Source organism: Triticum urartu, chromosome 5A (genome assembly GCF_056163025.1).
Source record: "Triticum urartu cultivar PI428250 chromosome 5A, HENAU_Tu73, whole genome shotgun sequence".
Lineage (NCBI taxonomy): Eukaryota > Viridiplantae > Streptophyta > Magnoliopsida > Poales > Poaceae > Triticum > Triticum urartu.
The window spans coordinates 635086965-635159053 of record NC_141877.1 but is presented as its reverse complement, the minus strand read 5'-3'; the positions used below and the strand labels follow the sequence as shown (position 1 = coordinate 635159053).

Genomic DNA, 72089 nt, shown 5'->3' with positions numbered 1-72089 from the left:
TTCTACAACCAGACATTAACAAACTCCCATCTGCCCATAACCGTGGGCACGGCTTTCGAAAGTTCGAATCCCTGCAGGGGTGTCCCAACTTAGCCCATCACAAGCTCTCACAGTCAACGAAGGATATTCCTTCTCCCAGGAAGACCCGATCATGCTCGGAATCCCGGTTACAAGACATCCTCCACAATGGTAAAACAAGTCCAGCAAAGCCGCCCGAATGTGCCGACAAATCCCGATAGGAGCTGCACATATCTCGTTCTCAGGGCACACTCAGATGAGACTAGCTACGAGTAAAACCAACCCTCAAGTTTCCCCAAGGTGGCCCCGCAGGCAGCTCAGTTCGGACCAACACTTAGAGAAGCACTGGCCCGGGGGGGTTAAAATAAAGATGACCCTTGAGTCCACGAAACCCAAGGGAAAAGGCTAGGTTGTTAGTGCAAATGGTAAAACCAAGGTTGGGCCTTGCTGGAGGAGTTTTATTCAAAGTGAAATGTCAAGGGGTTCCCATTATAACCCAACCGTGTAAGGAGCGTAAAATCCGGGAACATAATACCGATATGACGGAAACTAGGGCGGCAAGAGTGGAACAAAACACTAGGCATAAGGCCGAGCCTTCCGCCCTTTACCAAGTATATAGATGCATTAATTAAATAAGAGCTACTGTGATATCCCAACAAAATATCCATGTTCCAACAAGGAACAAACTCCAATCTTCACCTGCAACTAGCAACGCTATAAGAGGGGCTGAGCAAAGCGGTAACATAGCCAAACAACGGTTTGCTAGGACAAGGTGGGTTAGAGGCTTGGATTAACAATATGGGAGGCATGATAAGAAAGTGGTAGGTATCGCAACATAGGCATAGCAAAAGAGCAAGCATCTAGCAAGCAAATATAGAAGTGATTTCGAGGGTATGGTCATCTTGCCTGAAATCCCGCAAGGAGGAAGAACGAGTCCATGAAGAAGACAAAAGGACGTAGTCGAACGGGTCCTCACAAACACGACGTTATCGGAACCAACCCAAAGAAGCAACACCGGAAAGAAACACACAACATAGTAAACAAACCACACATGAACATGGCATGATATGCGGGATGTGATATGTGATGCATATGCATGATTTGGAAAAGAAATATAGAACCTGGCCTCAACTTGGAAAACCAAGAGTGCCACTGGAAAGGGGAGGTGATTTCGGTCGAAATCGATATAAAGATCACCGGAATCGGATGCACGGTTTGGAAATGGCAAGCAAAACAAATATGGCACCGGTCTGCGATTAACAGCAAGTAGCCATCTAAATGCATCAAGATACATATGCTAAAGCAATCAAACATGGCAACAAAATACATGGCAGGGATCCACTCAAGATGCTTGACAAAATATGAACACTGAGCTACGGCTAATTCACTCATTAACAGGTTCAAACAAGCATGGCAAAAGTGCAAAAGATAACAGGTTTCAGACTTGGTGAAATTAACACAAGTCTGGAATTTATCATCAGGAAGCAAACTTTAGGGCATGAAAACTACATGCTACAGGAATATATCATGGCAAAGCAAGGCATGGCATGAAGCTACTCAAAGCATATAACAAAAGTCCCTTAGTGACCATGAGCCAAAAGGGGTCATAGAAAACAATTGCAAGCATGTGAACATAGCAAAAACATAAACAGATTCAGACTTAGTGAAAAACTGGAGCATGCAAAACATTTAACAAGTTGGCATGTTTACGAGCTCGATGCACTCACTACAAAGCATGGCATGATAATATAAGCATACACCCATCAAGAAGACATTGCATAGAAGCTAGACATTGCAAGAACAACAACATAGCATGCACGGATCAATGGCAACAACCTCGGCAAAATCGCTAAACATGTTAACAATCTGCCAGGAACATTTTATAGCAAAAGTAGAGCTAGATTGACTCAGGCTAGCGTGCTCCATAATTTCAAACAAAGACATGGATGGATAGAGCACCAAAATATCTATAAAACATCCTTACTGATCATCCTCAAAAGATGCACGGATCACTAGGAAACAACATGAACATATGGCATAAAAACAATAACAGGACAAGGACTTAGTGAAATTCTAAGTCCCTGAAATTAGCATCATTGAGTAGGCTACTTTGCATGCTTGTGCTAGTCACCACAAAGATCACAAAAATACATGGCATACACCCCTGTAAAGATGGCATGGCATTCATCAAAATACATGTAGAGCTCAGGATAGTAAGGGGTCGCATGGAGCGAGAGATAGGGAATCGGCAGTGGCTCACCCAAATGGGCTTGGCCCAGGAAGAGGAATGAGGCCGGCGAGCTGGACCAGTTGTTGGGCCGACCGAAGCTTGCGGGCAGGGCCCACGAGGCCATTCGCGGACAACGACGAGGCTCGGGCTCCTCCCGCTCGACCCCGAGCACAGCCATGGCGGCGGCGGCGGCGTAGCAGAACTCCGGCGACGGAGCGAGGCGACGGCGAGGCATGGGAGGTCGAGGGAGGCCGGGAATGGGTGCGGCGGAGGGCGCAAAGGGCAGATCCGGGCGTGACTCCTCCGGATCCGGCCTCGGAGGTGGTCGGTGGCGAAAAAACGGCGAGTCGGGGAGGTCCGCCGACGATGGTTGGTGGCAACGGGGCGGCATTGTGGCGCACCGGGCAGCGACAGCGCGGGAGCGCAGGCGGCGGGGCAGGCGCGGGTTTCCTCCGCGTGTGGCGGCGCGAGGAGATGGGCTCGGGGGGCAAACTGGGCCTCGCTCGGGCCGGCAGTGGAGAGAGGAGGCGTGGGACATGTGGCCGCGCCCGGTTGGGAGAGGGCAGCGGCCAGCTGACGTGGTGGCACCGGATAGGGCGGAGCGAGGTGGCGGCTGCGGCTGGACATTGTCCGACGCAGTGAGAACGCGTCCGGCGGTGCGAGGGGAGGGATTTTTAGGGTTAGGGGCGAAATGGACCCGGGATTGAAATGGAGGGGTCTATTTATAGAGGTAGAGGGAGCTAGGAGAGTCCAAATGAGGTGTGGTTTGCGGCCACGTGATCGTGATCGAACGCTCTAGATGATGGAACAGGTTTAGGTGGGTTTTGGGCCACTTTGGAGGGGTGGTGGGCTGCACATGAAAGAGGCCTTTGCGGCCACCCAGTTAACCATTGGAGTATCAAACGAAGTCCAAATGGCACGAAACTTGACAGGCGGTCTACCGCTAGTAAGCCAAGGCCGCATGGCAAGTGTCGGTCCAATCCGAGAACGTTTAACACCGGCACACGAAAAGAGGTAGAAAGGGGCACCAGATGACATAGGAGCGCCGGATTGCAAAACGGACAACAGGGAAAATGCTCGGATGCATGAGACGAACACGTATGCAAATGAAATGCACATGATGACATGATATGCAATGCATGACAGGCAAGCTCATGACAAGGCAACAACAGCGAATAACTGGAAGACACCTGGCACATCGGACTCGGGGCGTCACAACACTCCACCACTACGAGAGGATCTCGTCCCGAGATCTAGAATGGCACCGGAGGGACAACGGAAGAGGAAGAGGAGAGGTAAAGCTAAGTTGCTTATTTGACAAATGAGTGAGACCAAAGAACCTTGAAAAGGTTAAGCCATTTCGAGAAAAGAATACAACGGAGATGAACGAAGTTGAAAACACTCCGTTAGAAAAGAGGGATAAGGAAGAACAACTTCAGTCAGCACTCCGGTTGAAAAGAAAAGGAATTGAATAAGAACTTGATAAGATGAGAAGATACATGATGAAATCACAACATACAGCCTCCAGAACTATTGAATGCATGGAATAAGGGGTAAGAAAGATCTCAGACAACACTCCAGTTGAAAAAAAATGCAAGGCTTGATAAGGCCAAAAGAACTTGAGCAGAAAGGAACAACACTCCGGTTAAATGGATAGGCATGAAAAGAACATGATCTTTGACAAACGAGATGATGGGTTGAAAAGAGCAACATCACAATGCCTCCGGAAGAAAAGAGAGAATGGAATGGAATGAACGGAGGAGAGAACAATATCTTCTATCTCGAATGAGCTTGAAAAAGGCATCCTTAGGAGAAGGGTCGAATGGAGTTGTTGGAAAAACAACAATGAAAAGGATAAACTTGATATGGACTTATAGAAGACATCTCAAAATTATGAGGTGATAACTTGCCACTCACGGAAAAGATTTGTTTGGATTGATATGAACAAGGAGACGAGAAAATATTTCACCGAGAGGGTAGATGGAGAACTTGGATCATATATTATCACCATTAATAGCATTAATCCTTAGGGAAAGCTTTAGGTGAAATATAACCCGAGATAACTCCAATGATGAGATTGATGGATTTTAAATACCTCATTCTTAACAACATGTGAATCATGAGACATGAACTCAAATTATCAAGAATGACATAATACCACCTCGAATGATACGATTGAAAGAATTGCACTTTGAAATGCAAGATAAAGAATACTTGAGCTCCTCTGAAAAGAATCTCGATGAACACTTCAAGAAGGAATTAAATCCTTGATGAACCACCATGTAGAACCTTCATGAAGAACTTCGGTAAACAAAGGAATGATCAAACGAAAAGAGAGAGAAGTTGGAAACACAAGGTGAACCCTTGCAATGATTAGATGGATCTTCGCGATGAAATAATTGTAATAACTTTGAGCTCCGGAAAGAAAGATGGACAACTTGAATCGAGAATTTGATGAACCTCCGGAATAAGGAATTGAATTCACTCGATGAAACAAGAAAAAGAGTTACATTAGGCTTATCCTTCATCAATTAAATTGATGACAACCAATGGATTTGGCATATTACTTATTCTCGTAGAAAACATTAAGAGAGATATAACATAAACTTGAGAATGTCTTCCATGAACCACCGGTAGGATGAAACAACGAATGAATTAATATGATAACCATGGAAGAGAATGTTGAACGAACCACCGTAAGAATTTGAAATGGAAGTAGCAAAGCACAATTCGCCAGAAAGAATTAGAAGATGAGACGAAGATACTTGAGTGAATTTAGATCCATGAGAACGAAGAGATCATGAGCTGATTAGAGAAAAACCTGAACGATGCACCGGTAAGATTTGTAGAACGAGAGCTGAAAGCTGAGAATGAACAACCCAAAATGATTGCCTTCGGACGATCGAACTGAAAAGACTCATGAATTGCTCCGGATAGGTAAAAAGAATTCTCATAGTCGAAAATAATTATGAGAGGATGACAACAAGTTAGAATCACGAATCTTCGAGAGAACGGATATGATTGAAGAGAAACTGTTCTTCGGTCTTCAAATCCGAGAATGACGACGAGAACACCACCATGAATTATTGATACACTCCAGAATGATTAAAAGAGGAGAGGTTGAGCCAAAGATGAAAAGAATTTGAAAGTGATATTGGAGAAGGCAATTGACTGATGATAATTCATTTTTACGTCAAACTTTGAAAGATTTGAGAATAGCTCCGAGAAAATTAGAAGAGTCAGGTAAGATCCTGGGAAAAGACCTGTGGGTTAGGGCCCACTCAAAGAAACACTGTTGAATGACTTTGAAGAGAGATCTGCACCGGTTGAACTAAAATGACTTGAAAGAGATAACATCCTCGAAAAGTGCTTGAATGGATCTTGAATGACAAGACGAGCCTTCTGAGATATCTTGAGCACTCCGGAATAATTGAATAGCGAGAAGTGGATGATTCAGGGGTGCACCAGCATGGAAAAAGCATTAGACGCGAGGAAAAGGAATATACTCAACACTAAGAACTTGAATTGAATCCACCGGAGGAGGAAAAAAACGAAGAATGACTAACGAGTAGAGCATCTTCAAGAGAACCACCGTGTAAGAACGTTGATTGGAAAGAGTGGAGAGACTTCACATCCATAAAATGGATAATGAATTAAGAAAACTGAGTCCTTGAAGAAAAACAAGGGAGGGAGGGTGGGAAAACAAAGTCAACTTGGAACGGATGAAACGAACACCGTTGCAAAGAACTGAGAATTGATCTCACGACTGTCGAAAATGAACGGATCCACTTAACGAGAAACACACTGGTTCAGAAGAAATTGAGATGGCAAGCTCAAAGATCAAGAAGGATTGCATTCACATAGGAGTATGAGAACACTGCTAGGGAAGGTATGGAATCAACATTTGACTTCGAAGCAACTCAAATACCACAACTCAAAATGAAACAAAGGATTGGCTTGCAAAATAAGCCGGAACAAATATATGATAGAGATTTCGTCCAAAGTATTCGTGGTGGGTCTTGATAACCCACAAGCATAGGGGATCGCAACAGTTTTCGAAAAGTAAGAGTGTCGAACCCAACGAGGAGCTAAATGTAGAACAAATATTCCCTCAAGTTATATCGACCACCGATACAACTCTACGCACGCTTGACATTCGCTTTACCTAGAACAAGTATGAAACTAGAAGTACTTTGTAGGTGTTGTTGGATAGGTTTGCAAGATAATAAAGAGTACGTAAATAAAAAGTAGGGGCTGTTTAGATTAAGAAACAATAAAGTAAATATAGCGAGTGTGGAAAAGTGGTGGTAGAAGTTGCGAAATTGCCCCTAAGAAATTGACTACTTTACTAGACCGATAACAAGTATTATGTGGGAGAGGCCACTACTAGCATGTCATCCCTTACTTGGAATTCTATGCACTTATGATTGGAACTATTAGCAAGCATCCCCAACTACTAATGTTCATTAAGGTAAAACCCAACCATAGCATTAAGATATATTGGTCCCCCTTCAATCCTGTATGCATCAAATTCTATGCTAGGTTGAAGCTTCTGTCACTCTTGCCCTCCAATACATAGTCCTATCAACATACAACTAACCCTAGGGTGTGATCCACGCGCGCAATCATATGATGGGCACCAAAGGACATCAACATAACCACAAGCAAATTAAATCAATCATAGCAATTCATCAACCACCGATAGGACAAGGAAAATCTACTCAGAAATCATAGGATGGCAACACATCATTGGATAATAATATGAAGCATAAAGCACCATGTTCAAGTAGAGGGTACAGCGGGTTGCGGGAGAGTGGACTGCTGTAGATAGAGGGGGGAAGGTGATGGAGATGTTGGTGAAGATGGCGGAGGTGTTGGTGTAGATCGCGGTGATGATGATGATGGCCACGATAGCGTTCCGGCGCCACCGGAGGAGAGGGGGAGAGGGGCCCCCTTCTTCCTATTCTTCCTTGACCTCCTCCCTAGATGGGAGAAGGATTTCCCCTCTGGTCCTTGGCCTCCATGGCATGGGAGGGGAGAGAGCCCCTCTGAGATTGGATCCATCTCTCTGTTTCTCTCTGGTTCTGCATTCTGTTTTGGCTCTGTTTCACCGTTTCCTATATACATGGAGATCCATAACTCCGATTGGCCTGAAACCTTCGCCATGATTTTTTCCGAATATTAGCTTCCTTGCGGCAAAGGAAGAGCGTCAACCGCCTTACGGTGGGCTCACAAGGGTAGGGGGCGCGCCCTAGGGGGGCGCCCCCCTGCCTCGTGACCACCTCAGGCACTGGTTCGCGTTGATTTTCCTTCCAAATTTTCCATATTTTCCAAAAATAAGCTCTGTCCGTTTTTATCCCGTTTGCACTCCGTTTGATACGGATATTCTGCGAAACCAAAAACATGCAACAGACAGGAACTGTCACTGGGCACTGGATCAATATGTTAGTCCCAAAAATAATATAAAAAGTTGCCAAAAAGTATATGAAAGTTTAATAATATTGGCATGGAACAATCAAAAATTATAAATACGACGGAGACGTATCAGCATCCCCAAGCTTAATTCCTGCTCCTCCTCGAGTAGGTAAATGATAAAAAAGATAACTTTTGATGTGGAATGCTACCTAGCATAATCTTGATCATATGTCTAATCATGGCATGAATATTAAGACACGAGTGATTCAAAGCAATAGTCTATCCTTTGACATAAAAATAATAACACTTCAAGCATACCAACTAAGCAATTATGTCTTATTGAAATAGCATAGCCAAAGAAAGCTCATCCCTACAAAATCATATAGTCTGGCTATGCTCCATCTTCACCACACAAAGCATTCACATCATGCACAACCCCGATGACAAGCCAAGGAATTGTTTCATACTTTTGACGTTTCTCAAACCTTTTCAACTTTCACGCAATACATGAGCGTGAGCCATGGACATAGCACTATAGGTGGAATAGAATATGATGATGGGGGTTATGTGGAGAAGATAAAAATAGAAGAAAGTCTCACATCAACTAGGCGTATCAACGGGCTATGGAGATGCCCATCAATAGATATCAATGTGAGTGAGTAGGGATTGCCATGCAACGGATGCACTAGAGCTATAAGTGTATGAAAGCTCTAACTGAAACTAAGTGGGTGTGCATCCAACTTTCTTTCTCATGAAGACCTCGGGGATTTGAGGAAGCCCATCATCGGAATATACAAGCCAAGTTCTATAATGAAAATTCCCACTAGTATATGATAGTGATAACTCAAGAGACTCTCTATATGAAGAACATGCTGCTACTTTGAAGCACAAGTGTGGGAAAAGGATAGTAGCACTGCCTCTTCTCTCTTTTTCTCTCATTTTTTTATTTTTTTTATTTTATTTTTTTGGTGGGCTTCTTTGGCCTCTTTTTTTATTTGGGCTTCTTTGGCCTCTTTTATTTTTTTGTAAAGTCCGAAGTCTCATCCCGAATTATGGGGAAATCATAGTCTCCATCATCCTTTCCTCACTGGGGCAATGCTCTAATAATGATGATCATCACACTTTCATTTACTTACAACTCAATATTACAACCCAATGCTAGAACAAAGATATGACTCTATATGAATGCCTCCGACAGTGTACCGGGATGTGCAATGATCTAGCGTAGCAATGACATCAAAAAACGGACAAGCCATGAAAACATCATGCTAGCTATCTTACGATCATGCAAAGCAATATGACAATGAATGCTCAAGTCATGTATATGATGATGATGGAAGTTGCATGGCAATATATCTCAGAATGGCTATGGAAATGCCATGATAGGTAGGTATGGTGGCTGTTTTGAGGAAGGTATATGGTGGGTTTATGGTACCGGCGAAAGTTGCGCGGTACTAGAGATGCTAGCAATGATGGAAGGGTGAGAGTGCGTATAATCCATGGACTCAACATTAGTCATAAAGAACTCACATACTTATTGCAAAAATTTATTAGTCATCGAAACAAAGTACTACGCGCATGCTCCTAGGGGATAGATTGGTAGGAAAAGACCATTGCTCGTCCCCGACCGCCACTCATAAGGAAGACAATCAATAAATAAATCATGCTCCGACTTCATCATATAATGGTTCACCATACGTGCATGCTACGGGAATCACAAACTTCAACACAAGTATTTCTACAATCCACAACTACCCACTAGCATGACTCTAATATCACCATCTTTATATCGCAAAATTATAGCAAGGAATCAAACATATCATATTCAGTGAAGTTTTATGTAGGATTTTACGACTAACCATGTGAATGACCAGTTCCTGTCATCTCTCTAAATAGATATAAGTGAAGCAAGAGAGTTTAATTCTTTCTACAAAAGATGTGCCCAAGCTCTAACAAATATAAGTGAAGCAAAAGAGCATTCTACAAATGAAGGTTGTCTAAGTGAAGAGAAACAGGCAATCCAAACTTCAAATGATATAAGTGAAGCACATGAAGCATTCTATAAAGCCATACTCAAAAGATATAAGTGAAGTGCAAAGAGCATTCTATAAATAAACCAAGGACTATCTCATACCAGCATGGTGAATAAAAAGAAGAATAAAAACCTAAATGCAAAAGACTCTCCAAGATTGCACATATCGCATGAACGAAACGAATCCTGAAAACATACCAATATTTGTTGAAGAAAGAGGGGATGCCTCCCCAGCATCCCCAAGCTTAGACGCTTGAGTCTCCTTGAATATTTACTTGGGGTGCCTCGGGCATCCCCAAGCTTGAGCTCTTGCCTCTCTTCCATCTTCTCACATCAAGACCTTCTCGATCATCGAACACTTCATCCACACAAAACTTCAACAGAAAACTCGGTATGATCCGTTAGTACAATAAAGCAAATAACTACTATAAGTACTGTTGCAAACCAATTCATATTTTATTTTTGCATTGTTTCTACTGTAATATAACCTTTTCATGGCTTAATCCACTGATATAAATTGATAGTTTCATCAAAACAAGCAAACTATGCATCAAAAACAGAATCTGTCTAAAACAGAATAGTCTGTAATAATCTGAACATTCACCATACTTCTGCTACTTCCAAAATTCTTCCAAAATTAGGAAAAATAAAAAATTTGTATAGGAAGACAGTGCAAAAAGAATCAGAACCATTTGACGTTCCAGCTCAAAATGTAAAATCGCGCACTACAGACAAAGTTTCTGTCCTGCACCGTACAAACCATCAAGCAAATGTAAACACCCTAAAGGCAAACCTTGGCACATTATTTTTATAATACAAGGGAATTGTACAAGGGGATAATTATTTTTGTTGAAAATTTTCTGTAATCAAGATTCACAAAGTTGCCGTGAGCATGAACAAAGTTCAAGGAGCTCTCCCACTTCAACAGTGCTTGTCTTTCTCACTTTCACTTTCCTTTTTGAAAAGTTTTGGGTTCCCCTCTTTATTTTTGTTGTTTTTAAACTATATGAAAGCACTCAACAGAAATAAATGACTCTCTAAAACTTCCTAGTTGTCTCCCTGGCAGCGCTTTCTTTAAAGCCATTAAGCTAGGCATATAGTGCTCAAGTAGTGAATCCACCCGGATCCCAAGGTATATCAAAGCCAATTTTAATTAACAATGATTTTTAATTTAGTAGTGAGCACAAAGCAACATATATCAAGCAATGACGAAGTCTAACTCTCTTCCTATGCATCGGCATGTCATAAAAGAACAATTCATGCACACCTAGTAAGGCCAATGCATAGTATAAACAGTTTCTTGCAATTTTATCATGTTGGAAACATAGAGGGGTGGAGATATAGTTCCTCTCTCATAATAATTGCAAGTAGGAACAGCAAGCACATTCATATTATATTTATCGAAATCATCATGTGCAACGGTAAAAGGTAACCCATCAATATAATCCTTAATAAAAGCAAACTTCTCCGATATAGTGTAGTCGGGAGAATTCAAAAAGATAACAGGACTATCATGCGTGGGTGCAATAGCAACAATTTCTTGTTTAACATAAGGAACTATAGCAAGTTCATCTCCATAAGCATAATTCATATTGGCATCTTGGCCATAAGCATAGCAAGCATCATCAAAAAGGGATATTTCAAAAGAATCATAGGGATCATAACAGTCATCATAGCAATCATCCTTCGGTAAGCACGAAGGGGAATTAAACAATGTATGAGTTGAAGAGTTACTCTCATTAGAAGGTGGGCACTGGTGATCAATCCGCTCTTCCTCCTTTTGTTCTTCGCTCTCCTCCTCATCTTTTTCATCCAATGAGCTCACAGTTTCATCAATTTCTTCTTCCATAGACTCCTACAAAATATTAGTATCTTCTTGGACAGCGGAGTTGTACTCAATATATGGTTCAACATAGGCATTAGAAGCATAATTATCATAGCAATATTTAAATATGGCAAAATTTTCAGATTTGTAAAGAGTAGCATCATACTTTTCAATCAAAGAAGCAATTTCATAAGCACCCTTAAAAGCAACAAATTCTTCAATTTGTTGAACATCATAGTAACTATAAACACCCTTAGCATAAGAGGATATGATTCCATTATCACTAAACAAACATTGGTAGGGGAGGTGTTTCTTAGGGTCTTCAGAACAACAAGTATAATCATATATTTCACATAAATTCCAAGCATAGCATTGCAAACGATGAATTTGATCTAGTAAAGTTTTCCCCTTTTCAGATATTCTGTGTCGCACAAAACAAGCATGCTCACCTAAAGATTTGCCCTCAACTAAGCTAGTTGGGGTTTCGGCACGAGCACAAAGGGATCTAAGATGATCCAAGTAAAAAGCTTCAGCAGTTTGATAGATTTTGAGTTGTTCTTTAACCATTGGTTCAGTAGGTACAACTAATTTTTTTGGTATTTTGCGTTTCCTACCCATAACTAAAGGTAGAAAACAACTAAGAACAGCAAATAAAAATTACTTAGTGATAAAGCAAACAAGCACACACGAGAATATTCACCCCACGCTATTGCTCCCCGGCAACGGCACCAGAAAAAGGTCTTGATAACCCACAAGTATAGGGGATCACAACAGTTTTCGATAAGTAAGAGTGTCGAACCCAACGAGGAGCTAAAGGTATAACAAATATTCCCTCAAGTTCTATCGACCACCGATACAACTCTACGCACGCTTGACGTTCGCTTTACCTAGAACAAGTATGAAACTAGAAGTACTTTGTAGGTGTTGTTGGATAGGTTTGCAAGATAATAAAGAGTACGTAAATAAAAAGTAGGGGCTGTTTAGATTAAGAAACGATAAACTAAATATAGCGAGTGTGGAAAAGTGGTGGTAGGAGTTGCGAAATTGCCCCTAAGTAATTGACTACTTTACTAGACCGATGGCAAGTATTATTTGGGAGAGGCCACTGCTAGCATGTCATCCCTTACTTGGAATTCTATGCACTTATGATTGGAATTGTTAGCAAGCATCCCCAACTACTAATGTTCATTAAGGTAAAACCCAACCATAGCATTAAGATATATTGCTCCCCCTTCAATCCCGTATGCATCAAATTCTATGCTAGGTTGAAGCTTCTGTCACTCTTGCCCTCCAATACATAGTCCTATCAACATACAACTAACCCTAGGGTGTGATACACGCGCGCAATCATATGATGGGCACCAAAGGACATCAACATAACCACAAGCAAATTAAATCAATCATAGGAATTCATCAACCACCGATAGGACAACGAAAATCTACTCAGACATCATAGGATGGCAACACATCATTGGATAATAATATGAAGCATAAAGCACCATGTTCAAGTAGAGGGTACAGTGGGTTGCGGGAGAGTGTACCACTGTAGATAGAGGGGGGAAGGTGATGGAGATGTTGGTGAAGATGGCGGAGGTGTTGGTGTACATCGCGGTGATGATGATGATGACGATGGCCACGGCAGCGTTCCGGCACCACCGGAGGAGAGGGGGAGAGGGGCCCCCTTCTTCCTCTTCTTCCTTGACCTCCTCCCTAGATGGGACAAGGGTTTTCCCTCTGTTCGTTGGCCTCCATGGCATGGGAGGGGCGAGAGCCCCTCCGAGATTGGATCTATCTCTCTGTTTCTCTCTGGTTCTGCGTTCTGTTCTGGCTTTGTTTCACCGTTTCGTATATATATGGAGATTCGTAACTCCAATTGGCCTGAAACCTTCACCGTGATTTTTTTCCGAATATTAGCTTTCTTGCGACAAAGAAGAGCGTCAACCGCCTTACAGTGGGCTCACGAGGGTAGGGGCGCGCCACCCTGCCTCATGACCACCTCGGGCACTGGTTCGCGTTGATTTTCCTTCCGAATTTTCCATATTTTCCAAAAATAAGCTCCATATTTTCCACCTCGGACTCCGATGGATATGGATATTCTGCAAAACCAAAAACATGCAACAGATAGGAACTCGCACTGGGCACTGGATCAATATGTTAGTCCCAAAAATAATATAAAAGTTGCCAAAAAGTATATGAAAGTTGAATAATATTGGCATGGAACAATCAAAAATTATGGATACGACGGAGACGTATCAGTGGGCCCTAAACGGGCTCGATCGTACAGCACCATCATGTACAAGGCAGTGCACATGACATACGAAGCGTCCCCGAGTCGGCATAGCCAAGGACTCTTTAAGACACAACGAGACCACTGTAAAACCAACCGTGGATAGGCGGACCACTAGACGTCGAACCCCAATTTCATATCATACATCTGTCGGAAAGATATCCTAAGAGCTACTTGAATTCCCACTTATAAACTCCCGAAACTTTCCGGTTATGCAATCAAGTGTTGGGGATACAGGGGAAGCATAATATCTCACCCAAAACTAGCAAATCCTACATCCAGCTGTATCCATCCTTCAACACATAACCAAGAAACCTTCTGAAATCGTTTACCTCAACCTTTGAAAAGCATCCGTTATACGAGTTATGGCAATACTCCCGAACTCCCGCCCAGTACTGGCTGGCGTCGAGGTTATCTCACCAACAACTGCATATAAGAGATTTTCGATGTCGGCAATACTCAGTATTCCAGAATCTCAACGATAAAATTGTGACGGCAACACCTCGGAGCTCAACTCCCCGGGACACTGCCACAACCCCTAAATGTCAGGAGGCACCAAGAACAATGTTCTCGTCACAAAACCATCGGAATGATTCCAAGATACCCGCGTGATCCTAAAAAAATTCTAGTGAAATTTGAGAAGAGAAGAGTCAAAACTCTACGTCAGGATGCCTCACCAGAGCGACGAAGGGACTGAGGAGTAAAAAGAAGTCTTCCTCCGATATATATAAACCTATAAGACTCAAAACATTTTTCTAGACTCAACAACGCCAGCGATTCGATCAAGCAGGGGTCTCCTAAAGTCGGGGAAGGCTCCGTAGTCAAATTCCCATACGTCCACTATGTAAGCATAATATGTGTCCTTTCCCCTCTCAGTTGCTGCATCAAAGCGGACACTGCAGTTTTGGTGCTCTTTTGATCTTGGGCGTTCGTGTAAAATGTATTCCCATTTATCTCGTATCCTTTGTAAGTCAATACAATCGAAGATGGTCCCCTGGACAACGAGTACAGCTCATCACGAACAGTGTTTTCACCTCTGAGACGTATTTCCAACCAACTGCTGAAATTCCTGATGTGTTCACATGTAATCCAGTCGTCGCACTGCTCCGGGTGTTTGGAGCGCAGACTGTTCTTGTGTTCATCGACATATGGGGTCACCAAGGTAGAGTTCTGTAGAAGTGTGTAGTGTGCTTGAGACCAAGAATGTCCGTCCCTGCATATTATTGAGTCCCTTCCAGGCGTGCCTTTTCCAGTCAGTCTCCCCTCATACCGTGATTTAGGGAGACATATCTTCTTAAGGCCAGGAATGAAGTCAACACAAAACCCAATGACATCCTATGTTTGATGGCCCATGGAGATGCTTCCTTCTGGCCTAGCGCGGTTACAAACATATTTCTTTAGGACACCCATGAACCTCTCAAAGGGGTACATATTGTGTAGAAATACGAGGCCCAGAATGACAATCTCGTCAACTAGATGAACTAGGACGTGCGTCATGATATTGAAGAAGGATGGTGGGAACACCAGCTCGAAACTGACAAGACATTGCACCACATCACTCCTTAGCCTTGGTATGATTTATGGATCGATCACCTTCTGATAGATTGCATTAAGGAATGCACATAGCTTCACAATGGCTAATCGGACGTTTTCCGGTAGAAGCCCCCTCAATGCAACCGGAAGCAGTTGCATCATAATCACGTGGCAGTCATGAGACTTTAGCTTCTGGAACTTTTTATCTGGCATATTTATTATTCCCTTTATATTCGATGAGAAGCCAGTCGGGACCTTCATACTAAGAAGGCATTCAAAGAAGATTTCCTTCTCTTCTTTGGTAAGAGCATAGCTAGCAGGACCTTCATACTGCTTTGCAGGCATGCCGTCTTTTTTGTGCAAACGTTGCAGGTCCTCCCGTGCCTCAGCTGTATCTTTTGTCTTCCCATACACGCCCAAGAAGCCTAGCAGGTTCACGCAAAGGTTCTTCGTCACGTGCATCACGTTGATCGAAGAGCGGACCTCTAGGTCTTTCCAGTAGGGTAGGTCCCAAAATATAGATTTCTTCTTCCACATGGGTGCGCGTCCCTCAGCGTCATTTGGAATAGCTAGTCTGTCGGGACCCTTTCCAAAGATTACGTGTAAATCATTGACCATAGCAAGTACGTGATCACCAGTACGCATGGCGGGCTTCTTCCGGTGATCTGCCTCGCCTTTGAAATGCTTGCCTTTCTTTCGACATTGATGGTTCGTCGGAAGAAATCAACGATGGCCCAGGTACACATTCTTCCTACATTTGTCGAAGTATATACTTTCGGTGTCAGCTAAACAGTGCGTGCATGCATGGTATCCCTTATTTCTCTGTCCTGAAAGGTTACTGAGAGCAGGCCAATCGTTGGTGGTTACAAACAGCAACGCGTGCAGGTTAAATTCCTCCTGTTTGTGCTCATCCCATGCACGTACACCATTTCCATTCCACAGCTGTAAAAGTTCTTCAACTAATAGCCTTAGGTACACATCAATGTCGTTGTCGGGTTTCTTAGGGCCTTGGATGAGAACTGGCATCATAATGAACTTTCGTTTCATGCACATCCAAGGAGGAAGGTTATACATACATAGAGTCACGAGCCAGGTGTTGTGATTGCTCCTCTGCTCCCCGAAAGGATTAATGCCATCCGTGTTTAAACCAAACCATACGTTCCTTGGGTCACGTGCAAACTCAGCCCAGTACTCTCTCTCGGTTTTTCTCCACTGTGACCCGTCAGCGGGTCGTCTCAACTTCCCGTCTTTCTTACGGTCCTCACTGTGCCATCGCATCAACTTGGCATGCTCTTCGTTTCTAAACAGTCATTTCAACCGTGGTATTATAGGAGCATACCACATCACCTTTGCAGGAACCCTCTTACTGCGGGGCTCGCCGTCAACATCACCAGGGTCATCCCGTCTGATCTTATACCGCAATGGACCGTATACCGGGCATGCGTTCAAATCCTCGTACACACCACGGTATAGGATGCGGTCATTAGGGCATGCATGTATCTTCTGCACCTCCAATCCTAGAGGGCATATGACCTTCTTTGCTGCGTACGTACTGTCAGGCAATTCGTTATCCTTTGGAAGCTTCTTGAGGGAGTCCTGGATTAGGGGGTGTTCGGATGGCCGGACTATACCTTCAGCTGGACTCCTGGACTATGAAGATACAAGATTCAAGACTTCGTCCCGTGTCCGGAAGGGACTTTCCTTGGCGTGGAAGGCAAGCTTGGCGATACGGATATGTAGATCTCCTACCATTGTAACCGACTTTGTGTAACCCTAACCCTCTCCGGTGTCTATATAAACCGGAGGGTTTTTGTCCGTAGAACAACATACACAACAACAATCATACCATAGGCTAGCTTCTAGGGTTTAGCATCTCTGATCTCGTGGTAGATCTACTCTTGTACTACCCATATCATCAATATTAATCAAGCAGGACGTAGGGTTTTACCTCCATCGAGAGGGCCCGAACCTGGGTAAAACTTTGTGTCCCTTGCCTCCTGTTACCATCCGTCCTAGACGCACAATTCGGGACCCCCTACCCGAGATCCGCCGGTTTCGACACCGACATTGGTGCTTTCATTGAGAGTTCCTCTGTGTCGTCGCCATCAGGAAGGATGCCTCGCCCCGTCTTTAAAGACGGCACCATTGCCAAGGGAGCTTTGGTTGTTGGCCAAACCCTCCGGCTAGGTGGTTTTCTTATGACCGCCTGTTCGGCTTCTGCGCTGACGATGACCTCTCGAGCCATCGAAAACAATCTTCATGTCAGCTCAGAACTTGCCGAGCAGTTAGATCCAATGGAGCTCTCCTCCATAAACGAGCTCTTGGATTGCATCACTGTCCTGGGAGTCGCTACAGATTACGACCAGATTATGCCTAAACCCGATCTGAGAGAGATTAACTCTCCCCAAGTCACCCATCACGTTGCCGTGGTAGAGGGACAGTGCGGCGACCCTTCATCTATCTTAAGGACGCGCTACGTCCGGATTCCCGATCCCTCCAAGCCAGATACCCACGGAGGGGAGGATATCACTCAAGACCTGAACTTAGAGTCACGCGACGGGCTAGATTCATTGGACAACATCCAGGAATCCAAATTTTCGAGTTCGGAAATTCCTCAGCCTCTGAGTCTCAGATGGTGTCAGGGATATACCCCGTGGCGTAAACCGGCTGGAAGTATAACCCGGCCGGACTAGGCGTTTCATTGGTAAACCGCCAGAAGATTGGCGACTTACGTGTCTGGCAGTTCACTGATGACGATTCATGAAGCCTGAAGACTCATTGGTGACCTGGCGCGTGTTCCAGATGGTTAAGACAGACGGTAAACTGGCTGGTGTTAAACCGGCAAACGATGTTAAACCGGTAGACCAATGTTAAACCGGCAGACATTAAGAAGCCCAGGAAGGGAAGTCAAAATAGTTTAAGTTAAAGTCCAAGTTGGACTCCACATGTAACCTGCCCCTTCAACATATATAAGGAGGGGCAGGGCTCCCCAAAGGGGACAAGGTTGACAAGTTCCACAAGTTGGACAAGTTAGGTTTAGACAACAGCTCTCGAGATAGAGCACTCTTGTAACTATGATCATCATCATCAATATCAATGAAGCAGGATGTAGGCTTTTACCTCCACCGTGAGGGGCCGAACCTGGGTAAAACATCGCGTCTCTCGTCCCGCTTAACCCCTCTCAAGCTACCACATAAATGCATTGTCCTCGCGACTAAGTCCTGACACTAAGGACATCTGCCGTGACAATTCCACCACAGTTGGTGCCCACCGTGGGGCCTGCGTACGGTGGTGTTAAGTTCTTGAAGGGATCTTTTCTAGGGTTCGAGAAGTTCGTAATTAACTAGCTCAACAAGAGCCGGCGCGGAAAAATTCACATCAACTATGAGTTCATCAGTCAAGTTTGACAAAGTGTTTTTTGGCGGCAGGTATGACCGTATGAGATTGAGATTATTTTAAGGTTAGATGTTGTGCGGCCGCTTCACGCGCCGTGGTGATCCGCCGAGTCCGAGATCAAGACAGATTTTTCATGGTGTCGGCCTTGGGCGAGTTGTGTACGCCGTGCCTCGACGAAAAGTTCAGTCTGAATCGCCGAAGGATTCCAGCCGCATCGCCGAAAGGTTCTGTCCGAGTAATTAAAGAGTATTAACTTAGGCTATAGAAAAGTTCTGGATTATCAATACTTCCGGATTAGCAAAAAATTCTGGCCAAGTTATCCAGAGGTTCCGGCTCAAAAGGTTCCAGATTAACAAAAATTCTGGCCAGATTATCAAGAGGTTCTGTCTCAAAGGTTCCGGATTATCAAGAGGTTCCGGTTCAAAGGTCCCGGATTATCAAAAAGCTCCGGGTGGATTATCAAGTTCTGGTTTCAGAAATTCCGGCTCAAAAAGTACCGGCCGAGTTATATGGAGAGCTCAGGCACTAAAAAAAACAGAACCAATCAACTCTTTTGTCAAAAACAAAAGCTACACTATGCATTATCCAGCGCCAGCATCCGGCAAAAAATACCAAGTGCTATCCTTTCTATGTATTTTATCAGTACGTGTTAATTCATTCGACAACAATTATTCTGGCCTGTAATATGTTTACGCAGGGCGACTATTAAAAGAAAAAGGGGTGGTGTTATACCACGGATGCGCGTCCGGCTGTGCCGCGTGGCTCTACAGGCACGCGTGTCTCGGTCTAGTTTACATCAAATGCGCCACCTTACTCGCCCGTCCGCACCACCTCACAACGCCACGGACAACTCACCCGTCCACCCTCGCGGCCGGTTCATGCGTCCGCGCCGGCTTACAACGCGGAGGACAATTTGCTCGTCCGTGCCGATTTACAACACCGGGCTGGCTCATCTGCTTAGCTCCCACGGCCGACTCACCCGACAAATTATATCACTGAGCTGTTGAAGGACTCATACCGGTTTATATCACGGTCAAAAATGGAGAATCTCAAGTCAACTCCTCGAGTCACCTTGAGACTCGGGGGCTACAATGATATGATTCAGTTATATACCGGCTTTTCAGTGAAGTAAAGAACCCCAGAACATTGGAGGGAAAGATAGCCCGATCCCGGAGGCTACTACCATATCGATGGCAATTTGAAAGCCGATAGAAAATTTCCGGTTCGAAGTAAAGAATGCCGGTTTAAAATCCGGTTTAAGAATTTCCGGTTCAAAAAGGAATTAACTTCTCGCAAGTTCGAGTCTAAAAGGCCGTCAGAAAATTTCCGGTTCAAAGTAAAGAATGTCGGATTAAAATCCGGTTCAAGGGAAAGATGTATCCCACAAAGCTCTGAAGCTCTCAAATCTGGTTTAAGAATTTCCAGTTCACCAAGGAATTAACTTCTCACAAGTTTGAGTTTAAAAGGCCGTCAGAAAATTTTCAGTTCAAAGTAAAGAATGCCGGTTTAAAATCCGGTTCAAGGGAAAGATGTATCCCACAAAGCTCTGAAGCTCTCAAATCCGGTTTAAGAATTTCCGGTTCAAAAAGGAATTAACTTCTCGCAAGTTCGAGCTTAAAAGGCCGTCAGAAAATTTCTGGTTGAAAATGAAGATTCCGCTTTACAATCCGGTTCAAGGGGAAAATGTCTCATAAAGCTCTAACACTCCCAATATCCGGTTCAAAGTCCCGGTTCAAGAAGAATTTATCTCTTGTAAAAAGTTAAAGGTTGCCCAAGAGGACCTGCTGCCCTGACACGCAGTTCAAACATGGGTGTCCTGCCTTATGGGCTCATCTTGATATGATTACTTGGGGGCTTCCTGTTCAAACATAGGTGTATTCACCAAAGAGAACATGGCGTTACCACCCTCTTGATGCGGCTATCAAGACAATATTATCACCAGGGGCCAAAGAGAGTTTGTTGCACAGCACAACTCAAACATAGGCACCCGGCAAGCATAGCTCATAAATATATCACATGGGGCCTTCTGCTTGCAAAGCGGAGTCCTGTCCATTAACCCGGCTATCACGACACAACAAAGCTTGGGAGCTTCACACCAAAGGGGCCAAAGAGAGTCTTGTTGCTACGCACAACTCAAACATAGGCACCCATTGAGCACAGCTCACAAAGTTACTTGCGGGCTCTTTGTGTCAAATACCAAAGAGTTTGAAGGGAACCTTGTAACCGGGTATCGACCCACAGCTTGGAAGCCTGGTGTATTCACCTAAAACCCCGGGTTAACCTGGCTTCATCAAGTAAGCCACTCCTATCCAGGTAATCCTGGCACGACCCGTCGAACGTTTGACAGTTACTCTCATTGAGACCCTAAACTTGTCAAAGTTAAAACGATGATTGGTTAGTTGGAGGGCCATCTTAAAAGACTTTGTCAAATGGTTTAACTCAGTGGCCTGGCAGCCCACGAAAAGCCTCGAGTTTGGGCCTGGCAGCCCTTGAAAAGCCTCGACTACAAGTTTTTTCATTTGCTTTTTGTCAAAGTTTCTTCTCCGTTGATACGGTTTTAAGGTAAACCAGCGTACATTGACCCGGCTAGATTATAAGTCATTTCATCAGTCCGGTGTTTTTCAACCCAGCACAAGCTTTCAACTATCAGTTGTTAGTACAAACTCAGTTATAAACCGGAGTTTTCTTAGCCCGGTCTGGCATTGACTATAAGTTGCTAGGATGATTATCCAGTGTTTATTATAACCCGATATGGTTTTGTTACAAACCGGCAAAATATGATGGGAGTTATCATACTCAAGATTTGGGTTATCACCCTTACTAAAAAAAGTTGGTAAACCAACGATGTGATTCAATGTCACAGGTATGATTTATTTCATATTTGATTGTTCTTAAGTGCAGCCTTGGTTATAAACCCGGGTTATATATTGGGCATTATGACCCGTCCGGCGGCAAATTGCCAGGACACTTTAAACTTGTTGTATGCAGAAACAGGTTGAATAAAGCATAATTACAAATCACTAGTGTTTATTGACCCGGCCTGGCTCTGGACTATAAGTCGCCAGTATATATTTGGATTGCGCCATTGGAATTATGCGCTTATAAATCATTGAGTATATTATTCAAATAGCCAACATGGCTGGATTTTTTATTATGGTTATCAATAACCAGTACTATGATTAAAGGTTTTCAAAAGTCGCTTTAGCGCAATGGCTATCATATTATCAATAGATATGATTTATTCTACAATTGAAGGAATAGTCCCGAGTTGCTGCAGGCTTACAACCCGGCACTTGGGGGCTACATTATTTCAGTTAAAATTACATTAAATACACAAGTCTCATGTCGCTGCAAGCATGCACCATGACACTTGGGGGCTAATGCAAAGTCCTTTTTACTAGTCTTATTGAAGACCCGACTCATCATATTATAATGAGCCGGCCCTTGGGGGCTACCAATTGCTCCTGTCAACAATTCAAGGTACACAGATTTTTCATTTATTATTGAAGGATCCACTGCTCAGTTGATAAAGCACAAGGCTCTTAACCTTTTGGACGTGGGTTCAAGCCCCATGACGGGGGTTACATCATATGATGTTATTTTCATTGAAGAATACATCAAGTCCCAGCTCAATATTATCTTATTAAGCCGGCCCTTGGGGGCTACATATTGCTGCTCAAGTTTACATGATCATATTTGCAAAGTCCCTGCTCATTATTGCATACTGACCCAGCCCTTGGGGGCTACACTAGTTGAAGTTTTTTATGAGAATAAGGCAATTTCAAGTCCCAGGTTGCTGCAAGCATGACAACCCGACACTTGGGGGCTATATATGTAGAATACTCAATTCTGACTATGATTGAGATGAACAAACCGTATTTCTTCAAGGTTGAAACACTTATTGGAGCAAGTCTTAAGTTATCACTATTCTCCTCTTAAGACTTGGGGGCTACAGGTATTATGCAGATAAAGGAGGTATTATGCAGATAAGGAAGATCAATTACATGACCCGGTCTCGACAACAATTATGACCCGGTGCCATCAATATTTATAAACCGGCCATTTTGGTAAATATTAAATCAAAAAGTTTTACATCTTCAAACCGGCTGAATATCACATAAGTATTTCAAGACCCATATTTCTTAAACCGGCGCTTTGGGAGCTGGGTCAAAGGAGTTATTCTTCACAATATTTCTCAGTGATAAACCAATGTCGGTAAATTTATTATGAAGCTGGTCTGTTGACCCGGATTTCCCAGAAGGAGGAAATAACAAGGACTTAAGGGTGATCAGGTACCGGTTTACAAGAATTCTTAACCCGGAGCATAACCTGTCAAATTTGTTCTTGTGTTTATTTTGCAGTATAAAGTTTACCATGGATAAATCCAAGCTAAACTTGGGGGCTAATGTCGGGGATATACCCTGCGGCGTAAACCGGTCGGAAGTATAACCCGGCTGGACTTGGCGTTTCATTGGTAAACCGCCAGAAGATTGGCGACTTACGTGTCTGGCGGTTCACTGATGACGATTCACGAAGCCTAAAGACTCATTGGTGACCCGGCGCGTGTTCCAGATGGTTAAGACAGACGGTAAACTGGCTGGTGTTAAACCGGCAGACGATGTTAAACCGGTAGACCAATGTTAAACCGGCAGACGTTAAGAATCCCAGGAAGGGAAGTAAAAATAGTTTAAGTAAAAGTCCGAGTTGGATTCCACATGTAACCTGCCCCTTCAACATATATAAGGAGGGGAAGGGCTCCCCAAAGGAGACAAGATTGACAAGTTCCACAAGTTGGACAAGTTAGGTTTAGACAATAGCTCTCGAGATAGAGCACTCTTGTAACCGTGATCATCATCATCAATATCAATGAAGCAGGATGTAGGCTTTTACCTCCACCGTGAGGGGCCGAACCTGGGTAAAACATCGCGTCTCCCTACCCGCTTAACCCCTCTCAAACTACCACATAAATGCGTTGGCCTCGTGACTAAGTCCTGACACTAAGGACATCTGCCGTGACAATTCCACGACAGATGGGGTGAGGCTTCAGATTTAATTCCACCCACCCACCCGAACATAAGCGATCTATCCCAAATCAGGCAAGAGCCCGATGAAACAGTACATCATTACTGGGCCAGATTCCTCCTGGTTAAGAACAGGATAAAGGACTGCTGCGAGGAAGACGCAATCTCAATCTTCTGCAATAATTGCACGGACAAGGGAATCCTCAACGCCATAAGTCGCTGTGATATTACACGCTTCGATGACTTGGCGTCCATTGTACGAAAGTACTGTGCGATGGAAAGCGCCTAGAAAACCAAAATAAAATTTTGGGACGATCCGGCCCTGATTACAAACCTAGTCCGAAATAAAAGGGTGCATCATCGCCCGACACTCGGGTCAAGCACCAAAAAGCAAAAACCCTCTACAGGGCATGGAACCGTACTGGATGGATGGCTTAATGGACCCTGTAAAATTCACAGTACAGAGGACGCCACACCAACTCACAGCCTTAGAGCATGTTGGATACTCCGGCAGGTGGCCAAAATTGGCGAAGATCTCCTAATTCCGAGGCCACAGAAAGCCACCCCAGAGACACCAATACGGTATTAACAGTCTTCGAGACTTTCGCATCAAATAATATGCGAAAAAGGACACTCCGCAGCCTTGCCGAAGTCTACCAAGTAGCAACAATAAACCCATGGAGTGACACGGCTATGACCTTTAACGCCAGTGATGAACCTAAATTCCGAACAGCCCGAGCACCAGCCGCATTGGTCCTCAGTCCAATAGTGGATGGCTTTTGTCTTACCAAGGTACTCATGGACGGCGACAGCGGATTGAACCTCATTTATGAGGAAACCCTTCAAAAAATGGAAATAGACTGGAACCACATTAAGCGAAGCAGCACAACCTTTAGAGGAATAATCCCCAGTCGGGAAGCGCGCTGTACAGGAAAAATCACACTAGATGTGGTGTTCAGCACGCCAGATAATTACAGGTCCGAAGAGGTCACGTTCCATGTGGCTCCGTTCAGCAGCGGTTATCATGCTCTGCTAGGGCGGGAAGCGTTTACAATCTTCCAAGCAATACCCCATTACGGGTACATGAAGCTCAAGATGCCCGGGCCTAACGAGATCATCACTCTCACTAGTGATCCGGACATAGCACTCCGTGCCGAAAACAAGACAGCCGCACTGGCCCTTGAGGCACTATCTGAAGCCCTAGCGGCTGAGGTACTAACTGCGCTGCGCTCTACGGTGAATAGGGATGATGCGGTACTCGACAAAAGATCCAAGTCCACCTCTTTTAAATCGGCGGACGAAATAGTCAAATTCCAGGTCCATCCAACGGACCCCAATAAAGCAGCTTCCATCGGGGCACATTTAGACCCTGATGTAGATGCCGCACTGCCAGAGTTCCTACAAGAGAACTGGGACATTTTCGCCTGGCACCCTTCAGTCGCCAATGGGAATACAAAACGGATGGTCAAGTAAATGTGACCGCTTACCCAGCTTGGGGGATTGTGCATAGAGAATCCACCCTGTGGGTTGACGCGGAGAAATTCCTCCTCTTCTCCCTTGTACAAAGTGGACAAGATCTTCAGTAGAGCGGCAGCCGAATCCGGCCCCTTACGGCCGTAGCGGGTGGCGTCGTCCTCCCCGTTGAAGTCCCACATGGGATGGCTTCTATACTGAAGCGGCTACACCCCCCGCATGATGCATTCGGCCATAACCCCGATCATGGTCAGTCCGGAATGGGCTAACAATCTTATCCGGCCCATCAGGTAAATGATGTCCCTGTCACTTTCCCTCTGAGGGCTCCGTGGGCGCCATCTTAGGCGCTTCTTTAAGGGAGCACTGTCGAACTTAGGGAGGCCGGTCCGGACAGGATCCGGCAGCGGGACGTCCTCTATATAAAACCATTCCGAAGGCCAGTCTTCGGACACCTTCTCTGTTGATAAGGTTTTAAGGTAAACCGGCGTCCATTGACCCGGCCAGATTATAAGTCATTTCATCAGTCCGGTGTTTTTCAACCCGGCACAAGCTTTCAACTATCAGTTGTTAGTACAAACTCAGTTATAAACCGGAGTTTTCTTAGCCCGGTCTGGCATTGACTATAAGTTGCCAGGATGATTATCCAGTGTTTATTATAACCCGATACGGTTTTATTACAAACCGGCAAAATATGATGGGAGTTATCATACTCAAGATTTGGGTTATCACCCTTACTAAAAAAAGTTGGTAAACCAACGATGTGATTCAATGTCACAGGTATGATTTATTTCATATTTGATTGTTCTTAAGTGCAGCCTTGGTTATAAACCCGGGTTATATATTGGGCATTATGACCCGTCCGGCGGCAAACCGCCAGGACACTTTAAACTTGTTTTATGCAGAAACAGGTTGAATAAAGCATAATTACAAATCACCGGTGTTTATTGACCCGGCCTGGCTCTGGACTATAAGTCGCTAGTATATATTTGGATTGCGCCATTGGAATTATGCGCTTATAAATCATTGGGTATATTATTCAAATAGCCAACATGGCTGGATTTTTTATTATGGTTAACAATAACCAGTACTATGATTAAAGGTTTTCAAAAGTCGCTTTAGCGCAATGGCTATCATATTATCAATATATATGATTTATTCTACAATTGAAGGAATAGTCCCGAGTTGCTGCAGGCTTACAACCCGGCACTTGGGGGCTACATTATTTCAGTTAAAATTACATTGAATACACAAGTCTCATGTCGCTGCAAGCATGCACCATGACACTTGGGGGCTAATGCAAAGTCCTTTTTACTAGTCTTATTGAAGACCCGACTCATCATATTATAATGAGCCGGCCCTTGGGGGCTACCAATTGCTCCTGTCAACAATTCAAGGTACACAGATTTTTCATTTATTATTGAAGGATCCACTGCTCAGTTGATAAAGCACAAGGCTCTTAACCTTTTGGACGTGGGTTCAAGCCCCATGACGGGGGTTACATCATATGATGTTATTTTCATTGAAGAATACATCAAGTCCCAGCTCAATATTATCTTATTAAGCCGGCCCTTGGGGGCTACATATTGCTGCTCAAGTTTACATGATCATATTTGCAAAGTCCCTGCTCATTATTGCATACTGACCCCGCCCTTGGGGGCTACACTAGTTGAAGTTTTTTATGAGAATAAGGCAATTTCAAGTCCCAGGTTGCTGCAAGCATGACAACCCGACACTTGGGGGCTATATATGTAGAATACTCAATTCTGACTATGATTGAGATGAACAAAGCAGATTTCTTCAAGGTTGAAACACTTATTGGACCAAGTCTTAAGTTATCACTATTCTCCTATTAAGACTTGGGGGCTACAAGTATTATGCATATAAAGGAGGTATTATGCAGATCAGGAAGATCAATTACATGACCCGGTGTTGACAACAATTATGACCCGGTGCCATCAATATTTATAAACCGGCCATTTTGGTAATATTAAACCAGAAAGTTTTACATCTTCAAACCGGCTGAATATCAGATAAGTATTTCAAGACCCATATTTCTTAAACCGGCACTTTGGGAGCTGGGTCAAAGGAGTTATTCTTCACAATATTTCTCGGTGATAAACCAATGTCGGTAAATTTATTATGAAGCTGGTCTGTTGACCCGGATTTCCCAGAAGGAGGAAATAACGCAGTCATAAACGAATGTCGGTAAATTTATTATGAAGCTGGTCTGTTGACCCGGACTCGGCGAAATAAAAGCCATATTGGCAACAAACCCAGTCCTGGCCGCGCCAAACATTGGCGAACCAATGCTATTATACATTGCAGGAACACATCAGGTTGTAAGCGAAGTGCTCGTCGTCGAACGAGAAACGGACGGACACAAATTCCCCCTTCTAAAGCCGGTCTATTATGTGTCCACTGTCCTCACTCCGTGCAAATCACGGTACCCGCATTATCAAAAGATTGTGTGCGCGGTATTCATGGCATCCCGGAAGCTACGACACTACTTTCAAGAGTGTTCAATCACAGTAGCCTCGGAAGTACCACTTAACGACATTATAAACAACCGTGATGCAACAGGCCGGATTGCAAAATGGGCCATTGAGCTCCTCCCGTTCGACATAACTTATAAGCCACAGTGAGCCATCAAGTCGCAAGTCTTGGCCGACTTCGTCGCAGAATGGACGGAGGCCTAACTCCCTAAAGAGTACGGCACATATTCAAATTGGATCATGCATTTCGACGGCTCCAAGATGTTGGCCGGACTAGGGGCTGGCGTCGTTTTGACGTCCCCCACAGGAGACATAGTTCAATACGTACTCCAGATTATATACACGGACTCCAACAATGCAGCCGAATATGAGGCCCTTTTACAAGGTCTCCGGATGGCAGTATCCATGGGCATTCAACGCCTAGAGGTGCGCGGGGACTCGAACCTCGCAATATCCCAAATAAATGGAGTTTTCGATGCCAAGGATCCAAAAATGGCAGCTTACCGCAACGCCGTCCTAAAAATGTCAGCTCGGTTCGAAGGGCTTGAATTCCACCATATAGCCCAGGAAAATAATCAGGCGGCAGATGTCCTGGCACGCATAGGCGCAAAACGCGATGTAGTCCCCCCCAACATCTTCTTGGAAAGGTTGTTCAAGCCATACGTAGTATGGGAAGGGGAGTCAAACAATAACAGCCCGGACCCAACCGCACTGCCCGACACCGAACATTCCGACACAATCGGAGGCTTTGCCAATGAAATAACACCTTCAGCCCACCTAATAATGGCCGTTATCGCCCCGTGGACAGAACCATTCCTCGCCTACCTTACTAGGCAGGAACTCCCTGAGGACCAAAATGAGGCACGCTGCATAGTGCGGCGATCCAAAGCCTACAAGGTCCACGAGGGAGAGCTTTATAAGAAAAGCACTACCGGAGTCCTTCAAAGGTGCATCTCCGAAGAGGAAGGGCGGAACCTCCTGGCTGAAATTCATGCCGGACTCGGCGGTCATCACGCGACAGCTTGGTCCCTTGTAAGCAAGGCCTTCCATACATGCTTTTATTGGCCGACGGCCCGGGCAGACGCCCAGGACTTAGTCCAACGATGCACCGGTTGCCAGCTCTTTGCAAACCAAAGCCATATGCCACCCACCGCCCTCCAAACTATCCCCATCACTTGGCCCTTCGCGGTCTGGGGGCTTGACATGGTTGGACCCCTTAAAGGCGGAACCCACAAGCAAAAATACTTACTGGTCATGGTGGATAAGTTCACCAAATGGATAGAAGCCAAGCCTGTTAAGACGGCCGAATCCGGACCGGTGATAGACTTTGTATCCGGGGTTGTACACCGTTACGGCGTCCCCCACAGCATCATCACTGACAACGGCACGAACTTTACGGCCGACGAGGTAAAACTCTGGTGCAAAAACATGGGCATCAAGCTCGATTATGCTTCCGTCTATCACCCACAAACTAACGGCCAGGTCGAACATGCAAATGGTCTTATCATGAGTGGCATCAAACCCAGATTAGTGCGGTCCCTCAAGGAATCTAACACGCACTGGGTAGAGGAGCTCGACTCCGTACTCTGGGGGCTGCGGACCACGCCGAATCGCACCACCGGATACACACCATTCTTTATGGTGTACGGCGCAGAGGCAGTTTTGCCTTGCGACATAATTCATGACTCACCTCGAGTGCGCATGTACGAAGAAAGAGAAGCCGAGCTCGATCGGCAGGACAGCTTGGACGCATTGGAGGAGGAGCGTGACGTGGAAAAAGCCCGTTCCGCATTCTATCAACAGCAGGCTCGAAGATACCAAAGCAGAGAAGTACGGGCCAAAAATTACAACGTTGGTGAATTAGTTCTACGACTATCGCACAAGAAAAAGGACAAACTCAAGCCCAAGTGGGAAGGTCCCTTCATAATTGACCAAGTCCTGACTGGTGGAGCGTACCGCCTGCGAGATGCATCGGATAACTGACTCGAGCCGAACCCATGGAACGCAACCCGTCTCCGAAGATTGTATGCCTAGCGCCGGACTCTGTGTTCGTCTCCTTCCTCTGTCCATTTTTTATATACTTTCTGTCTTACATTTCTCTTCTTCTCTCGCTCTCTTATAGCCTTTAAAGGCTCATAAAGTGACGCGCTATCCGCGCCCATTAAATCTGGGGGCTTCTTTAAACAGAAGCTTATTTATACGGGCTTCATGCCCAACACATGTGTCACACTTCCGCATGTACCTTTTATTCACCATTATATGCATCGATATGACTTAAGTTTTGGCCAAGCTGGGTTGCCTGGCTCCTGTGCTTACCCCTACGTTCCCAATTGTTCGGCTAGGTGGTAAAGGGAGCACCTCTGCGATTGTTACTGCCGGGTCAGCCGGACGTGTACCTCAGACTGGGTGAAGCCGAAAGCAAGCGTTCTTAAGGGAATATTCGGTCGTTGAACTAAAGATGATCTTTTTTCACTTATTTATCTATACGCCCCCAGATGTTTTTCCTGCGTCTCTTTTCGCAGCATGGACATGCACTTTAGGGCATGCCTCCCAGGGAAAGGAACCCCTAACGGAACTATTCTCCCTGGAAGTGTTTCTTACTAACCATGTAATATAACATAACTAGTCGGGCACTTGTCTGTTCACGCACTAATGACCCCTACGCCTGGTCTCCATGCATTCCCTGGTTCTTATATAACCGCATGGGAATTCGGACACACTCCGGACCGTCAGGTCCCGAGACTGAAGCGAAAAGGTCGGCCATGACAGACGATCTACAATCCGGCTAGAAGGCATTATAAATGTCAATTAAATTACATAGTCATTCTGACTGATTGTATTCCTCTTCAATACCATCTAACAGGCTGTCTAATTTACAGTCCTGCTGGGAATACTTTGCGGCCAATTCTACTTGGCCGTATACTAAGCTTACAGGGATCTCCTTCCCATCGGGCCCCACAGGACCGACCTCGGCCATGTGGTTGGGGTCAGCCTTTGTGTACCGCGTCTTCACCATAGCCCAGGCCTCCCTAGCGCCTTGACGGCAGGCCAATATCTTCCACAATCAGAAGCGCCGCCGTGCTCCCTTTAGCTTCTCCGCAAGCTCTCCAAGACCTTCGGGCATGGAGATGGATGGCCACAGGGCCTGGGCGACGCCTTGCATCGCCTGCCGAACTCGATCGAGTAGTTGCGAGAGCTCGGGCAGAAGGTCACCCGTAGAACCGGGCATCTCCTCTGCAGGACGACCCGTTAGCACACCTACAGACATTGCTCTGTTAGTCGACTTCCCCGCCGAACTTTCTTTCAAAGGTTCATTCAAGAACTTACTAAATATGCCGCGCCGAAGCCGCTGGTTCTCCTTAACGGAGTCTGACAGCTGGGCACGAACATCTTTCAGCTCGACGCCCAGCTTGGTGTTGGCATCTTTGAGATCGTTCTTCTCCCGCCTCACCTTTGTCAGCACCTTCTCACCAGCCTTTAGCTGGCGTAGGAGGTGTTGCCTTTCCGGGTTCAATCCGGCGCCATCTGCAATTTCATTTGTCAGATTCACACCCATGTCGTGCTTCGCAAAATACTTATTTTTCGAAGTGTATATTACCAGAGGGGGTCTCCTTGGGCTCCCCTGCCGCGGCCAGTGCGGCCTCAAGTTGGGCTTTGCACTCTTCCAGCTCCTTGGACAGTAGGGAATTCTTTTCTATGAGAACCTGCATAACAAATGATCCTTAAATCAGTTATTCTAACTGTTTCCAGTCTTGGGGGCTACTGGTATATATATAATTACCAAAATTTTCTTACCCGTATGTCTTTTACATATTGCTCCGTGGCTTTGGCTAGACCATTTTGAGCGGCACGGAGGTACGCATATCCCGAATTAAAGGCATCTAATGCCTCTTGGGAGAAACAAGCATCGCGAAGAATTGTCCGGCGACGCCTGTGGTCATGGCACTCTCCACCTCAGAGTTGGTGGCAGACAACTTGTCCACATCCTCCGTCGGAGGAGCGTCCGGTGCGCGCCTTGTGTTCACCTCCGCCTCTGGGCCAGGCTTTGGAGCCTGGCTGGTGGAGGCGCGGTTGGCAGCCTCTCCGGGTATAGTCCGGCGAGGTCTCTTTGTCCTGAAGAGAGCACGAGTGTTAATATGCCTCCCAGGTGTAACACCTCGGATAAGGGGGGGCGCCATACCTTTGCGCTGACGCCTCGGTCCAGACTGCACCTCTTTTCTGCCCACGGGGCCCTGCGGCCCCTCGTTGGCTTGTCGCCGCAGGTTCGGCCTCCCGTCTCAAAAACCTCCCCTGCAAAGCTCGGTTTTAATCAGGAAACTGAAAACACGAGAGGGCGGACACCTATTCGGGGTACTGGGACTTCAATCTCAGTTACCTGGGAGGCCAGGATTAGCCCCGGGTAATCAGCCGTAATGGCCACCAAGGCGTTGTCCTTGCTCAATTGATGGAACACTCCATCAATCAGCTCCACAGATATGTCCGGATCCTCTTGAGAGGCCGGGTCGAGGGACCGTCCTGGGTCCTCGTGTTGTGGAGGAGGGTTTTTTATTTCCTTAATAGCCGGCGCAGTTCCTGCGTTGAAGTCGTCAGACTGAATATTTAACAATGGGATACAAAACGGATGGTCAAGTAAATGTGACCGCTTACCCAGCTTGGGGGATTGTGCATAGAGAATCCACCATGTGGGTTGACACGGAGAAATTCCTCCTCTTCTCCCTCGTACAAAGTGGACAAGATCTTCAGTAGAGCGGCAGCCGAATCCGGCCCCTTACGGCCGTAGCGGGTGGCGTCGTCCTCCCCGTTGAAGTCCCACATGGGATGGCTTCTATACTGAAGCGGCTGCACCCCCCGCATGATGCATTCGGCCATAACCCCGATCATGGTCAGTCCGGAATGGGCTAACAATCTTATCCGGCCCATTAGGTAAATGATGTCCCTGTCACTTTCCCTCTGAGGGCTCCGTGGGCGCCAGCTTAGGCGCTTCTTTAAGGGAGCACTGTCGAACTTAGGGAGGCCGATCCGGACAGGATCCGGCAGCGGGACGTCCTCTATATAAAACCATTCCGAAGGCAAGTCTTCGGACGCCTTCTTTGGGGTTCCGGATAGATATCCGGTCCCAGCGATGCGCCACACTTCGGATCCGCCCACTTGATATATGGACCCCTCCTTAGAGCGGGGCACAAGGCAGAATAACCTTTTCCACAGCCCGAAATGAGCCTCAACACCCAAAAACAGCTCGCAGAGGGCTACGAAGCCCGCGACATGCAATACGGAGGCAGGCGTGAGATTGTGTAGCTGGAGGCCATAGAACTGCAGGAGCCCCCGGAGAAACGGATGGATTGGAAATCCGAGCCCTCTTATTAAATAAGGGACAAGGCATACCCGCTCCCCTTTGGAGGGATTAGGGTCACTCTCCGCTTGCTTTCCGCCGTTATAGATGGCAAGACCGGCTCGAACCGGGATCATATAGGCCGGGGGGAGAAATTCCTTGGTCTAGAGCGTCACCAGCTCGCTATGCGGGATGGAGCATCTCTCCCAATATCCAGGCTGAGGGCTGGAAGGGCGAAAGGAGGAGTTGCGACGGCTGGCCATGGTGGAATGGACCTTTGTCGGATGCGCTCTGATGAACACTCGCGAAGGGGGAAGATGTGGTTTGGATCTAAATCCTCGTCCCCTTAAATGGGCAGCTCATTTACACGGCTAGGGGTGTGAATGTAAAAACACTCGGTCTTTTCATATTCGTTTGACACGTGGGAGACGGCCATTATTGGGCGTAGAAGCCAAGGAGCGCAACATCTACAAGAAACCGGACTTTATTCAGCAGGTACACGAAATTTGGAGGAGAACCCGCCTTGCAATGCCGAAGACAATCTGCGCGCCAGGCTCATCATCATTGAAGCCTGGTTCGGGGGCTACTGAGGGAGTCGTGGATTAGGGGGTGTTCGGATGGCCGGACTATACCTTCAGCCGGACTTCTGGACTATGAAGATACAAGATTGAAGACTTCGTCCCGTGTCCGGAAGGGACTTTCCTTGGCGTGGAAGGCAAGCTTGGCGATACGGATATGTAGATCTCCTACCATTGTAACCGACTTTGTGTAACCCTAACCCTCTCCGGTGTCTATATAAACCGGAGGGTTTTAGTCCATAGAACTACACAACAACAATCATACCATAGGCTAGCTTCTAGGGTTTAGCCTCTCTGATCTCGTGGTAGATCTACTCTTGTACTACCTATATCATCAATATTAATCAAGCAGGACGTAGGGTTTTACCTCCATCGAGAGGGCCCGAACCTGGGTAAAACTTCGTGTCCCTTGCCTCTTGTTACCATTCGGCCTAGACGCACAGTTCGGGACCCCCTACCCGAGATCCGCCGGTTTTGACACCGACACTTCTTCTTCAATATTTTCAGTAGCTTCTCAAATCCTTTGTCAGCCACAGTATTCTCTGCCTTCCACTGCAGCGATTCCAGTACGGTACCGAGCTTTGTGTTGCCATCTTCGCAATTGGGGTACAACCTTCTTTTGTGATCCTCTAGCATGCGATCGAACTTCAGCTTCTCCTTTTGACTTTCGCATTGCGTCCTTGCATCGACAATGACCCGACAGAGATCATCATCATCGGGCACATCGTCTGGTTCCTCTTGATCTTCAGCAGATTCCCCCGTTGCAGCATCATCGGGCACATCGTCTGGTTCCTCTTGATCTTCAGCAGCTCCCCTCGTTACAGCATCACCGTATTCAGGGGGCACATAGTTGTCATCGTCCTCTTCTTCTTCGTTGTCTTCCATCATAACCCCTGTTTCTCCGTGCTTCGTCCAAACATTATAGTGTGGCATGAAACCCTTATAAAGCAGGTGGGTGTGAAGGATTTTGCGATTAGAGTAAGACTTCGTATTCCCACATATAGGGCATGGACAACACATAAAACCATTCTGCTTGTTTTCCTCGGTCACTTCGAGAAAATTATGCACGCCCTTAATGTACTCGGAGGTGTGTCTGTCACCATACATCCATTGCCGCTTCATCTGCGTGCATTATATATAATTATGTGTGTCAAAAGTAAGAAAATCAGACAAGTATCTATATAAGTAAGAAAATCAGACAAGTATCTATCTAAAGAAAAAAAAATCAGAAAGAAGATAAGAAAAAGGGGCTCACTACGGTGGTGCCGGTGACGAGATCGGTGCGGGCAATCGACGGCGGTGAAAACGGGGACGGGGCGTGACAGACCGCTAAATCTAGACAAATCTCGAGAAAAATGGAGCTCCGAGGTCGAGCTTCGAGAGGAGAAAGCTTAACTAGTGTGGCTTGGGCATTTCATCGAACACCTCATGTGCATAGGAGGTGAGCTAGAGCACCCAAATGCCCTCCCCTCGCCGTCCAAAAAAATAGAGCAGTGTGGACTGCTCTGCTCGCCGGCGAGAGGGTATATATAGGCAACTCATTTGTCCCGATTCGTGGCAGGAACCGGGACTAAAGGCCCCCCTTCTATACCGGTTCTAGGCACGAACCGATACCAACGGCTGTGGGCCAGGAGCGCGGCCCATTGGTCCCGGTTCGTACCTAGAACCGGAACAAATGGATCCAGATGAACCGGGACCAATGCCCACAAGGCCCCGGCCGGCCCCATGGGCTCATGAACCAGGACTAATGCCCCCCATGGGTCCCGGTTCGTGAAGAACCGGGACTAATGGGCTGGCCAGGCCCGAACCAAAGCCATGTTTTCTACTAGTGTCACATCACAACATACCCTGCAAAAACAAGTTAGACGTCCTCTACTTTCTTGTTGCAAGTTTTACGTGCCCGCTACGGGCTTCTAGTAAGAACCTTTCTTACCTACGCATCAAAATCACAACGATTTTTCGTCACGTGTGATGTTTTAACCTTCAACAAGGACCGTCCGTAGTCAAATTTGATTCAACTAAAGTTGGAGAAACAGACACCCGCCGGCCACCTTTATGCAAAATAAGTTGCATGTTTGTCGGTGGAACCAGTCTCATGAACGCAGTCATGTAAGGTTGGTCCACGCCGCTTCATCCAACAATACCACCGAATCAAAATAAGACATTGGTGGTAAGAAGTATGACTATGATCGCCCACAACTCTTTGTGTTCTACTCATGCATATCATCTAAGCATAGACCTAGCTCTGATACCACTGAAGGGGAACGTAGCATGCAATTTCAAAAAAATCCTATGATCAGGCAAGATCTATCTAGGAGATGCATAGCAACGAGAGGGGAAGAGTGTGTCCACGTACCCTCGTAGACCGAAAGCGGAAGTGTTAGCTTAACGCGGTTGATGTAGTCGAACGTCTTCGCAGTCCAACCGATCAAGCACCGAACATACGGAACCTCCGAGTTCTGCACACGTTCAGCTCGATGACGTCCCTCGAACTCTTGATCCAGCAAAGTGTCGAGGGAGAGTTTCGTCAGCACGATGGCGTGGTGACGGTGATGGTGATGTGATCCATGCAGGGCTTCGCCTAAGCAATACGACGATATGACCGGATGAGTAAACTATGGAGGAGGGCACTGAACACGTCTAAGAACAATTGATGTGCTATGGGGTTCCCCCTGCCCCCATATATAAAGGATGAGAGGGAGGAGTCCGGCCCTAGGGGCGCGCCCAAGTGGGGGGGGCGACTAGGACTCCTAGTCCTAGTTGCCCCCCTCCCCCTTCCTTTCTTTCGGAGGGGGGAAAGGGAATGAGAGGGAGAGGGAGAAGGAAAGGGGCCGCACCCCTTCCCCTTGTCCAATTCGGACAGCCCATGGGGGCGCGGCACCCCTTGCGGGCTCCCCTCTCTCTCCCCCTATGGCCCATGTTGGCCCATTACTTCCCCAGGGGGTTCCGGTAACCCCTCGGTACTCCGATAAATATCCGAAACATCCCAAAACCATTCCGGTGTCCGAATACCATCGTCCAATAAATTAAACTTTACCTCTCGACTATTTCGAGACTCCTCGTCATGTCTGTGATCTCATCCGGGACTCCGAACAATCTTCGGTCACCAAAACACATAACTCATAATACAAATCGTCATCGAATGTTAAGCGTGCGGACCCTACGGGTTCGAGAACTATGTAGACATGACCGAGACACATATCCGATCAATAACCAACAGCGGAACCTGGATGCTCATATTGGTTCCTACATATTCTACGAAGATCTTTATCGGTCAAACCGCAATGACAACATACGTCTAAAACCACTGTACATCCACTGATTATCTGACATCCTCTGCTTTATTGGAAGCAACACAACGACGTGGCAAAAGCGCAACCCCTCCGTTGGCGTGCCGAGCACGAAGCATGGCCCCCCTCGGACGATGTCATGGCGCGGCATGCCTGCCGGGCGAGGCAGCATGCACATGAGGCGGTGGAGGCCCTCGCGGTGGTGGACGTTGGAGAGGCGGAGTCACACTCTCCGACGCCCCGTAGGGTGCACCCCGCAACAGCGTCGTGGTGGACGTCGTCTCCTCCTGGGAAGGACCCGTCATCAACCTCACGTCCACCGGCACCGGCCGGGTTACGGGCTCCGACGAGGTAGAGTAGGGCATGGGAGACGGCGGTAGATCGAGTCCGGTGAGCTGGCTAGTGTCCCATGTCCTACTCTACCTCACCGGCGGCCGGACCGACACTATGAGGGGTGCAGCCAGCCGCGGGACATGGGCATGTCTCACTAGTTTTTGGTTTGTTATTCTCAGTTTTCCCTTTTTCTTTTGCTATTATTCTCAGCATGCCGTGAAGCTGTTGCCCTCGCACTTGATCTATTGCTATCATATGTGGAAATCGCCTATGATTGCGAAGGAGTGGTTAACGCCATGAAGCAGTGCACTAGAAGAACATATGCAAGTATCATCAGGGAGATAACAGTGACGTTGGGTCAACTCCAACAATGTTCTTTCATCCTAGAAGGGCGTGCTACGAACTTCAGGGCACAAAGTCTTGCTAGACATGCTTTTGGTTTGGATATCTAATTCTTCAAAAAATGTCCAGGATTCGAAAAGTTTGTTCAAGTATGGTAAGAAAAGCTTAGAACTTTAAATTATCTTCCTTTTCCAAAATTTGTTCAAAACTCAAAAAATGTTCCCACATTCTTGAAAATGTTCATGTTTTAATTTTTTTAAGAATTTCAAAATTGTTCAAGTTTTCCAAAACTGATAAATAAAAATGTTCGTCTTAGATAAATGCTTGCTACAGTACCCGCTAGTTTTCAAGAAATGTTCATGTTTTAAAAAAATGTTTGCATTTTTGATAAATGTTAAAAAGTTTCAAAATTATTGTGTGTTTTATATAAATGTTTGCTACGTTATCTCCTATTCTTAAAATTTGTTTGTGTTTCGAAGAACGTCCATGTTCAAAAAAATGCTGATAATTCAAAAAAAGTTTGAGATTTCCAAAAATGTCTGAGTTTAATTATTTTTCAGAACTTCTGCAAAATATTCGTGTTTTAAAAATATTCACTTTTTCAGAAAAAAATGTTTCAGTTTTATTTTCAAGGTTTGGCGCTGCTAATTAATCAGAAGTGGTTGTTAGTCTTAGTGGCTATCAGCTTGTTCCTTGTAGTAGGTGGTCCTACGTTCGCATCCTTGACTAGCATGTGTTTAGGGTGGTTGTACCAAAACGAAAGTGTTAACTAAGAGCATCTACAGTTGGACCCTTCAAACCCGCCTCAAACACCAGGGCAGGACACCCGGTCATGAAAAAACGACCTAGATGGACCCCTCAAACCGACCTCAAACGCCCGGGCTGACCGGCACCCCTCATTTCCAGCCCAAATATGGGGCGGATATGGGAGAGCTCGGGCGCGCCCGGGCACGACCGCCTGGCCCGCATCTACCGCACATATAGTTGTCCCCATCCGCTCGTCGGACCAAACCCTAGAGCCACTTCAGTCCACCCCCCTCCACTCCCATCTGCCACCGAAGATCACCTCCGGCGATCTCCGGCCTTCTCCGACATGGCGGGCAGCGGATCCGAGTCCTTCACCTCTAGATCCTTTGGCCATGAGCTCATCCCACGCGGCCCCGAGGAGGAGATGGCCGTCAGGGTTCCGCTCCGCCACTCCCGGGAGGCGGTTGCACGACGGCAGCACTCGGACTCGCAACGCCGGGAATTCGTTGCATCCGCACAACCGGTTCTTGGATCCGGCATCGCTGCCTCACCGAAGGCGGTGCTGTCCGTTTGGTGTCTGAACGCCGTGGCCAAAGCGCAACCCCTCCGTTGGCGTGCTGAGCACGAAGCATGGCCCTCCTCAGACGATTTCATGGCGCGGCATGCCCGCAGGGCGAGGCAGCATGCACATGAGGCGGTGGAGACCCTCGCGGTGGTGGATGTTGGAGAGGCGGAGTCACACCCTCCGGCGCCCCGTAGGGTGCACCAGTATGGACGCCGCAACCGCGTCATGGTGGACGTCATCTCCTTCCGGGAAGGACCTGTCATCAAACTCACATCCACCAGTACCGTCCGGGTTACGGGCTCCGACGAGGAAGAGTAGAGCATGGGAGACAGCGGGAGATCGAGTCCCGTGAGCCGGCTAGTGTCACATGTCCTACTCTACCTCGCTGGCGGCCGGACCGACACTATGAGGGGTGCAGCCAGCCGCCGGACATGGGCATGGTGGAGCCGGATGACCTCCGCTTAGTATTAGGTTTGCGTTGCATGTCATAATATGGATTTAAGATTCCTAATTTAAGATATCCGGATGTAGAATTCATTATTTGAGGCGTGACCGGTCAATGTCTCCACGATTTAATTGCAGTGAAGTGATTACAGTTAGCTGTTGCAATCTTGCATGCGTACGTGGGATACATGTGCAGTTCATACAAACATGAATGGGTGGCACGTAAATACTTGTACGTACCCGACTTGAGTTTGCATGCATAGTAAACATTTGCATTTCAAACGACTGGCCGTCTAGTAAACACTGACTCCCAAGTCCCAACAGAACGATATGATTTGGAAGAATTTGGTAGGCTGAATCCCAACAGAATGTGATCGTATCGTCCTTGCTTTCTGTTTGTGGTGAGGATGACTGTGCTAGTGATGGCAACAGCTAACAACACATGAAGGTACGGGAGGGTGCATGATTGTTGCTATTCTTCAGTTGTGTGCATCGATTCCAATGCGATGACTTCTTCGCAAAAAGTGGAGGATGGGATCAAAGCACAAGCAGGATTGGAATGATGGGGTGATTCTGTTGCTGGCGTCCAGAGTGAGTGGTAACTTCATTTTGTGCTCTTGTTCGTTGTTGTCAGCTTCTATGGCTTACTGGTTTTGGTAGGCTGTACGTAGCCCTTCGTCGGCTTTGCGTATGTCTCGGATGTTCATTTGGGCTGAGGTATGCGCGTGTGTGAAGGTCGTGTTTAGTTGTAAGTTTTCTTCATGAAAATTAGGGGAACAGAGTTGCTCGGTTTGAAAAGAAAACAATTTGTATATATGTTATATACGTGGCTAGCTGCCTCTCTAGGCCTTTACCCGTCCCTCTCTCTCTCTCTCTCTCTCTCTCTCGCCTTGATAGAATTTGATTCTGCCGATTAGCTGTTGCAATCTTCAGCCCGGAAGCAAACGACGCATGCAGCTGCATGCGTACGTGGGATGCATATGTGAAGCTCATACATACAGGAATGCATGGGTGCTACTTTGGTGTACCCGACTTGTGGCAACCTTTCAAGATGGAGGGAGAGAAGAGAACGGGTCAGATCACAGATGCGTCGTCGCATCACCTCCTCTCTACAACGGCCTTGTTTGGTAAAATTTATCGACATGTTAAAGTTTGGCATATATCCTCATGTGCTAAGGTGCAAAGTCATTGTCATTCCGATCTCTATGGGTACGCCTGCCGCATTTTTGCACGGGGGCATTCTGGGACAATTCTTATTGGACAATGGAATATCTTCTGCGAAAACACATTGGTTTTCTCGACCCACTCTGTTGTTACTCGATTCCGACGGATAAAACCACTGTACATCCATTGATTATGTGCCATCCTCTGCTTTATTGGAAACAACACAACAAAATTAAGATTTTATTTAAATTAATCACATCGAATTTTTATTTTCTACCGGGTTGATGAGAAATGGCATTGAATCCACCTACATCTCTAATAGGTAAAGAGGGTCCTAATCTCACCCGAGGATGTGTACATTGAGTACGTTCTTCATCAGTGGCGAAGCCCCGTTGAGTGTAGTGTAGTGAATTGACCACACATGTTTTTGGCAAATTCTTTGTACACAAGTAGAAATGATGCAATTTTTTTTATAAAATTGATGAAAACACATGTGTTTAACATCACATATTTGAAATGACATCACAGACTTCTGATCCTGGCACCACCACTGTTCTTCATGCTCTACCCCGTTCCAAGACAAAATTTTGCCAACTCCTCCACCCTCCTGTTCCCCAGACACACGTCTAGGAAAAAAGGCGAGAGAATATGCATTCGGAGAACAACGGGGAGGCGCCACCTAAATCATGTCTCGTAACGGGGTAGAGCATGAAAACTGTACCCAATCTACACATCCTCAGGCTGTCCGTGAGAAATGTTGGACAACCCGAAAGAGTTGCGGTGATAAATACAAAACTTAATGCATATTTATTGATGCAATCCTTCCGGACTGGAGACACGTATGTTACGCGGCTAGACATGAAAATGGAATCTACTCTCACGGAGATCACTCCATGGGGATTGCCCTATTAATAAAACAAACCAACCAACAAATAAACCAGTTTGCACAATCAACTTGAGTAGCAATTTCAAACGGCACAAGCAAGCGGCAATGGAGGTGTCCATACTCGAATACACAAAAGATGCCTAAACGAATGAAAACCTCGGACGGACATGATCGAACACACGGACGTCTGTACATGAAAATAATGCCTTTATTATGCTCAAGTAACAACTCAAGTGCCAAACTGGAAAAAAATATTGGTGCCGTTGGCGCGGCACAACCCTCTTGAGGTTTCTCTCTTCTTCTCACACGCACACGGGAAGAAAATATACGCACACGCAATGAATAGAACAAAACTATATAAGACAACTTTGAAGAGTGAGGACGTTTGGCTGCCGAGAGTTGAATTTTATATTTCAAATTTAAAGGTCTCCTTGGAGCTCGGCCTCCAAATGCAATTTCCGAACATGAGTGAGGACGTTTGGCTGCCGAGAACAATGGAGGCCAATTTTTTTAAAATTTCAAATTTTCTATTTCAAATAATTCTGAAAAAATATGCATGTATATAAGGATGTAATCTACATGTGCATATAAATTCACGATAAAATACCTTGAATTGCGACCTGTACAAAAAAGGCAAATTCATGGTCTAGTAGGATGAATAGTATTATGTGTTAAAAAGCTTTAGATTTGTCTTTTCTGCGCAGCCCATAATTCAATGTATTTCGTCCTGAAAAATGTACGCATTTATGCATTATGCATTTGTCAATCTCTGTATTCTTTTTTTTCAGATTTTTTTGAAAAGTAGAAATATGAATTTTGATGAATTTTAAATTTCAAATTTAAAGGTCTCCATGGAGCTTGTCCTCCAAATGCAATTTCCGAACATTGAAGTATATCCTTATTTAATTTTTTAGTTTTATCAAGAACACTTGGCGCTTACTGTTTTTTCTCTCATTCTTTATTAGTCTAGCCAGTAGGATACTACGTGCATACTTGTTGTTCGGTGGGACTTGCAGCATGAGTGAGTCAATAATAAAGCCGCTGGCTCGCTGGCTACTCCAGCATGAAATGAATCCACGTCACATGGCAGCTGAGCTGACGAGTCATTCTTGTTTATTTATCTGCAAATTAATATGTAAGAACGGGCCTTTTTATGGTGAAGCACGGGCATGAGGCGTGCGCATGCCAATGTTCACGTAGCCGGCCGGTCATGGAATGCAACGCAAGAGTTACCAGTGCACGCCAGATCCATGCTTGCTTCAGCTACCCAACAAGAAAAAGAGGGACATGGTTGGATGTGCAACCGCTTTCCCCCGTTGTCTGCTCAATGCCGAGACAGCAAAAACACACACCATCTTTTTCCCTTCCCGTTTCATCGTATCACCATTTCACACGCAGATCGCGTGGCGGAGAGCCTTGCGCGGCGATAGCAGCAATTTCGCCCCATCCGATCCTAGCATCTCTTATTTAAGCATACCATCTGCCTTAGCTCGATCCAAGAGAAGAGCTCGGTTCATCATCCACTACCCTCAACCGAACCATCACCCTCATCCACTAGCAACAAGAAATGGCACATTTCTGGAGTGTCGCGGCGGCCGAGCTCACCGGCAGCCACCTCTACGAGGTCAAGCGCATGGTGGCGCGATTCCGTGAGCCTGTCGTCAGGATCTGGGGGCCGGCCTCAGCGTCGGCCAGGTGGCTGCCGTTGCACACGCCAAGGAGGCGGCCAGCGTCACCGTCGAGTTCGCGGACGAGGCGCGCGTCCGCGTCCAGGCCTGCAGCGACTGGATCGTCCACTCGGTAGCAAACGGCGGTGACATCTACGGCGTCACCACGGGCTTGGGTGGCACCTCCCACCGTAGCACAAAAGATGGGCACGGCCTCCAGGTCGAGCTTGTCAGGTGAGTACACAATTTTGCATCTCAACACCATGCGCATATTTTAGTACTCCTGCAATTTTGGCAGTAGACGGCGCTAACAAAGGGAGGGACGGTAGTGGGTTCGAGAAAATACATTCTCCCTTGTAGCGTGCATGTATCAGCCACTGGTTATCTTTGAGATTCGGATCCATGCATGCATCTCGTCGTTGTGTTGCTTAGTTAACCTCAATTCATGACCCCTTCTTTCTATTAATTTTTGTCACCTCCCATATCAACCTTTTCCCGTAGTTATTACGTGCAATATCTCTCCTCTCAGTCACAAATTAAAGTAGAGACGAGTAGTACTACACTCACTCAGGTTTTCTTTTCATATGATTCTAAAATTTATATTTGTTTTATCTTTTGAGAGAGAAGTGCATATTACACCCCTCAACTTTAGCCCTAGTTTAATATACAACCCCCAACTCCAATACCATCTAGTTTACACCCCCCAACTCTCAAAACCAGGCGGAATTCAACCCTCCCCTCCCCGGTGACCGGTTTTGACCTGTTGACTGGGTGAACAGTAAATTCAAAAGAAATATATTTTAAAAAAATTACGTTTTTTCACCGGCTGAACAGTAAAATTTTAAAAAGTTCTAATTAAATAATAATAAAATAATTTTGATTTTTTAAAATGTTGATTTTTCGTCCGGGTGAACAGTAAATTTCAGGAAAAAAAATAAAAAAACAAAAATTTCTGAATTATATTTGCATGAAACAGTTAACAGTTCGGGCTGATATATTTTTTTGTTGAGAGACCACTGAAATGTCCAAACAAGCTGAAAATTGTCACAGACATCACGCGCTGAAAAATCGTCTACGCAAAAATAATTCGGTTTTTTTGGAAAAAAGTATTTTTGGAATTTACTATTCACCAGGTAAAAAATCGAAACTGCTTGTTGAATTTTATTTCCAACTTTTTTTTTGAATTTACTGTTCACTCATTGGAAAAACCAAAATATTTTTTGATTGTTTTGTTACTGTTCACCCAGTCAACATGTCAAAACCGGTCAACTGGGTTAAAACCGGTCAACGGGGAGGGGAGGGTTGAATTCCGCCTGGTTTTGAGAGTTGGGGGGTGTAAAGTAGATGGTATTGGAGTTGGGGGTGTATATTAGACTAGGGCTAGAGTTGAAGGGTGTAATATGCACTTCTCTCATCTTTTGAACCATAAGTTTGATTTACAATGCATTTGCGTATTTATGTTCCTTGTGAAAAGAACATTGAAATAAGATCGCTCTTGAATATATTTTCAAAAAGTATAAAATACAGATATGAAACGTGGAGAGGCCTTACGAAACTGTAAAAAACTGATGTATGTGCCAAGTTTCATCGAGTTTTTCATAGGCCAATTTTCTATAGGTCTTTTTTAGAATATCTCTTCGGTATAAACACATTTGTCCAAATAGAATATAACACAAACTTTTATTTCAGAAGATATCAAGAAATTAAATCGTTAAATAGAAAGTGAAAACATATTTCTGGGATAGAGTTGCAAGGAGTGGGAGGCATTCAAACCGAAGGACGCTATTTAAAAATGCTGACACACACAAACTGACCATGTGACAGAAAGGTGGAGAAAAGTGAAATGTACAGCTGGTTAGATTGTGATTTCTTTAGGATGGGTTCCTAATGTTTCTTAGCTTGAGCTCAAACGAGCTTGGAAATCTATTTTTTTTACAAAGTATCTAAATAATTTTAGTATTTTTATGATACATAGACAAATGTTTTGAGTGCTTATAAGGTTACATCATGAAATAACATTTGTGGAGCTCGTGGCTAAAGAAAACCGATGATCCAAAAGAAGCTATTTTCAAAAGCATTTTAGGGTGCTCATCTTTTTGGTCATGAGTCCTACAAATGTCGTTCCATAATGAAACTTTGGAAGCAAGTAAAACATTTGCCAGAGTCTGTCACGATATGACATTCAGATTTATTCATTATTGTCTGCATTTTCCTTCGTAGATGCCACCGAAGCCCGTGGTGACGCCGTAGATGTCACCGCCGTTTGCCACCGAGTCGACGATCCAGTCGCTGCACGCCTGGACGCGGACGCGCGCCTCGTCGGCGAGGGCGAGCTCGACGGTGACGCTGGCCGCGTCCTTGGCGTGTGCAACGGCAGCCACCTGGCCGACGCTGAGGCCGGCCCCCAGATCCTGATGACAGGCTCACGGAATCGCGCCACCATGCGCTTGACCTCGTAGAGGTGGCTGCCGGTGAGCTCGGCCGCCGCGACACTCCAGAAATGTGCCATTTCTTGTTGCTAGTGGATGAGGGTGATGGTTCGGTTGAGGGTAGTGGATGATGAACCGAGCTCTTCTCTTGGAGGGAGCTAAGGCAGATGGTATGCTTAAATAAGAGATGCTAGGATCGGATGGGGCGAAATTGCTGCTATCGCCGCGCAAGGTTCTCCGCCACGTGATCTGCGTGTGAAACGGCGATACGATGAAACGGGAAGGGAAAAAGATGGTGTGTGTTTTTGCTGTCTCGGCATTGAGCAGACAACGGGGCAAAGCGGTTGCACATCCAACCATGTCCCTCTTTTTCTTGTTGGGTAGCTGAAGCAAGCATGGATCTGGCGTGCACTGGTAACTCTTGCGTTGCATTCCATGACTGGCCGGCTACGTGAACATTGGCATGCGCACGCCTCATGCCCGTGCTTCACCATAAAAAGGCCCGTTCTTACATATTAATTTGCAGATAAATAAACAAGAATGACTGGTCAGCTCAGCTGCCATGTGACGTGGATTTTCATTTCATGCTGGAGTAGCCAGCGAGCCAGCGGCTTTATTATTGACTCACTCATGCTGCAAGTCCCACCTAACAACAAGTATGCACGTAGTATCCTACTGGCTAGACTTGTTAAGGATTAATTTAATCCTAATAATCAATGCTTAACTCGGTTGTTTAAGTCGGTTGTAGTTACCGACATTGTAATCCTAACTGCCTTGTAAGTGGGTATAAATACCCTGTCTTCAATCAATGAGAAATAACTGTTCATTCCAATCATTCGTTCCCTCTCTCTCCCTTTTTCCTCTTTACACGTTACCACGCACGCCTCTACCGAGAGCATTAGGCCACGCAACAAGCGAAAAGGAATGGAAGAAGAACAAGAGAAGAGGACCGACGACGCCATGCTCGCCCCAACGGCAAGACCATGACGCACAGCCGTGGCAGCGACGCTATCAGGCGCCGAGGACGCGAGGGCCCTCGGCCTTGATGGTGCTCCTCCCGGCGCTTCAGAGGCATCGGCGGATCCACCCGACACGGATCGCCGCGTCGCGATTCGCGGCATCGATATATGCTGGTAGCCACGGCCACCCCGCAGCATCCAAGGCATGGCACCCATCGAGCACGACGGCGGGGCCTTGCCCTCCCGGCCGGCAGCAGGGCGCAGCGGCGCAGTTCCTCAGGCGGCGTCCAGCGCACAGTGGCGAACCCCAGCGCGAGGCAAGTCATCGCTCACGGGTTGCAAGTCCTCGATATCCCGGCGGCTATGATGGGCGCTGGGCGGTGGAAGCAGAAAGAATCGATTGATTTGTAAAGGCAGAGCCAAACTGGATAACGACGGCGATTAGAAAATTCCCCATCGTGGAACCGCACATGAAAAAGAGTGGACGCAAGCTTATCCCTTTGGCAGATTTTCTATTCAGCCCTCCTCCTTTCTGATATTTGTACATTAATACCTACAGTACATGTTCAACACAAACTGTACTTTACATCTGATAACCTGGATTTCTGAAATGGTTTTTCAGGCTGTAACAACTACAAAATAGTCCACACACTTTTTGTTTAGATCCTCAGATCTAATTAATATAGAGTTCAATATGTTTGCTTTTCAAGCAATCCATATAACATGTTTAATTTAGTGCAACAACCATATCTTTGCATGTGAAAATAATTTTCGTGCAAATCTCGACATTAAATTGAAGTGTCATACTTAATATGACTACCTCAAATCGCATTTGTGAATCACAAGGTATTTGATAGCACCTACTGCATAATTTGCAGATTATCCATCATTACTGTGAGGTCTACATCTTATCATTTTGATAAGATGACTACCTTCAACGTGCTCTTCCAATTATTAATGTGATTACCCAAAATTTTATTTGTGAATCACAAGGTACTGGTGGCATCTACTGTGCCATTTGCAGATTAGCCACCACTACTGTGAGGTCTACATCTTGTCTTTTTAATAAGATGACTACCTTCGTAGTGCTCTTCCAAATATTAATATTTGATGTGACTACTTCAAGATATCATAAGGTAATACTGGCATCTACTGCAAAATTTTGCAGACTATCCACTATTACTGGAAGGTCTACATCATGTCACTTTGACAGATGATTACCTTAAAAGTGATTTCATAAATTCAGCATAACATAAGGTAATAGAATTATGAGCATCTACTGGCAAAAGTCAGAATATGTTTTTCTATTACTGCGAGATCTACACCATTGGTGATTATCTTCAAAGTGTTATCCTATATAATTTGAGGCCTACACATATGGTTATAAAGCACCAGATATTTATAAAATTTGCTCGTCTGAAGCATTTGTTGTTGTTCACTAAAATATTTTTTTACTCTCATAGTAAATATAATTCTTGCACACTCGCTATATACCAAAACGGTATTGTGTGCTAATATCAACTATTCAAGCATCATTTTGCGTGAATATGTCATAGAAAACTACATAAATATTTGCATATAATCGTGATTGACTTCTATTACATTGGTAAAATACATGGCAGTGAAGCCTATGTCACTATTTATAATTTTAGTGTTGTTCATCCATCAAGATGGATCCCATAATTATGGCAACAATTGAGTGTATCAACATTTTTGCAATGTCCACATCACATTGTGGTTATACTTTCACAGTGACTAACCAATGTCAAACAAGCAACGTCTATGTTTTTGGCGGTGACTCTAAAGTTGCAACGCTCATATGCATTTTATGTGTCCCAATTTCACTTAGTTCTCAAACTAAATACATAATGGATGAACTTAGATTCACCCTGAATATTTTTCTTAATATAAACATGATGCCTTGAGCACATCGTGAATGATTACCCATTCGTTTTTGAAGACCTCAAGTCTATCACATCTCGTAATTCTGTCACTTAATCAACTTCAAGTTGAGATCCATGATCAAATATTTTCATATGTAAATCTGGTTGAAAAAGCCCTCAATACCCTTTACATGCTCATATGATGGTATTACCATTTTCCATGACGAAGAAACATGGAATTTCTTCAAATCATCAGATTCACCCAACGGGTTCTGTTCCATTATTTGAAATTCTTGCTAGTACTTAGTATTTTGTGCAACTTCATAGTCGCAAAAAAGAACCATGTGAAATTCAAAATTAAAGTGGAGGCTAAGAGACAACTGAAGAAAGAATTACCTCTTAATTACAAAGACAAATGATCACAAAGGAATAAATCATTTTCAAATGATCACAAAGACAAATATCCAGTTTGTCAAATGTGTGGTTATACAAACATCGTACCTATGATTACCAAATCCTTAAACATATGGTCAAACCACACCACAAATTTATTAAAAGGCCAATAAGTTCAATGGGATAAATTTGCAAATTTGCAAATAACAACCAAATTATGGTAAAGGATGTCTCTCAGAATCTTCATCAGAAGGAGGAACAAAATCTAGTGCAGAAAATGGAGGATGAAAACATTTGCACTCAAAAATATTGGAGACCTCAGGTAATCTCCTAATTATCCCAATATATTATTAGCCCATACTAGTACTACTACATGTAGTAAAGTGTCCAATATCATATCCATTGGATACAATATTCGATAAATTTGAATGTATGTTTCAATTCATACTCAATATTGTTGCGTACACAATGATTTTCTAAGTATTAATTAATTAAATATTAGGCTTGATAGCCTTAGCCATCCTGGTTTGGGGATGATTAGAAAATTCTTGACAATTCAGTTGGTCACAACATAACAAGTTGCAAAAATATTCCCCAGATCATCAGATTATATGTGCACCACATGTGCCATAGGGGAAATCTGTTTTAAGGAACTCTCACCTTAAAATTCTAAATGAGCTACTTATTCTTTCTTGAACACATTCAAAAGATATATGTGGAATGTTGAACCATTATCTGGGTTAATTTAGACACTTCATGGTACTCATATACACACTCATAAAATGTTTTTGAGTGTGTCTTATCACACACAACCATGATCTTACCCAATAAATTGCTTAACTTATCAAAGTAGGAGCAAATTCTCCTGAAAACAGGATCTATAAACCCATTCAAATGGACAATGCCATTGAAATCATTTCACAAGCAATGTCCGATTATATGTTGTACTCTATGTACATACCCAGAATGGTTTAACTAAATTTCTTATCAAAGATAGTGAAATTAATGACATGACCAATTTTAAAGAATTGTAAATTACCAGCCTCTTGCTGGACACATACGGCCTTACACACCGTAAGTATGATCTAAATCATACCAACTGCATATATACTACTTTCCCCTTGTAGTTACTACGTGGAAATCAACAAAGTATTTCCCATTTGCGTACCGGTATCACCACTCCAGCGTACATCAATGGGCACTCGCGAAAATTAGGGGTCTATGTGGGGAATAAAAATTTATCCGTCAATCAAAATTATTCATAGCCCGTATGCTGATTGCATCAGCAATAAGGATATTTTTTCGGCATTAGGGGGAGATAAGTACCATAAAGAATGTCGAGAAATAAATTAGAAATGTTATTGACATTCAATCCTTATATCCACGTACTCAAAGAGTCTGAACTAGAAGTTTAGAGAATCATATATTTGCAACACATTGCAAATTTGCCACATACATTTACTGATGACAAGGTGTCACTAAATTTTATATTCCTGCAGTAAAGTGTCAGAAAGAGTGGAGGTACCTGATAAACCACTCTTATCCCCAAATGAGAGCAAGAGGGGGAGAAAATATGACAAGACGAGATATAACTTCTCATATGCTTCCGTGGAAACAGAGGAAATCAAATCCTCAACCAGTAAATGTAATTCAACATCAAGTTGAAAGACACCTCATTGGATGCTCATAATCCAAAGCCCGGCATAAATGTGCACAAATATTTTGGTGCCGGGACATCGAAACACCTTGACTCCATTTGTTGTAGGAAATCACAAGGAGTTAAAATGGAATAAATATATTTCCACAAACTTCAATGATTCCATCAGAATCATATAAACTAAAGACTACATTTGTCGACATATATTTCTTCTCAAAATTGCTAAAACTTTTTGGGCCCTGAACCAAAATCCATGGTAGTTTGCCTCTTGCATTCATATTGGTTCACATAAAAGGAAGCAAGTAACGAAGAATAGCTCTCGCTCATAAAACGAGTGGTATTTACCGCAGTAATACCTACTCCTCATAACCATCTTTCGTATGGAATACTAAAAAACTTCTCATTCATAGACAAAGTCGATGAGGTGGTGAGAAAGCGAGGCTTGTAGCAAAAGGGTTCACGCAGAGACCCGACATCGATTATGATGTAACATACCCTCTTGGTATGAGTGGAATTATGTTTCAATACTAAATAGCATTGGCAATAATAATAATAATAATAATAATAATAATAATAATAATAATAATAATAATATACATGCAGTTGATGGATGAAGTGGCTACATACTCATATGAGTCGCTCATTTCAGAAATCTCTATTGAAGTCCCTGAAGGGCTTATACTTCTGAATCCAAAAGCAAATCGCAAAAAGTTTTTGTGTAATACTTCATAAGTCACTCTATGAGTTGAAATAGTCGGAAATCATATGGTACTACCGACTAAATGAGTTCCTTCTTCAAAAGGACTACTCGAATAATGATGATTATATACATGTTTAGTAATAGAATCAATTTGATTTTATTTCATCACCTCAGTGTATATTGATGTCCTCATCATGAATGTCTATACAATCCCTAAACATACACAAAATCATCTCAAGGCGAAATATTTGGATTAAACCAAATTTAGCTTAAGTTTACAACTTGAGCATTCTCTCAAGAATACATATCAGTCAACATATATCCAAAACATATATGAGAAGTTCAATATGGATATATCATACCAACAAAAGGTACATGGTCGATATAAGAAATATTAACTTATATCTCAAGCCCACAATAAATCTTGGGCAATTCCATCAAGAAAATCAAGATATGACCATGATATGATGAATGATATTGGCTCTTTATTTGATCCCAACAATGCCATATCAGTGACTGAATTCACCGGAATAGTCTTCTCGTGGAAGTCATCTAAATAGACTTTAACGACTACTTCCACTAATCACTCTAACATAATTGCTTTATCTAAAAACATTGCCAAATATGCATGGCTCAGCAGAATGATTAACCACACTCAAAAGCATGTGCTTGGGATTCATCGGAATCACATAACTTGATTTGTTAAGATGCTACCACTTGTGTTACTCAAAAACTACAGGTTATATGAAGAGCAATATCATAAAATACATTGCTAAAAATTATTTATCCTCACGAATTATAGACAAGTGAGGAAACAATATGCAAACAACATACTTTGAAAGTCCTACAGATTATTCATAATTCCATGACCATATCAATGGAATTTGTATTACACATTCTCCAGGTTTGCAAAGTTCAGGGGGAGTAATCTCCCAAATCTATAACCTATTAACAATCCTAAGATTGCATATATTGTACTCTTTTTCCCTTCATGAGTTTTTCCGTAATGGTTTCTCATAAAGGTTTTTAACAAGACAATATAAACACAAGTTCCCATATATGTCATATCATCTTCTCCTTATATTTTCCCCACTGGGTTTTAAAGGAGTTTTCAATGGCATATCATATCGCACTCTTTTCCCTTACGAGTTTTCTCTCAAAGTTTCTCATAATGGTTTTTAATGAGGCAATATCTTCTCAAAGATTATATGTCATACTTTCTATTTTCCCTATCGGGGTTTTCAAAGGAAGTACTCAAGACATATTTATTGTTATCTAAACTCACTAATGAGTTTTATCCTTCTTGAAAGGTTTTTCTCATATGGGTTATTAAGAGGCAATAATCATTATATGTGAAGGAAATATGCCCTAGAGGCAATAATAAAGTTATTATTTATTTCCTTATTTCATGATAAATGTTTATTATTCATGCTAGAATTGTATTAACCGGAAACATAATACATGTGTGAATACATAGACAAACAGAGTGTCACTAGTATGCCTCTACTTGACTAGCTCATTAATCAAAGATGGTTATGTTTCCTAACCATAGACAAAGAGTTGTTATTTGATTAACGAGGTCACATCATTAGTTGAATGATCCGATTGACATGACCCATTCCATTAGCTTAGCACCCGATCGTTTAGTATGTTGCTATTGCTTTCTTCATGACTTATACATGTTCCTATGACTATGAGATTATGCAACTCCCGTTTGCCGGAGGAACACTTTGGGTGCTACCAAACGTCACAACGTAACTGGGTGATTATAAAGGAGCATTACAGGTGTCTCCAAAGGTAGATGTTAGCTCGGGCAGAAGGTCACCCGTAGAACCGGGCATCTCCTCTGCAGGACGACCCATTAGCACACCTACAGACATTGCTCTGTTAGTCGACTTCCCCGCCGAACTTTCTTTCAAAGGTTCATTCAAGCACTTACTAAATATGCCGCGCCGAAGCCGCTGGTTCTCCTTAACGGAGTCTGACAGCTGGGCACGAACATCTTTCAGCTCGACGCCCAGCTTGGTGTTGGCATCTTGGAGATCGTTCTTCTCCCGCCTCACCTTTGTCAGCACCTTCTCACCAGCCTTTAGCTGGCGTAGGAGGTGTTGCCTTTCCGGATTCAATCCGGCGCCATCTGCAATTTCATTTGTCAGATTCGCACCCATGTCGTGCTTCGCAAAATACTTATTTTTCGAAGTGTATATTACCAGAGGGGGTCTCCTTGGGCTCCCCTGCCGCGGCCAGTGCGGCCTCAAGTTGGGCTTTGCACTCTTCCAGCTCCTTGGACAGTAGGGAATTCTTTTCTATGAGAACCTGCATAACAAATGATCCTTAAATCAGTTATTCTAACTGTTTCAAGTCTCGGGGGCTACTGGTATATATATAATTACCAAAATTTTCTTACCCGTATGTCTTTTACATATTGCTCCGTGGCTTTGGCTAGACCATTTTGAGCGGCACGGAGGTACGCATCTCCCGAATTAAAGGCATCTAATGCCTCTTGGGAGAAACAAGCATCGCGAAGAATTGTCCGGCGACGCCTGTGGTTCATGGCACTCTCCACCTCAGAGTTGGTGGCAGACAACTTGTCCACATCCTCCGTCGGAGGAGCGTACGGTGCGCGCCTTGTGTTCACCTCCGCCTCTGGGCCAGGCTTTGGAGCCTGACTGGTGGAGGCGCGGTTGGCAGCCTCTCCGGGTATAGTCCGGCGAGGTCTCTTTGTCCTGAAGAGAGCACGAGTGTTAATATGCCTCGCAGGTGTAACACCTCGGATAAGGGGGCGCGCCATACCTTTGCGCTGACGCCTCGGTCCGGACTGCACCTCTTTTCTGCCCACGGGGTCCTGCGGCCCCTCGTTGGCTTGTCGCCACAGGTTCGGCCTCCCGTCTCAAAAACCTCCCCTGCAAAGCTCGGTTTTAATCAGGAAACTGAAAACACGAGAGGGCGGACACCTATTCGGGGTACTGGGACTTCGATCTCAGTTACCTGGGAGGCCGGGATTAGCCCCGGGTAATCAGCCGTAATGGCCACCAAGGCGTTGTCCTTGCTCAATTGATGGAACACTCCATCAATCAGCTCCACAGATATGTCCGGATCCTCTTGAGAGGCCGGGTCGAGGGACCGTCCTGGGTCCTCATGTTGTGGAGGAGGGTTTTTTATTTCCTTAATAGCCCGGCGCAGTTCCTGCGTTGAAGTCGTCAGACTGAATATTTAACAATGGGAATACAAAACGGATGGTCAAGTAAATGTGACCGCTTACCCAGCTTGGGGGATTGTGCATAGAGAATCCACCCTGTGGGTTGACGCGGAGAAATTCCTCCTCTTCTCCCTCGTACAAAGTGTACAAGATCTTCAGTAGAGCGGCAGCCGAATCCGGCCCCTTACGGCCGTAGCGGGTGGCGTCGTCCTCCCCGTTGAAGTCCCACATGGGATGGCTTCTATACTGAAGCGGCTGCACCCCCCGCATGATGCATTCGGCCATAACCCCGATCATGGTCAGTCCGGAATGGGCTAACAATCTTATCCGGCCCATTAGGTAAATGATGTCCCTGTCACTTTCCCTCTGAGGGCTCCGTGGGCGCCAGCTTAGGCGCTTCTTTAAGGGAGCACTGTCGAACTTAGGGAGGCCGATCTGGACAGGATCCGGCAGCGGGACGTCCTCTATATAAAACCATTCCGAAGGCCAGTCTTCGGACGCCTTCTTTGGGGTTCCGGATAGATATCCGGTCCCAGCGATGCGCCACACTTCGGATCCGCCCACTTGATATATGGACCCCTCCTTAGAGCGGGGCACAAGGCAGAATAACCTTTTCCACAGCCCGAAATGAGCCTCAACACCCAAAAACAGCTCGCAGAGGGCTACGAAGCCCGCGACATGCAATACGGAGGCAGGCGTGAGATTGTGTAGCTGGAGGCCATAGAACTGCAGGAGCCCCCGGAGAAACGGATGGATTGGAAATCCGAGCCCTCTTATTAAATAAGGGACAAGGCATACCCGCTCCCCTTTGGAGGGATTAGGGTCACTCTCCGCTTGCTTTCCGCCGTTATAGATGGCAAGACCGGCTCGAACCGGGATCATATAGGCCGGGGGGAGAAATTCCTTGGTCTAGAGCGTCACCAGCTCGCTATGCGGGATGGAGCATCTCTCCCAATATCCAGGCTGAGGGCTGGAAGGGCGAAAGGAGGAGTTGCGACGGCTGGCCATGGTGGAATGGACCTTTGTCGGATGCGCTCTGATGAACACTCGCGAAGGGGGAAGATGTGGTTTGGATCTAAATCCTCGTCCCCTTAAATGGGCAGCTCATTTACACGGCTAGGGGTGTGAATGTAAAAACACTCGGTCTTTTCATATTCGTTTGACACGTGGGAGACGGCCATTATTGGGCGTAGAAGCCAAGCAGCGCAACATCTACAAGAAACCGGACTTTATTCAGCAGGTACACGAAATTTGGAGGAGAACCCGCCTTGCAATGCCGAAGACAATCTGCGCGCCAGGCTCATCATCATTGAAGCCTGGTTCGGGGGCTACTGAGGGAGTCGTGGATTAGGGGGTGTTCGGATGGCCGGACTATACCTTCAGCCGGACTTCTGGACTATGAAGATACAAGATTGAAGACTTCGTCCCGTGTCCGGAAGGGACTTTCCTTGGCGTGGAAGGCAAGCTTGGCGATACGGATATGTAGATCTCCTACCATTGTAACCGACTTTGTGTAACCCTAACCCTCTCCGGTGTCTATATAAACCGGAGGGTTTTAGTCCATAGAACTACACAACAACAATCATACCATAGGCTAGCTTCTAGGGTTTAGCCTCTCTGATCTCGTGGTAGATCTACTCTTGTACTACCCATATCATCAATATTAATCAAGCAGGACGTAGGGTTTTACCTCCATCGAGAGGGCCCGAACCTGGGTAAAACTTCGTGTCCCTTGCCTCTTGTTACCATTCGGCCTAGACGCACAGTTCGGGACCCCCTACCCGAGATCCGCCGGTTTTGACACCGACACTTCTTCTTCAATATTTTCAGTAGCTTCTCAAATCCTTTGTCAGCCACAGTATTCTCTGCCTTCCACTGCAGCGATTCCAGTACGGTACCGAGCTTTGTGTTGCCATCTTCGCAATTGGGGTACAACCTTTTTTTGTGATCCTCTAGCATGCGATCGAACTTCAGCTTCTCCTTTTGACTTTCGCATTGCGTCCTTGCATCGACAATGACCCGACAGAGATCATCATCATCGGGCACATCGTCTGGTTCCTCTTGATCTTCAGCAGATTCCCCCGTTGCAGCATCATCGGGCACATCGTCTGGTTCCTCTTGATCTTCAGCAGCTCCCCTCGTTACAGCATCACCGTATTCAGGGGGCACATAGTTGTCATCGTCCTCTTCTTCTTCGTTGTCTTCCATCATAACCCCTGTTTCTCCGTGCTTCGTCCAAACATTATAGTGTGGCATGAAACCCTTATAAAGCAGGTGGGTGTGAAGGATTTTGCGATTAGAGTAAGACTTCGTATTCCCACATATAGGGCATGGACAACACATAAAACCATTCTGCTTGTTTTCCTCGGTCACTTCGAGAAAATTATGCACGCCCTTAATGTACTCGGAGGTGTGTCTGTCACCATACATCCATTGCCGCTTCATCTGCGTGCATTATATATAATTATGTGTGTCAAAAGTAAGAAAATCAGACAAGTATCTATATAAGTAAGAAAATCAGACAAGTATCTATCTAAAGAAAAAAAATCAGAAAGAAGATAAGAAAAAGAGGCTCACTACGGTGGTGCCGGTGACGAGATCGGTGCGGGCAATCGACGGCGGTGAAAACGGGGACGGGGCGTGACAGACCGCTAAATCTAGACAAATCTCGAGAAAAATGGAGCTCAGAGGTCGAGCTTCGAGAGGAGAAAGCTTAACTAGTGTGGCTTGGGCATTTCATCGAACACCTCATGTGCATAGGAGGTGAGCTAGAGCACCCAAATGCCCTCCCCTCGCCGTCCAAAAAAATAGAGCAGTGTGGACTGCTCTGCTCGCCGGCGAGAGGGTATATATAGGCAACTCATTTGTCCCGATTCATGGCAGGAACCGGGACTAAAGGCCCCCCTTCTATACCGGTTCTAGGCACGAACCGATACCAACGGCTGTGGGCCAGGAGCGCGGCCCATTGGTCCCGGTTCGTACCTAGAACCGGAACAAATGGATCCAGATGAACCGGGACCAATGCCCACAAGGCCCCGGCCGGCCCCATGGGCTCATGAACCAGGACTAATGCCCCCCATGGGTCCCGGTTCGTGAAGAACCGGGACTAATGGGCTGGCCAGGCCCGAACCAAAGCCATGTTTTCTACTAGTGTCACATCACAACATACCCTGCAAAAACAAGTTAGACGTCCTCTACTTTGTTGTTGCAAGTTTTACGTGCCCGCTACGGGCTTCTAGTAAGAACCTTTCTTACCTACGCATCAAAATCACAACGATTTTTCGTCACGTGTGATGTTTTAACCTTCAACAAGGACCGTCCGTAGTCAAATTTGATTCAACTAAAGTTGGAGAAACAGACACCCGCCGGCCACCTTTATGCAAAATAAGTTGCATGTTTGTCGGTGGAACCAGTCTCATGAACGCAGTCATGTAAGGTTGGTCCACGCCGCTTCATCCAACAATACCACCGAATCAAAATAAGACATTGGTGGTAAGAAGTATGACTATGATCGCCCACAACTCTTTGTGTTCTACTCATGCATATCATCTAAGCATAGACCTAGCTCTGATACCACTGAAGGGGAACGTAGCATGCAATTTCAAAAAAATCCTATGATCAGGCAAGATCTATCTAGGAGATGCATAGCAACGAGAGGGGAAGAGTGTGTCCACGTACCCTCGTAGACCGAAAGCGGAAGTGTTAGCTTAACGCGGTTGATGTAGTGGAACGTCTTCGCAGTCCAACCAATCAAGCACCGAACATACGGAACCTCCGAGTTCTGCACACGTTCAGCTCGATGACGTCCCTCGAACTCTTGATCCAGCAAAGTGTCGAGGGAGAGTTTCGTCAGCACGATGGCGTGGTGACGGTGATGGTGATGTGATCCACGCAGGGCTTCGCCTAAGCAATACGACGATATGACCGGATGAGTAAACTATGGAGGAGGGCACTGAACACGTCTAAGAACAATTGATGTGCTATGGGGTTCCCCCTGCCCCCATATATAAAGGATGAGAGGGAGGAGTCCGGCCCTAGGGGCGCGCCCAAGTGGGGGGGGGCGACTAGGACTCCTAGTCCTAGTTGCCCCCCTCCCCCTTCCTTTCTTTCGGAGGGGGGAAAGGGAATGAGAGGGAGAGGGAGAAGGAAAGGGGCCGCACCCCTTCCCCTTGTCCAATTCGGACAGCCCATGGGGGCGCGGCACCCCTTGCGGGCTCCCCTCTCTCTCCCCCTATGGCCCATGTTGGCCCATTACTTCCCCAGGGGGTTCCGGTAACCCCTCGGTACTCCGATAAATATCCGAAACATCCCAAAACCATTCCGGTGTCCGAATACCATCGTCCAATAAATTAAACTTTACCTCTCGACTATTTCGAGACTCCTCGTCATGTCTGTGATCTCATCCGGGACTCCGAACAATCTTCGGTCACCAAAACACATAACTCATAATACAAATCGTCATCGAATGTTAAGCGTGCGGACCCTACGGGTTCGAGAACTATGTAGACATGACCGAGACACATATCCGATCAATAACCAACAGCAGAACCTGGATGCTCATATTGGTTCCTACATATTCTACGAAGATCTTTATCGGTCAAACCGCAATGACAACATACGTCTAAAACCACTGTACATCCACTGATTATCTGACATCCTCTGCTTTATTGGAAGCAACACAACGACGTGGCAAAAGCGCAACCCCTCCGTTGGCGTGCCGAGCACGAAGCATGGCCCCCCTCGGACGATGTCATGGCGCGGCATGCCTGCCGGGCGAGGCAGCATGCACATGAGGCGGTGGAGGCCCTCGCGGTGGTGGACGTTGGAGAGGCGGAGTCACACTCTCCGACGCCCCGTAGGGTGCACCCCGCAACAGCGTCGTGGTGGACGTCGTCTCCTCCTGGGAAGGACCCGTCATCAACCTCACGTCCACCGGCACCGGCCGGGTTACGGGCTCCGACGAGGTAGAGTAGGGCATGGGAGACGGCGGTAGATCGAGTCCGGTGAGCTGGCTAGTGTCCCATGTCCTACTCTACCTCACCGGCGGCCGGACCGACACTATGAGGGGTGCAGCCAGCCGCGGGACATGGGCATGTCTCACTAGTTTTTGGTTTGTTATTCTCAGTTTTCCCTTTTTCTTTTGCTATTATTCTCAGCATGCCGTGAAGCTGTTGCCCTCGCACTTGATCTATTGCTATCATATGTGGAAATCGCCTATGATTGCGAAGGAGTGGTTAACGCCATGAAGCAGTGCACTAGAAGAACATATGCAAGTATCATCAGGGAGATAACAGTGACGTTGGGTCAACTCCAACAATGTTCTTTCATCCTAGAAGGGCGTGCTACGAACTTCAGGGCACAAAGTCTTGCTAGACATGCTTTTGGTTTGGATATCTAATTCTTCAAAAAATGTCCAGGATTCGAAAAGTTTGTTCAAGTATGGTAAGAAAAGCTTAGAACTTTAAATTATCTTCCTTTTCCAAAATTTGTTCAAAACTCAAAAAATGTTCCCACATTCTTGAAAATGTTCATGTTTTAATTTTTTTAAGAATTTCAAAATTGTTCAAGTTTTCCAAAACTGATAAATAAAAATGTTCGTCTTAGATAAATGTTTGCTACAGTACCCGCTAGTTTTCAAGAAATGTTCATGTTTTAAAAAAATGTTTGCATTTTTGATAAATGTTAAAAAGTTTCAAAATTATTGTGTGTTTTATATAAATGTTTGCTACGTTATCTCCTATTCTTAAAATTTGTTTGTGTTTCGAAGAACGTCCATGTTCAAAAAAATGCTGATAATTCAAAAAAAGTTTGAGATTTCCAAAAATGTCTGAGTTTAATTATTTTTCAGAACTTCTGCAAAATATTCGTGTTTTAAAAATATTCACTTTTTCAGAAAAAAATGTTTCAGTTTTATTTTCAAGGTTTGGCGCTGCTAATTAATCAGAAGTGGTTGTTAGTCTTAGTGGCTATCAGCTTGTTCCTTGTAGTAGGTGGTCCTACGTTCGCATCCTTGACTAGCATGTGTTTAGGGTGGTTGTACCAAAACGAAAGTGTTAACTAAGAGCATCTACAGTTGGACCCTTCAAACCCGCCTCAAACACCAGGGCAGGACACCCGGTCATGAAAAAACGACCTAGATGGACCCCTCAAACCGACCTCAAACGCCCGGGCTGACCGGCACCCCTCATTTCCAGCCCAAATATGGGGCGGATATGGGAGAGCTCGGGCGCGCCCGGGCACGACCGCCTGGCCCGCATCTACCGCACATATAGTTGTCCCCATCCGCTCGTCGGACCAAACCCTAGAGCCACTTCAGTCCACCCCCCTCCACTCCCATCTGCCACCGAAGATCACCTCCGGCAATCTCCGGCCTTCTCCGACATGGCGGGCAGCGGATCCGAGTCCTTCACCTCTAGATCCTTTGGCCATGAGCTCATCCCACGCGGCCCCGAGGAGGAGATGGCCGTCAGGGTTCCGCTCCGCCACTCCCGGGAGGCGGTTGCACGACGGCAGCACTCGGACTCGCAACGCCGGGAATTCGTTGCATCCGCACAACCGGTTCTTGGATCCGGCATCGCTGCCTCACCGAAGGCGGTGCTGTCCGTTTGGTGTCTGAACGCCGTGGCCAAAGCGCAACCCCTCCGTTGGCGTGCTGAGCACGAAGCATGGCCCTCCTCAGACGATTTCATGGCGCGGCATGCCCGCCGGGCGAGGCAGCATGCACATGAGGCGGTGGAGACCCTCGCGGTGGTGGATGTTGGAGAGGCGGAGTCACACCCTCCGGCGCCCCGTAGGGTGCACCAGTATGGGCGCCGCAACCGCGTCATGGTGGACGTCATCTCCTTCCGGGAAGGACCTGTCATCGAACTCACATCCACCAGTACCGTCCGGGTTACGGGCTCCGACGAGGAAGAGTAGAGCATGGGAGACAGCGGGAGATCGAGTCCCGTGAGCCGGCTAGTGTCACATGTCCTACTCTACCTCGCTGGCGGCCGGACCGACACTATGAGGGGTGCAGCCAGCCGCCGGACATGGGCATGGCGGAGCCGGATGACCTCCGCTTAGTATTAGGTTTGCGTTGCATGTCATAATATGGATTTAAGATTCCTAATTTAAGATATCCGGATGTAGAATTCATTATTTGAGGCGTGACCGGTCAATGTCTCCACGATTTAATTGCAGTGAAGTGATTACAGTTAGCTGTTGCAATCTTGCATGCGTACGTGGGATACATGTGCAGTTCATACAAACATGAATGGGTGGCACGTAAATACTTGTACGTACCCGACTTGAGTTTGCATGCATAGTAAACATTTGCATTTCAAACGACTGGCCGTCTAGTAAACACTGACTCCCAAGTCCCAACAGAACGATATGATTTGGAAGAATTTGGTAGGCTGAATCCCAACAGAATGTGATCGTATCGTCCTTGCTTTCTGTTTGTGGTGAGGATGACTGTGCTAGTGATGGCAACAGCTAACAACACATGAAGGTACGGGAGGGTGCATGATTGTTGCTATTCTTCAGTTGTGTGCATCGATTCCAATGCGATGACTTCTTCGCAAAAAGTGGAGGATGGGATCAAAGCACAAGCAGGATTGGAATGATGGGGTGATTCTGTTGCTGGCGTCCAGAGTGAGTGGTAACTTCATTTTGTGCTCTTGTTCGTTGTTGTCAGCTTCTATGGCTTACTGGTTTTGGTAGGCTGTACGTAGCCCTTCGTCGGCTTTGCGTATGTCTCGGATGTTCATTTGGGCTGAGGTATGCGCGTGTGTGAAGGTCGTGTTTAGTTGTAAGTTTTCTTCATGAAAATTAGGGGAACAGAGTTGCTCGGTTTGAAAAGAAAACAATTTGTATATATGTTATATACGTGGCTAGCTGCCTCTCTAGGCCTTTACCCGTCCCTCTCTCTCTCTCTCTCTCTCTCTCTCTCGCCTTGATAGAATTTGATTCTGCCGATTAGCTGTTGCAATCTTCAGCCCGGAAGCAAACGACGCATGCAGCTGCATGCGTACGTGGGATGCATATGTGAAGCTCATACATACAGGAATGCATGGGTGCTACTTTGGTGTACCCGACTTGTGGCAACCTTTCAAGATGGAGGGAGAGAAGAGAACGGGTCAGATCACAGATGCGTCGTCGCATCACCTCCTCTCTACCACGGTCTTGTTTGGTAAAATTTATCGACATGTTAAAGTTTGGCATATATCCTCATGTGCTAAGGTGCAAAGTCATTGTCATTCCGATCTCTATGGGTACGCCTGCCGCATTTTTGCACGGGGGCATTCTGGGACAATTCTTATTGGACAATGGAATATCTTCTGCGAAAACACATTGGTTTTCTCGACCCACTCTGTTGTTACTCGATTCCGACGGATAAAACCACTGTACATCCATTGATTATGTGCCATCCTCTGCTTTATTGGAAACAACACAACAAAATTAAGATTTTATTTAAATTAATCACATCGAATTTTTATTTTCTACCGGGTTGATGAGAAATGGCATTGAATCCACCTACATCTCTAATAGGTAAAGAGGGTCCTAATCTCACCCGAGGATGTGTACATTGAGTACGTTCTTCATCAGTGGCGAAGCCCCGTTGAGTGTAGTGTAGTGAATTGACCACACATGTTTTTGGCAAATTCTTTGTACACAAGTAGAAATGATGCAATTTTTTTATAAAATTGATGAAAACACATGTGTTTAACATCACATATTTGAAATGACATCACAGACTTCTGATCCTGGCACCACCACTGTTCTTCATGCTCTACCCCGTTCCAAGACAAAATTTTGCCAACTCCTCCACCCTCCTGTTCCCCAGACACACGTCTAGGAAAAAAGGCGAGAGAATATGCATTCGGAGAACAACGGGGAGGGGCCACCTAAATCATGTCTCGTAACGGGGTAGAGCATGAAAACCGTACCCAATCTACACATCCTCAGGCTGTCCGTGAGAAATGTTGGACAACCCGAAAGAGTTGCGGTGATAAATACAAAACTTAATGCATATTTATTGATGCAATCCTTCCGGACTGGAGACACGTATGTTACGCGGCTAGACATGAAAATGGAATCTACTCTCACGGAGATCACTCCATGGGGATTGCCCTATTAATAAAACAAACCAACCAACAAATAAACCAGTTTGCACAATCAACTTGAGTAGCAATTTCAAACGGCACAAGCAAGCGGCAATGGAGGTGTCCATACTCGAATACAAGCAAGCGGCAATGTACGCACACGCAATGAATAGAACAAAACTATATAAGACAACTTTGAAGAGTGAGGACGTTTGGCTGCCGAGAGTTGAATTTTATATTTCAAATTTAAAGGTCTCCTTGGAGCTCGGCCTCCAAATGCAATTTCCGAACATGAGTGAGGACGTTTGGCTGCCGAGAACAATGGAGGCCAATTTTTTTAAAATTTCAAATTTTCTATTTCAAATAATTCTGAAAAAATATGCATGTATATAAGGATGTAATCTACATGTGCATATAAATTCACGATAAAATACCTTGAATTGCGACCTGTACAAAAAAGGCAAATTCATGGTCTAGTAGGATGAATAGTATTATGTGTTAAAAAGCTTTAGATTTGTCTTTTTTGCGCAGCCCATAATTCAATGTATTTCGTCCTGAAAAATGTACGCATTTATGCATTATGCATTTGTCAATCTCTGTATTCTTTTTTTTCAGATTTTTTTGAAAAGTAGAAATATGAATTTTGATGAATTTTAAATTTCAAATTTAAAGGTCTCCATGGAGCTTGTCCTCCAAATGCAATTTCCGAACATTGAAGTATATCCTTATTTAATTTTTTAGTTTTATCAAGAACACTTGGCGCTTACTGTTTTTTCTCTCATTCTTTATTAGTCTAGCCAGTAGGATACTACGTGCATACTTGTTGTTAGGTGGGACTTGCAGCATGAGTGAGTCAATAATAAAGCCGCTGGCTCGCTGGCTACTCCAGCATGAAATGAATCCACGTCACATGGCAGCTGAGCTGACGAGTCATTCTTGTTTATTTATCTGCAAATTAATATGTAAGAACGGGCCTTTTTATGGTGAAGCACGGGCATGAGGCGTGCGCATGCCAATGTTCACGTAGCCGGCCGGTCATGGAATGCAACGCAAGAGTTACCAGTGCACGCCAGATCCATGCTTGCTTCAGCTACCCAACAAGAAAAAGAGGGACATGGTTGCATGTGCAACCGCTTTCCCCCGTTGTCTGCTCAATGCCGAGACAGCAAAAACACACACCATCTTTTTCCCTTCCCGTTTCATCGTATCGCCGTTTCACACGCAGATCACGTGGCGGAGAACCTTGCGCGGCGATAGCAGCAATTTCGCCCCATCCGATCCTAGCATCTCTTATTTAAGCATACCATCTGCCTTAGCTCCCTCCAAGAGAAGAGCTCGGTTCATCATCCACTACCCTCAACCGAACCATCACCCTCATCCACTAGCAACAAGAAATGGCACATTTCTGGAGTGTCGCGGCGGCCGAGCTCACCGGCAGCCACCTCTACGAGGTCAAGCGCATGGTGGCGCGATTCCGTGAGCCTGTCGTCAGGATCTGGGGGCCGGCCTCAGCGTCGGCCAGGTGGCTGCCGTTGCACACGCCAAGGACGCGGCCAGCGTCACCGTCGAGTTCGCGGACGAGGCGCGCGTCCGCGTCCAGGCCTGCAGCGACTGGATCGTCCACTCGGTAGCAAACGGCGGTGACATCTACGGCGTCACCACGGGCTTGGGTGGCACCTCCCACCGTAGCACAAAAGATGGGCACGGCCTCCAGGTCGAGCTTGTCAGGTGAGTACACAATTTTGCATCTCAACACCATGCGCATATTTTAGTACTCCTGCAATTTTGGCAGTAGACGGCGCTAACAAAGGGAGGGACGGTAGTGGGTTCGAGAAAATACATTCTCCCTTGTAGCGTGCATGTATCAGCCACTGGTTATCTTTGAGATTCGGATCCATGCATGCATCTCGTCGTTGTGTTGCTTAGTTAACCTCAATTCATGACCCCTTCTTTCTATTAATTTTTGTCACCTCCCATATCAACCTTTTCCCGTAGTTATTACGTGCAATATCTCTCCTCTCAGTCACAAATTAAAGTAGAGACGAGTAGTACTACACTCACTCAGGTTTTCTTTTCATATGATTCTAAAATTTATATTTGTTTTATCTTTTGAGAGAGAAGTGCATATTACACCCCTCAACTTTAGCCCTAGTCTAATATACAACCCCCAACTCCAATACCATCTAGTTTACACCCCCCAACTCTCAAAACCAGGCGGAATTCAACCCACCCCTCCCCGGTGACCGGTTTTGACCTGTTGACTGGGTGAACAGTAAATTCAAAAGAAATATATTTTAAAAAAATTACGTTTTTTCACCGGCTGAACAGTAAAATTTTAAAAAGTTCTAATTAAATAATAATAAAATAATTTTGATTTTTTAAAATGTTGATTTTTCGTCCGGGTGAACAGTAAATTTCAGGAAAAAAAATAAAGAAACAAAAATTTCTGAATTATATTTGCATGAAACAGTTAACAGTTCGGGCTGATATATTTTTTTGTTGAGAGACCACTGAAATGTCCAAACAAGCTGAAAATTGTCACAGACATCACGCGCTGAAAAATCGTCTACGCAAAAATAATTCGGTTTTTTTGGAAAAAAGTATTTTTGGAATTTACTATTCACCAGGTAAAAAATCAAAACTGCTTGTTGAATTTTATTTCCAACTTTTTTTTTGAATTTACTGTTCACTCATTGAAAAAACCAAAATATTTTTTGATTGTTTTGTTACTGTTCACCCAGTCAACATGTCAAAACCGGTCAACTGGGTTAAAACCGGTCAACGGGGAGGGGAGGGTTGAATTCCGCCTGGTTTTGAGAGTTGGGGGGTGTAAAGTAGATGGTATTGGAGTTGGGGGTGTATATTAGACTAGGGCTAGAGTTGAAGGGTGTAATATGCACTTCTCTCATCTTTTGAACCATAAGTTTGATTTACAATGCATTTGCGTATTTATGTTCCTTGTGAAAAGAACATTGAAATAAGATCGCTCTTGAATATATTTTCAAAAAGTATAAAATACAGATATGAAACGTGGAGAGGCCTTACGAAACTGTAAAAAACTGATGTATGTGCCAAGTTTCATCGAGTTTTTCATAGGCCAATTTTCTATAGGTCTTTTTTAGAATATCTCTTCGGTATAAACACATTTGTCCAAATAGAATATAACACAAACTTTTATTTCAGAAGATATCAAGAAACTAAATCGTTAAATAGAAAGTGAAAACATATTTCTGGGATAGAGTTGCAAGGAGTGGGAGGCATTCAAACGGAAGGACGCTATTTAAAAAAGCTGACACACACAAACTGACCACGTGACAGAAAGGTGGAGAAAAGTGAAATGTACAGCTGGTTAGATTGTGATTTCTTTAGGATGGGTTCCTAATGTTTCTTAGCTTGAGCTCAAACGAGCTTGGAAATCTATTTTTTTTACAAAGTATCTAAATAATTTTAGTATTTTTATGATACATAGACAAATGTTTTGAGTGCTTATAAGGTTACATCATGAAATAACATTTGTGGAGCTCGTGGCTAAAGAAAACCGATGATCCAAAAGAAGCTATTTTCAAAAGCATTTTAGGGTGCTCATCTTTTTGGTCATGAGTCCTACAAATGTCGTTCCATAATGAAACTTTGGAAGCAACTAAAACATTTGCCAGAGTCTGTCACGATATGACATTCAAATTTATTCATTATTGTCTGCATTTTCCTTCGTAGATGCCACCGAAGCCCGTGGTGACGCCGTAGATGTCACCGCCGTTTGCCACCGAGTCGACGATCCAGTCGCTGCACGCCTGGACGCGGACGCGCGCCTCGTCGGCGAGGGCGAGCTCGACGGTGACGCTGGCCGCGTCCTTGGCGTGTGCAACGGCAGCCACCTGGCCGACGCTGAGGCCGGCCCCCAGATCCTGACGACAGGCTCACGGAATCGCGCCACCATGCGCTTGACCTCGTAGAGGTGGCTGCCGGTGAGCTCGGCCGCCGCGACACTCCAGAAATGTGCCATTTCTTGTTGCTAGTGGATGAGGGTGATGGTTCGGTTGAGGGTAGTGGATGATGAACCGAGCTCTTCTCTTGGAGGGAGCTAAGGCAGATGGTATGCTTAAATAAGAGATGCTAGGATCGGATGGGGCGAAATTGCTGCTATCGCCGCGCAAGGTTCTCCGCCACGTGATCTGCGTGTGAAACGGCGATACGATGAAACGGGAAGGGAAAAAGATGGTGTGTGTTTTTGCTGTCTCGGCATTGAGCAGACAACGGGGGAAAGCGGTTGCACATCCAACCATGTCCCTCTTTTTCTTGTTGGGTAGCTGAAGCAAGCATGGATCTGGCGTGCACTGGTAACTCTTGCGTTGCATTCCATGACTGGCCGGCTACGTGAACATTGGCATGCGCACGCCTCATGCCCGTGCTTCACCATAAAAAGGCCCGTTCTTACATATTAATTTGCAGATAAATAAACAAGAATGACTGGTCAGCTCAGCTGCCATGTGACGTGGATTTTCATTTCATGCTGGAGTAGCCAGCGAGCCAGCGGCTTTATTATTGACTCACTCATGCTGCAAGTCCCACCTAACAACAAGTATGCACGTAGTATCCTACTGGCTAGACTTGTTAAGGATTAATTTAATCCTAATAATCAATGCTTAACTCGGTTGTTTAAGTCGGTTGTAGTTACCGACATTGTAATCCTAACTGCCTTGTAAGTGGGTATAAATACCCTGTCTTCAATCAATGAGAAATAACTGTTCATTCCAATCATTCGTTCCCTCTCTCTCCCTTTTTCCTCTTTACACGTTATCACGCACGCCTCTACCGAGAGCATTAGGCCACGCAACAAGCGAAAAGGAATGGAAGAAGAACAAGAGAAGAGGACCGACGACGCCATGCTCGCCCCAACGGCGAGACCATGACGCACAGCCGTGGCAGCGACGCTATCAGGCGCCGAGGACGCGAGGGCCCTCGGCCTTGATGGTGCTCCTCCCGGCGCTTCAGAGGCATCGGCGGATCCACCCGACACGGATCGCCGCGTCGCGATTCGCGGCATCGATATATGCTGGTAGCCACGGCCACCCCGCAGCATCCAAGGCATGGCACCCATCGAGCACGACGGCGGGGCCTTGCCCTCCCGGCCGGCAGCAGGGCGCAGCGGCGCAGTTCCTCAGGCGGCGTCCAGCGCACAGTGGCGAACCCCAGCGCGAGGCAAGTCATCGCTCACGGGTTGCAAGTCCTCGATATCCCGGCGGCTACGATGGGCGCTGGGCGGTGGAAGCAGAAAGAATCGATTGATTTGTAAAGGCAGAGCCAAACTGGATAACGACGGCGATTAGAAAATTCCCCATCGTGGAACCGCACATGAAAAAGAGTGGACGCAAGCTTATCCCTTTGGCGGATTTTCTATTCAGCCCTCCTCCTTTCTGATATTTGTACATTAATACCTACAGTACATGTTCAACACAAACTGTACTTTACATCTGATAACCTGGATTTCTGAAATGGTTTTTCAGGCTGTAACAACTACAAAATAGTCCACACACTTTTTGTTTAGATCCTCAGATCTAATTAATATAGAGTTCAATATGTTTGCTTTTCAAGCAATCCATATAACATGTTTATTTTAGTGCAACAACCATATCTTTGCATGTGAAAATAATTTTCCTGCAAATCTCGACATTAAATTGAAGTGTCATACTTAATATGACTACCTCAAATCGCATTTGTGAATCACAAGGTATTTGATAGCACCTACTGCATAATTTGCAGATTATCCATCATTACTGTGAGGTCTACATCTTATCATTTTGATAAGATGACTACCTTCAACGTGCTCTTCCAATTATTAATGTGATTACCCAAAATTTTATTTGTGAATCACAAGGTACTGGTGGCATCTACTGTGCCATTTGCAGATTAGCCACCACTACTGTGAGGTCTACATCTTGTCTTTTTAATAAGATGACTACCTTCGTAGTGCTCTTCCAAATATTAATATTTGATGTGACTACTTCAAGATATCATAAGGTAATACTGGCATCTACTGCAAAATTTTGCAGACTATCCACTATTACTGGAAGGTCTACATCATGTCACTTTGACAGATGATTACCTTAAAAGTGATTTCATAAATTCAGCATAACATAAGGTAATAGAATTATGAGCATCTACTGGCAAAAGTCAGAATATGTTTTTCTATTACTGCGAGATCTACACCATTGGTGATTATCTTCAAAGTGTTATCCTATATAATTTGAGGCCTACACATATGGTTATAAAGCACCAGATATTTATAAAATTTGCTCGTCTGAAGCATTTGTTGTTGTTCACTAAAATATTTTTTTACTCTCATAGTAAATATAATTCTTGCACACTCGCTATATACCAAAACGGTATTGTGTGCTAATATCAACTATTCAAGCATCATTTTGCGTGAATATGTCATAGAAAACTACATAAATATTTGCATATAATCGTGATTGACTTCTATTACATTGGTAAAATACATGGCAGTGAAGCCTATGTCACTATTTATAATTTTAGTGTTGTTCATCCATCAAGATGGATCCCATAATTATGGCAACAATTGAGTGTATCAACATTTTTGCAATGTCCACATCACATTGTGGTTATACTTTCACAGTGACTAACCAATGTCAAACAAGCAACGTCTATGTTTTTGGCGGTGACTCTAAAGTTGCGACGCTCATATGCATTTTATGTGTCCCAACTTCACTTAGTTCTCAAACTAAATACATAATGGATGAACTTAGATTCACCCTGGATATTTTCCTTAATATAAACATGATGCCTTGAGCACATCGTGAATGATTACCCATTCGTTTTTGAAGACCTCAAGTCTATCACATCTCGTAATTCTGTCACTTAATCAACTTCAAGTTGAGATCCATGATCAAATATTTTCATATGTAAATCTGGTTGAAAAAGCCCTTAATACCCTTTACATGCTCATATGATGGTATTACCATTTTCCATGACGAAGAAACATGGAATTTCTTCAAACCATCAGATTCACCCAATGGGTTCTGTTCCATTATTTGAAATTCTTGCTAGTACTTAGTATTTTGTGCAACTTCATAGTCGCAAAAAAGAACCATGTGAAATTCAAAATTAAATTGGTGGCTAAAAGACAACTGAAGAAAGAATTACCTCTTAATTACAAAGACAAATGATCACAAAGGAATAAATCATTTTCAAATGATCACAAAGACAAATCTCCAGTTTGTCAAATGTGTGGTTATACAAACATCGTACCTATGATTACCAAATCCTTAAACATATGGTCAAACCACACCACAAATTTATTAAAAGGCCAATAAGTTCAATGGGATAAATTTGCAAATTTGCAAATAACAACCAAATTATGGTAAAGGATGTCTCACAGAATCTTCATCAGAAGGAGGAACAAAATCTAGTGCAGAAAATGGAGGATGAAAACATTTGCACTCAAAAATATTGGAGACCTCAGGTAATCTCCTAATTATCCCAATATATTATTAGCCCATACTAGTACTACTACATGTAGTAAAGTGTCCAATATCATATCCATTGGATACAATATTCGATAAATTTGAATGTATGTTTCAATTCATACTCAATATTGTTGCGTACACAATGATTTTCTAAGTATTAATTAATTAAATATTAGGCTTGATAGCCTTAGCCATCCTGGTTTGGGGATGATTAGAAAATTCTTGACAATTCAGTTGGTCACAACATAACAAGTTGCAAAAATATTCCCCAGATCATCAGATTATATGTGCACCACATGTGCCATAGGGGAAATCTGTTTTAAGGAACTCTCACCTTAAAATTCTAAATGAGCTACTTATTCTTTCTTGAACACATTCAAAAGATATATGTGGAATGTTGAACCATTATCTGGGTTAATTTAGACACTTCATGGTACTCATATACACACTCATAAAATGTTTTTAAGTGTGTCTTATCACACACAACCATGATCTTACCCAATAAATTGCTTAACTTATCAAAGTAGGAGCAAATTCTCTTGAAAACAGGATCTATAAACCCATTCAAATGGACAATGTCATTGAAATCATTTCACAAGCAATGTCCGATTATATGTTGTACTCTATGTACATACCCAGAATGGTTTAACTAAATTTCTTATCAAAGATAGTGAAATTAATTACATGACCAATTTTAAAGAATTGTAAATTACCAGCCTCTTGCTGGACACATACGGCCTTACGCACCGTAAGTATGATCTAAATCATACCAACTGCATATATACTACTTTCCCTTTGTAGTTACTACGTGGAAATCAACAAAGTATTTCCCATTTGCGTACCGATATCACCACTCCAGCGTACATCAATGGGCACTCGCGAAAATTAGGGGTCTATGTGGGGAATAAAAATTTATCCGTCAATCAAAATTATTCATAGCCCGTATGCTGATTGCATCAGCAATAAGGATATTTTTTCGGCATTAGGGGGAGATAAGTACCATAAAGAATATCGAGAAATAAATTAGAAATGTTATTGACATTCAATCCTTATATCCACGTACTCAAAGAATCTGAACTAGAAGTTTAGAGAATCATATATTTGCAACACATTGCAAATTTGCCACATACATTTACTGATGACAAGGTGTCACTAAATTCTATATTCCTGCAGTAAAGTGTCAGAAAGAGTGGAGGTACCTGATAAACCACTCTTATCCCCAAATGAGAGCA

The 72089-nt window shown here is 44.9% G+C and overlaps 3 pseudogenes; 2 read left to right on the top strand and 1 right to left on the bottom strand.

Moving 5' to 3' along the window:
- Window positions 1-42967: 42967 nt before the first annotated feature.
- Window positions 42968-43632, top strand: LOC147973601 (phenylalanine ammonia-lyase pseudogene; annotated as a pseudogene).
- A 1630-nt stretch (window positions 43633-45262) lies between these two features.
- On the bottom strand, window positions 45263-45576 carry LOC147973600 (phenylalanine ammonia-lyase pseudogene; annotated as a pseudogene).
- Window positions 45577-64167: 18591 nt separating this feature from the next.
- On the top strand, window positions 64168-65536 carry LOC125506387 (phenylalanine ammonia-lyase pseudogene; annotated as a pseudogene).
- Window positions 65537-72089: the final 6553 nt, after the last annotated feature.